Source organism: Canis lupus, chromosome 17, assembly GCF_003254725.2.
Source record: "Canis lupus dingo isolate Sandy chromosome 17, ASM325472v2, whole genome shotgun sequence".
In the NCBI taxonomy this organism is placed as follows: Eukaryota; Metazoa; Chordata; class Mammalia; order Carnivora; family Canidae; genus Canis; species Canis lupus.
In genome coordinates, this window is record NC_064259.1 from 9,103,560 (window position 1) to 9,175,648 (window position 72,089).

The window sequence follows — 72,089 nt, forward strand, 5'->3', positions numbered from 1 at the left end:
CATGGGAACAACCACGTAGGACAGCTGCTGTGGTCTCCTATAGGGAAGTTGCAGGGAAATCTAATTAGCGCTACTGGTGGAGAGGAGAGACAGAAGCAGAAATATACTAAGAATGCAGTTGAGAGTTTTCTAGAAGGATTAGATTAGCACACTGACTGATACATACTTGGTGTTCAGCTCATGTTACTGAATGGACAACAGATACCAGGGTAGACTGTGATTTAGGAGATGGTTTTTCACGAATGCACAGCCTTCTCTCACAATGGTCAGAGGAGGATGAGGGCAGGTACTGCAGAGACTATGACCCCCTTTTTTTAAGATTTACTATTTTTGAGGTGAGGGAGGGGCAGAGGGAGAGGGACAATCTTGAGCAGACTCCCCACTGAGTGCAGAGCCTGACCCAGGGCTCGACTGTGACCTGGGTCGAAATCAAGAGTCTGATGCTTATTCAACTGAGCTACCCAGGTGCCCCGAGAGGGTGACCTTTTAATATTCACAGCACCCATTTAGTTTCTTACATGTGTTTAGTGCTCAGTAATGGATATGACTGCATTCTGCTCTCCTAGAAGCACAGACGGTCTGAAGTCCTCTTCCAAGCTCAGTGGCTGGTGTCAGAATTCAGTTCCTGTGGTTGAGGGACTGAGACACCTGGCTCTTAGAGGTCACCCACCATTCCCTGCTATGTCACTCCTTCCACCACAAGGTAGTTTGCTTCTTCAAGACTGATAGGAGAGTGAAGAGAAAGCTTGCTGCTGCTTCTAGACAGTTTTAAAGGGCTCACCTGATTAGGCCAGGCCCACCAAGGATAATTCTTCTCTAGGTCACCTCAAAGACAATGGGGACCTAATTACATCTTCAGACTCTTCACCTTTACCATAAATGTGATCTAATTACAGGTTTGACACCCTTCACACACACAGGTCTTTTCCACACTCAGGAGATAGAGGTTATACAGAGAATGGTCGTTGGGAGTCATCTTAGAATTCTGACTACCGCATGGGTGGACGTAGGGATTGCACTGTGTGTGACCATTCCAGGACAGGAGCCCATCTGGTCAGCTTTGTGACCTCAAGCAAATCGCGTCATGTACATTTGTTTCTCCTATTGGGAGATAATTCTCCACTGAGTTCTCACATTTCAGTATGTGTTGCAAGCAGAAGCACTAACAGTTTTGTTCGGAACTGTCTTTTCGACAGCCTTGGAGATAGTATCACCCTGTGGAGCAGAGAACAGGTTTGCTTACTATTGAGTAAAATAAAGATACTATCACCCTCCAGAGTCAAAGTTGTGAAATTTGCTTGGGGCCCAATAGAAAACATGCTCTTTTCTTGAACTTGGGGCTCTGCATCTGTGATGCAAACCTACTGTGGATGCAGTCCCCCCCCCCCCCCCGGGGCCATCTGTACTCCCCCATGAGAATAAGGGCAGAGGGGAAGCTGCAGAACTGGGAGCTTCCTGTCGCTTCCTGCGTGTCGTAAGTAACAAAACCCTTTGTCTCCAGCCTGGGAGTCACGTTTCTTCTGCCAGCATCCATGAAACTGGGGCAGCTACCTTGTTAGCTTGCAAAGAGGATAAAGTCTCAGACTCTTCATGGTTCTTAACATTTCCCCACAGCGCCATATGCTGTTTCTGCCTTTGTAGTGAGTGATTCTCCCCACTGAATTTCCTTAGCAGCTCAACCTCTGGCTTTTCCAAATCTCTCTGGGGCATTACTTCTTTTCCTTGGAAGATTTCTTAACACATCTACTCTCTTCCCTAGAAAAAGTCAATCACGCTTTTCCTCCACACATCACCTTTTAATTTATGCTCATTGACCACAAAGGCCAGATTAAAAGGCAAAATATCTTCCAAAACAACATTCTTTTGCAAACAGGGAGTTGTGCTATATCCAATTCCATACAAAGTCTGTTATAGGGGATTCCCCCCAATATTTTATTTTTCAAATAAAATATTTTTTATTTTATTTGGAGAAGAGACATTAGCACAAAGCAATCTCAATAAATGTTGGTATCGGCTCCCCATAGAAGTCACCTAAATGGAATTATTAACAAAGGGAGCAAAGAAATTTTAATTTAGGTGTAATTCCTCCAGACTGGGGATAGGCTCTGACCTCTGAAGTCCATTTCTGCCATGTTGTCGCAAACAAGGCTTTAAAAGGTCACCTTAAGAAAAGCAAGAGGGTCACCTGGGTGGCTTAGTTGGTTAAGCGTCTGACAAATGACTTCAGCTCAGGGCATGATCTCAGGCTTGTGAGACTGAGCACTGAGTCAGGCTCCCCACTCAGCCTGGAATCTGCTTGAGATTCTTTCCCCCAGTCCCTCTGCCCCTCCCCCTGCTCACCTACATGTTTGTGCGCGAGCTGTCTCTCAAATAAGTAAGATCTTAAGGGACAAATAAAAAATAAATAAAAAATTTTAAAAAGCAAGAAAGAGATTTATGTTGGGCAGGTCATGAATACTGAATGGTAGCTGTGGCTTGAGATAGCTTCCAGTGACAAAATCTTATAAAGATTCAAGGAGAGCTGTCCAACAGATGGACGTGAAGGTGTCACATGTTCACTGAACATGTGCTCATGATGAGGGGATGTTGACACCAAGGGGCCACGGGAAGAGTCTGAATAAACTTGCATCATGGAATGAGAGCAGAAAGATTTAACATAGTTTATAAACTATGCAAATGTAAATGTGCATACCTAATTTGAAATTTATATACTTTATGGAGTATTTGGCCCACTTAGCTGCTCGTACACAGAATGTGCATGTGTGTGTGTGGGGAGTCACACACGTGTGCAACCCTAATTTGGGCTTTCTAATTGGGAACCTAGGGCTCTCATTACATCCCTAGCTATTTTGCCTTCAGCCCTCTGCTGCGAACATTCCCAGGACCATGCACCTGACTGGTAGGGTCCGGAACTAGCGGAAGTTAGGGATCATTGCATCCTCAACATCTTGCATAGTGTCTGACACATGGTGGATATAAAAATTCATGCTGCAAACTAAAATCCTCACCTGAGGGGTCTGCCTCCTTCTCCTTGAGACCAGGTGATCTGATCCCCATCCCCATCGCCACTGGTCCTCTGGGCTCGCACATTGCAAGAGCCTGTCACCAGCAGCTGCCAGGGTCGCATTCATGTAGGAACTGCCTATACATTCCAGGGGAAGACTCAGTTCAAGTCTCCCCTCAAAGGCCTAACCAGGAAGCTTTGCCCGTGTTGAATGGCGCCTTTGTGACCACCCCCTCCCCCTTGCGGTGGGGCCAGGCTCTGTGGGAAGAGGGGAAGCACTGGCTTTATGGCATGTTTTGCTAATGTGAGAATCAAAGGCTTTCCAGGTGTTAATGGTGGCAGCGGTGCAGAAAGCCCAGAGTGACCTAACCTGGTCCTGGTCTGGGTTGGTGTGATTGCCTCTCTTGGCTCAGCTAACTCTTCGTTTCCTTTCACCTCCTGGTTGGAATGAACCTGGTGAGCTGAGGTAAAGTTTCCCAGGGCTTAGGATGTGAACCTGATCTTCCTGCACCCCAGATCCCAAGGCTGGGAGTCAGCTGGCTGAGGAAGGGGAGGGAGGGAGCTGGGGCCTGTTCACTCCATGGGAGCCTCAGCTCTCTGCATTTTCTAGAGATGCCAGACAAGAAAACAAGCTTCAGAGAGGGCCCCTTCATTAAGAACCAGAGCCCATCCTTCCTTTTCCCCATTAATTAACGCTGTTGCCTCCTTCTGCACGTGCAGAAGTTAAACGTCTTACTCTGCCTTGTTCGTGAAATTCTGAATTTAGAGAGCTCAACCTGGCGGCCCACGGTGCCTGGCGGCATGGGGACAGCCCTTCCCAATTATCACCTCCAGAATAAACCTAGTCAGCTCTCTGCAAAAACAGATTACATCACCAACAATAACCTTGCAATCGCGTGCCATTTACTTCTTTCTGAGCATTTCTGCCTGCAACGGGGTCCCTCTAATTCCAAAGAGTCCATGGAGGCGAGCCACCAAGGCATTGCTGTTCACCCTGGCCCACTGGGAACAATGAAACCCCACAGAGGTGAAGCAGCTTCCTCTGGATGACCAAGGTCCTGGCTCTCAGACTGGGCAGAAAGAGGACCTTAAGACAACCACCTCCTGCAGGGTCACCCCAAAACAGAGCTTTCTCCCAAGGCTGTGGGGCTGATGTGTGAAAAAGAGCAAGGTATTTAGGGTGGGTTAACACTGGGTTCAGACCGTCGTTCCATAGTTTCCTCCCGATGTGACTTAACATCTCTAGAACTCAGTTAATTTATTTATAAAAGGATAATGATGACGCTCTTCTCATGGGACTTCCGAAAGATACAAATGCTAACATGCCAGTAAAATATTTCCATGTAAGCCACATTCCCAACAAACATGAATTTCTTTCTCCTTTTCTTTAAGAGATAGATCCCCTCACGGTTGGGAAGGTGACTTGCAGACTGCCCGAATGGCAGGGCTATACACAGAGAGCTGAGAAAAAGAAGAGATTAAAATCTGAGGCCAAGCATCATGCCAGGGTTTCATGGTCGAGAGCATTCAAAAATTTGGAATTTTCAGCCCCACCTCCCCACAGTTGGGTGACCCCTGTGTGGGGCTCCCCTTTGGCTGCCGGTCCTATTGTTGGCTCTTGTAAGTCTGACTCATCTGAGAACAGGACCACAGACACAAGTCAGCTCACCAGCGATTGTTTTCGAGCTCTTGAAACAGAATGGTGCACCAGAGAACCGCAGCACATTTCTGTTCTTATATGTACCCAGAAAGCCAGAGCTCTGACTCCCAGAAACTTCCTCTGCGCTAAGGGGCCCTCCTGTCCCCACCGCCAGACTTGTCATTCCCTCAGTCTCTGAGCAGAATACCTGCCCTGGTTAATAATGCTCCCTGGGCTCATATAGTTACAAAGCGACAGTGTTGAAGGCCTGGTTTATTTTGAAGCAAACCTATCCAGCTGAGGTTCAAGAAGCTTACTCCCTCCATAGATGAAAAGAACTCGGGGAAGGCGTTCAGAATCTAAGACTGGAGACATGGGGGAGGAACAGCGCAACTTCTCTGTAGCAAAGGTGTTGTTTTTTTTAAGTATTTGCTGGTCAACTGAACTTCAAACGTATTTACACAGATCTCGCTTTCATCTCCTTTTTTTTTTTTTCACACGTGTTTCTGACTCAGTCACACTTAGTTCATCAACATGTTTTGTCTAAATAATTTAATACTGAAAACACCCTCCAGTATCATGGGTCTTTTTTTGAAGGAGAAAGAGACACAGGACCAACTACGTATTTTGCAAGGCCCAGTGCCAATGAGCAGCCTTTATTCAGAAACTGTTAAGAATTTCAAGAGGGTGACAAAAGACCATTATATCATACATGGGGGCCATTCTAAGGGAAGGATCTTATGTGATGACACAGGACACAGGCCCATGAAACCCCCCTCAAGAGACATTTCAAATGTCATTGTTAAAGACCTTCAGGACTGGGCATCTTCCCCAGATTCTTTAAAATATGCATTTAAAACTGATGAAACAGAGATCTCTAAATGCAGCAGAGTCAGCAGCTGGGGGAAGGCTCTCACACGTTCGTCCATTCACACCTCACACCATCCAGTGAGGCCCTACTGGGTACCACACCCACTGCACGATGCCAGGAATGCACAGATCTGCCAAGATACGTATTTGCTTCTCATTTCTATCTCCCCAGCAAGGCAGAGAGTCTTCTATGTCATAGACATTTTGTAGAAGGTCATTTAACTAAATCTGTGGCCTGGTTGAGGAACTTCCAGGGATAGACAGACAGTAGATGGTACATAGTCCAGGGTGGCAGCTGCTCTGGTCTAGGCATCTGTGGAAGAAAAGTTATCCTTGTTTGATTATATGATGATGGCTATACGGTTGCGTCAGCTGTTCCCGTGACTTTCATTGCCCTCCAGCTGTTCATTTCACAGGCCCAGGACTTCCCAGACTCTGACTTCAACACCTACACGGTGATATAAAGATGGCATAAGCAATGACGCCCCAAGAGTCCAGTGGAAGGAGGAGGCTCACAGCCACTGATGTGCACAGTGCTCAACTCACAGCAGGCAGAACCATCGCCATCCTGAGGAGACAGAGGTCACCATAAGCCAATTCTTTGCTAGATATATCCCAATCCTTTATCCCAACAAGTAAGATCCCATATATTGTAGCCTAAGCCAGGGGTGGTGGAAGAGGGGTTGACTGATTTACAATTAACAATATAGTGCATGGAAAAGGAGCGAACGAGACTGGCTTCCAAACCAGCTCCTGGTGTGGACTGGTGACAATCCCCATGTGAGTTGGGCACGTTTCTGAGCATCTTCTATGTGCAAGCAGCGATGCTAGCATGGTACTTTGGTTCTGTGAGGTCAATACCTCTCTGGTGAATTTACTAATGAAGAAACTGAAGCCAAGAGAAATCAAATACCCTTCCCAAGTGCTTCCCAAGTGGGCACTCGGCCTGAAATACCCACGCTCCAACTCTCCTCCTGCATGTGGCCGGGGTCTCTGCATCTGTCTGTAAAGTGAAAAGCAAACTCTCTGCTAATACTGTCAAAGGTTGTCGAAGGTCACATATGGAGGTAGATTTAAAACCACCTCAAAGCTGTGAAACACTGCAATGAATATGTAGATGACATTATTATTTTTCAGCAAATGGAAATACACATTTTATACAAAAAAGCATTGATAAGAAAATGATATATGTATTGTTTTATATTCTTCACCAAGTCTTAGGGCAATCATCATTTTGTTTTTTACTATTTGATCATATGATCTAATTATAAGAAATCATATTTGATTTTTATGGAAAATACAGATAATACAAATAAAAAATAAGCAAACATATACCTATAGTCCTAAACCCTAATGGTAAATATCTTATATCCTGTGTTTTCTATGTCTGGGGGTTTGTAAAACATATTGTTGAGAGAAGATGATAGAATGCATGCATACACATACTATTCACATCCTGCTCTTGAAACTTAACATGCATTCGCTCATTCGATGTGGCTGGGTTTCTACGCTTTCAGGCACATGCTAGGTCCTGGGAGATTAAAAATGAGCAATGCAAGAGGTGAAACCTACCTAGCAAGGCAGGAAGATACAGACAAAGCAATTACAAAAATGAAACTAATCAAATCTCGGGCACTGGAAGGAAGAATGCATGAAAAGAAACTAGAGGGAAAATAGGAGTTATTAGGATATAGGGCAGATGGGTCTGGAGGGGAGCAGCCTATGTGTAGGGACAAGAAAGGGCATAGAGCACAGTATGTATAGGAGCAAATCAAGCTCATTATGGCCAGGACTAAAACACAAATAATACACAAGTGATAGGAGGTGTAGTAACTGGAATTTCCCAAGTCATTTAAACTTCATGGAGATCATCATTTTGAATATCTGTTGCAGGTCTTAGTGGCAATATGAGGGTGCAGGTGGTAGACCGTATTACCTCTAGGCTTGTAAGCTGGGAAGCTTTCTCTCCTTGTAGAGAGATTTGGAGCAAGCTCCTAAGGACCTTTGTTGTTGTCATCAGCCTTCTGTCCCAGAGAAATCAGAAAATGTTGCCTGAAACTATTGTCTGAATATATCAATGGTTACATTATATTCTGTGACACATCTGCGTGTATCTCTGGCTCTTTCACATCTTTTCTCCAGACTCCTTCAAATCTCGTTCTCTAAGATCCGTCTTTCCACAGGATGTGGAGCTTTGGATCCACGCAGCCTGTAAATCCAGGACTGGCCTGAGAGGAAGACCACAACGCACCACCTCCTCTATCTAGAAGATTCTTTTAAAGGAAGACAAGATGGCATTCAGTACACAAGGGTTTAAGAACTTCCCCGACACTTAGTAAGCGGTTGGGGCATCACTTAATCTCTGAGTCTCAGTTTTTCGTGGATAGAAGAGGGTGAGTGGAGGTGGGGGGATTAATATTAGATGGGTGAGGAAGTGTGTATGCCTGGCGCTGGGAAGGTGTCCAATAAAAGGGAGTTGTTCTAACTAACCCCCAGACTTGCAGTCTGCAGTGAAAGGTCTCAGGGGAGGAAATGGCAGGGCCCACTCTGTAGATGGGCATTTCCTGACAGAACTGGGTCTAACAAATGCTGGATTGATAGGCAGTCTCTTTTTTTCACATCTGTCTAGTAAGTTATGTTTGGATCTGGTTATCAAGATAATAGGTGTTTTCATGCTGTGTATTCACCTTAACACTATTCCCCATCTTATAGGCATGTTTCCAATAAATGATAATTAAAAACTCCATAATATGTGACTTTTAAAAATCCATTTATTATTCAACAAGGAAAGCCAAGACGTTCATGCTTTGTAGATCACGGCACATTTAGAATCAATTCATATATTTTATCAATTCTTGAAGCAGCCCTTTTCTTCACCAACCCACAGCATGCCTAAACCTTGGTGGGTACTGAGGATAAGGCAAAGGGGTGAGGGAAGGAACCACCTCTGGGGAGCGCTTACTAAATGGCAAATGCTATTTCATTGACATTCTCCTCACCACCATTTAAGACAGGTGCTATTGCCTCCAACTTATAGAAAATGAAATTGGAGATCAGATTTCTAGATGTATCCACAAGATACATGACCAGGAAATATTGGTGCTGGGACTTAAAGCCAGGTACATTTGGTTCCAAAATCTCTGCTCTCTTAACTCACTCCTATGCTCTCTCCAAAGCTGAGTGAACTGTCCTTGTCCTTGATGGCATCACTTACACTACATGTAAGAGGATTTAATCTGAGGGGAGGCTATAGCCACTCCAAGCTCTCTTTTTGGTTCTTGTGCTCAAAGACAGATATGGATGGCATGGGCTTGGTAGACTCCTGGATGGTTCCACTCTTTTCACAGCAAACCAGTATGAGCAAAAGGAACATGGGTGCCCAGGAGAGTCTGCATCGCTTCTCTCTAAAACAGATGTTGATATGGAGACGTGGGCAGATTCCAAAAGTTCAGTCAACCCAACTCCCCTCAACAAGGTACTTACAATGGGTTAACAGATCCAAAGTCCAATTCTAAGTCTTTTTTTTTTTTTTTTAGATTTTATTTATTTATTCATGAGAGACACACAGAGAGAGGCAGAGACACAGGCAGAGGGAGAAGCAGGCTCCCTGCAGGGAGCCCGACGTGGGACTTGATCCCAGAACCCCAGGATCATGCCCTGGGCCCAAGGCGGCGCTAAACCGCTGAGCCACCCAGGCTTCCCCAATTCTAAGTTTTGAAGATGAATTTCAACTATTCATTTAGAGAAATGTCTATTCAATCTTTTGTCCATTTTCAGATCAAGTTCTTCTCCCCCTCCTCCTCCTCCTCCTCCTCCTCCTCCTCCTTCTTCTTCTTCTTCTTCTTCTTCTTCTTCTTCTTCTTCTTCTTCTTTTCTTCTTTTCTCCTTCTCCTTCTCCTTCTCCTTCTCCTTCTTCTTCTTCTTTCTTCTTGCTACTGAGTTGTAGAAGTTCTTTATATATTTTGCATTTTAACTCCTTATTCTATCTATGATTTGCAAATGTAGTGTTCCATTCCGTAGGTTGCTTGTTCACTCAGGCAATTGTTTTTCTTTACTGTGCAGAAGATTTTAGTTTATTATAGACTCACTCATCTTTTCATTTGTTGCTTATGTGTTTGGTGTCATTACAGAGACTAATGTCATGAAACTGTTCCCCAATTTTCTTCTAGGAGCATTTTCAGATTTTATGTTTAAATCTTTAATCTATTTTTGTGGGTGGTGTAAAATAACAGTCAAATTTCAGAAGACACTCAAAAGACTATGAAAATGTATATGAAAACATGCTCAACATCCCTAATCATCAGAGAAATGCAAATCAAAACCACAATGAGAGTCACATCTGTTAGGATAGCTATTATTCTTGGTGGCAAGAATGTGGAGAAATTGTTCATTGTTGGTGAGAATATAAAATGATACAACCTTAAAAGAAAACAGTACAAAAGTTCTGAAAAAAATTTAAAAATAGGGGATCCCTGGGTGGCTCAGCGGTTTGGCGCCTGCCTTTGGCCCAGGGCGTGATCCTGGAGTCCCGGGATCGAGTCCCGCATCAGGCTCCTGGCCTGGAGCCTGCTTCTCCCTCTGCTTGTATCTCTGCCCCTCTCTTATATATATCTATTATGAATAAATAAATAAAATCTGAAAAAAAATAAAAATAGAACTATCATATGATCCAGCTATTTCACTTCTGGATATATATCCTAAAGAATTGAAATCAGGGCCTCAAAAAGATATCTGTACCCTCATGTTCTCTGCAGCACTATTCATAATAGTCAAGAGATGGGAACAAGTTATTGAATGAATGGATAAAGAAAATGTGGTTTATACACACAGTGGAATATTATTCATCCTTAAAAAGGAAGGAAATACTGCCATATGTCACAACATACATCAACCTGGAGGTCATAAGACAAAATTAAAGAATCAGTCCTCAAAAAACAAATACTGCATGATTCCACTATATGAGGTATCTAATACAGTCAAACATATTGAAGTAGAGTCTAGAATGGTGGTTGCCAGCTGCTGGGGTGGAGAGAATGGGGAGCTGCTGTTCAATGAGCATAAAGTTTCCGTTGTGCAAGATGCGTAAAAGCAGAGATCTGCTGTGCAATATTGTGTTTACAGTAAACAGTAATGTACTGTGCTCTTACAAATATAAGGGACCAGGCAGCCTGGGTGGCTCAGGGGTTTAGCGCCGCCTTCAGCCCAGGGCCTGATCCTAGGGACCCGGGATTGAGTCTCATGTTGAACTTCCTGCATGGAGCCTGCTTATCCCTCTGCCTGTGTCTCTGCCTCTCTCTCTCTCTCTCTCTTTCTCTCTCTCTGTCTCTCATGGATAAATAAATTAAAATTTTAAAAAAGTAAAAAAAATATAAGGTACCTATGTCATGTAAACTCTTCTGACTACAATGAACTATAAATGATCCTCAACTCCTACAAAGAGGTAGGCGAGTCCACCATCATCATTAAATTGAAGCTGCCATCAGTGGTGCTCTCCTTGGCCTGACTTGGAGAAATTTAAACAAATACTGATGCTTGCATTTCACCCCAAAGGGTCTGTTTCATGGCCTGGGATGTATCTTAGGCATTATAATTTTCTTTTTAATCTCTACAAATCAATTTAACTGGCAGGCAAGTTTGAAAATCAATGATTTAGAAAATTCTCTTATCTTCCATGGAACTCATTTGCCTAGGCATGATTTAAAAGACGAATTACAGAAAAAAATAAAATAATAAATATAAATTAAAAAGTCAAGGATGAATTACATGTTGTGATCTTTCTCTTTATCTCTCTCAATTTTAGTGACCTCTCCTACTTACCACTCGGTGTACCTTCACTCAACCTCTCATCCCTTGCTAATGGAGATACTAATTCAATCCAGGGCACTAACTCCTTGGATTTTTCTACTCAAAGATCATTTCTATTTAAAAGGGGGACATCAATGCCTTAAAAGCAACAACTGCAACAAAAATCACAAGAGATATGAGGAACATTTTGAAGGCTTCTAAAGGAGCCTGCTTGGGAAACTCCATGCCTCTGCTGTGTATCTGACCACCCTACCTAGGATACCAACATTCCTTAGAAAATAGTCACCTGATTCTAAGGTAAAGCCCATTCCTGAGCCCCTGAATTAGTTTATCTTTGGATTTAAGAAAGGATTTATTTCTCTTTAATGGAAGACAACTTCATAAATCCTAGTGGACCACAACATTCCCAAAGTTGCAAAGGGACTCTCCAGCAGGTGAGCCAGTTAATCCTGGACTCCTGGGATTATGTTGTGTAGCTCAGCACACATGACCAAACATCTGTCCTGTGCCACCCTGTGGGCCCCTACCCTCAGAGAGCTGCCTTCCAGGTTGGAGGGAATACAGGACCACAGTTCCAGGACAGGGAGACTAGTGCTTGAGAAACAGAGGATGGATCCATCACCAATCACAACAGGTTTGTGGATCAGGGAAGTCTTCTCGAGAGGATAAAGGCTGAACTGAGGTATTAGGGCACATCACAGTCCCAGGGGAAAGGCATTGCTGGAAGAATGACCAGGAGAGATAAACAGAGGACTTGGCTTTGCTGGGAGGATCACTGAACTGGACCCACGAGCCTTGGATAATTCTCACCCTAACATAGTTCGAAGTTCTCTGTGCGCATTATGTAGATGGAGCCTCCTTCTCTGAGCCCCGCTCTCCAGCTATAAAATAAAGCAGGAATGGATCCTCTCTCTCCACAGTTTCCCATGATTCTAAGTTAAGGAAGACTTCCCAGCTACTGTCCTACACAAAGCAAATAGTTATATCTGCTCAGTGATTTTCAATCCTCCTTTTGGTGATGTGCCAAATGAAAGTGCTCTTTTTACCCACCACTGCACCAGGCAGCAAAAGAGGCCAAAGGAAATGAAAGTAAGTCTTGTATAACAAACCAAGGAGCACAAGTGCTGCCGCTCATGGTGTGGCGTGGCGCCTCCATCTGGCCTCGAGGGTTATCCTGGGACACACGCTTGGCTGCATTGGTACAAGCAAGTGACAGCCAAACAACAGCCACTGCCTCCTGTCAAGGCAGAGGCACCGAGGCCTGGGCAGGGGGTAGAGACTAGACATCCACTCAGCTGTGGTTAGCAGGCTTTGGCTTAAGGTTCCCCAAGAGTGGGCGGAAGGGTCTTCAGAAATATTTTGCTTTGATTTCCTGACTCTTCATTCTTCTGGAAAAAAAAAGTTAAACAAAATTTGCTCAGAATCCGAAGACAACAGTGTCTGTGGCTGGTATAACGCAGGTCTCCCTCCCCAGGCAGCCCTGTAATTCATTGCATGACTCTATTATATATATATATATATATATATATATATATATATATATATAGCCAATGGTAGGCTCTAGAAGGCCTTGGCCACTACTCTACCCTAGGCCACCATTTTGTCACTACTTTGTGCCCAGCCACCTGGCTTGGAGAGGAAAGGCAGGAGGCTTACTGAGTGCCTACTGGCACCAGTCTTTTCAGATGAAGCAAACATTGTCATCCATCATGTGATAAAAGCATTATTACTACTATTCTCATATCCTCATTCTCATTTACAGATGGAACCCACAGCTCCACCTTCACTGTTGGCTTAAACTGCCTTACTTCAGGGCTTGTCGGAGATGGAAATGGTGTCCTGAACATCTGTGTGCCTGAATGGTCCTGCAGTCAAGGGGAGGATCTTTGAAACAAGGGTAGACCCAGCCTCACACTCAGCAACAAGAACAACCAGGAAAATGAAATAGCATCCAGTGTCTTTGCGTATTTCAAAGGTCTTTCTTCTTTACTTTTTTAGATAAACGTCTACCAGACTACAGAGAAAGCAAATGAAACAACCCTCTGTCCATAGTAGACAGAGGTCTAAATCATTCAGGCAGTAACCTCCCTCTGGTGTCACAGGCGCCACCAAAGTCCTCTTGCCCTGTAAGAACCAGGGCAAATGCTTCTCTCCCTGGAGCCTTCTCTGGCTCCCTGGTTATGGATTGGATCATGTTTCCCAACTTGCTGGGCCCTAACCCAGAATGTGAGTGTATTTGGAGACAGGGCCTTTAAAGAGATAATTAAGATAAACTGAGAGTATATGAGTAGGCCCTAATCCAGCATGACAGCTGTCCCTATAAGAGGATATTAGAACATGCAGAGACATACAGAAGAAAAGGAAGCCATCTACAAGCCCAGAAAGAGAGGCCTCAGGACAACCTCACCCTGCTGACACACTGATCTGAGATTTCTAGCCTCCAGATCTGTGAGGAAAGAAATCTCCATGTTTCAGCTGCCCAGTCTGTGGTAGGGCAACCTGAGCAGACTACCACCCCCAAGCCAGACCCTCCCCATCCCAAGTAAAGGCAATTTTCACTCCAAATATGCTCACATTATCACACTCACAACTCTTTCTCTTGTCTTTTCCTACAAGGAAAATATTGCAATATACACAGACCCAAGTGAGGGTGAGGGTAAGGGCTTTCAGATACGTAAAATTTTATGCCTCACTTCAACAGACCCAAAAATATCTTTTCCCTTTTGTTTTCATTTTTGTTTGTTTCTTTATGAGGTTTTCTCTAGCTAAGTGAACTTCACTGAAGTTTTCTCATTTGGAATTGGAGATGATTACCAGTCATTAAGACCTGTCATAACTCTTAAAATGTGATAGAGTATACAAAGCCCCTCACAGAGCACTAGGTGCTCACATAGAGGCTCAGTTAATGCTGACTTATTTCCCATTTTTATTGTCTTCTCTGAGAGTCTCTGAGCAAAGGGAGTCTTACACACCATCAAACGTATTATAAAAGTTTTTAGGGTTGCTCTAGCAAAGCACCAGCAACTGGGGGGACTTAAAGTACAAAAATGCATTGTCTCACACTTCTGAAGGCTGGAAGTCCAAGATCAAGGTGTCAGCAGTGTTGGTTTCTCTGAGGGCAAAGAGGAAGAAGCTGTTCCTTGCATGTGATGGTTAATTTTGTTTTGTTTTGTTTTGTTTTTTTAAATTTTTATTTATTTATGATAGTCACAGAGAGAGAGAGAGAGAGAGGCAGAGACACAGGCAGAGGGAGAAGCAGGCTCCATGCACCGAGAGCCCGACGTGGGATTCGATCCTGGGTCTCCAGGATCGCGCCCTGGGCCAAAGGCAGGCGCCAAACTGCTGCGCCACCCAGGGATCCCTGATGGTTAATTTTGTGTCAACTTCACTGGGCTATGAGGTGCTCAGATTAAACATCATTTCTGGGTGTGTGTGTGTGTGTGTGTGTGTGTGTGTGTGTGAGGGTGTTTAGGTCAGGGTCACATTGAACCTAGTGGTCTCAATAAAGCAGGTTCCCCTCACTGGTGTGGGTGGGCCTGAATAGAAAAAAAGGTGGAACAAGGAGAAATTCACCCTCCTCTTTTTTGTTTTGCCTCACTATTGAGCTGGGACATCTCATTTCACTTCTTTTCTCATCTTCAGACTGGGATTTATATCCTTGGCTCCCTTGAGTCTCAGACCTTCAGACTCAGACTGAATTATACCACTGGCTTTTCCTGACTCTCCAGCCTGCAGGTGACAGATTGTGGGACTTTTCAGCCTCCACGGTAGCATGATCCAATTGCTTATAATAAATCTCCTTTTATATACACACATATGTACCTGCTTGTGTATGTACACGTGTATATGCATGGGATATATATCCCATATATATATCTCCTGTACAGATATCTTATTGATTGTATTTCTCTGCTGAACCCTGACTAACAGAATGCCTTCCTCCTGGTTTCTGGTGGTTTGGTGGCAATCTTTGGCTTGTAGAGGCATCTCCCCAATCTCTGTCTTCATCTTTACATAGTGTTCTTCCCTTGTGCATGCCTCTTTGTCCAAATTTCCCCTTTTCCATAAAGACACCAGGCATACTGGATTAGAGCTCACTCTAATGACCCCATCTTACCTAATTATATCTACCAAAAACCTGTCTTCAAATAAAATCATATTCTGAAGTGCTCATGGTTAGGATTTCAGTTCATGAATGGGCAGGGTTACAATTCAATCTGTAACACTTATTTTCCAGTTGTTGCTAGAATTCCATTTATAATCTCTCTGTGCCTATGTTTGGTTTAAGTGATGAAACTTGACTACTTTCCCAGGCAATCTTTCTGTCTATGGATGCCTTGAAACATCATTATTTTTTTCCTATAATTCTAGCTCTCATGGACAAAGAACATATCATTTTTTTTCCCTTCTGATTCACTGAAAGAATTTGAAGAAAAATGTTCTTTGCTGCAAAGCCTAGGCTCCTTGGAGTCCTATATCACTGACATGTTCCACCTTGGCTGGCCGTGAGAATCACCTGGACAGCTTTAAATAAAACCTAGTACCCAGGACCCATTCAAACCAATCACATCAGAATTCCCAAGGGAGGAGCCAAAGCCTCAGTTTGACATTCAAAGCTTTCTAGGTGATTCTAACTATAGCCAAGGCTCAGATGACTGATCTGTTAAGATCCTGGAGGTTTGTCTCATCTCTGCAGATAAGAAAACTGAGCGCTAGAGGCATATTTTGGGGTCTTTGGAGTCTACTAAATACAACACACTGGCACTTATAACCATTAAAAGATTGGGAAAGGGAGGTGGGCAGGGTTTGGGGTGACTGGGTGATGGGCACTGAGGGGGGCACTTGACGGGATGAGCACTGGGTGATATGCTATATGTTGGCAAATTGAACTCCAATAAAATATAAAAATAACAATAATAATAATAATAATAATAATAATAATAAAAAGATTGGGAAATTCAGCATGAGCTTGTGTCAACTATCTCTTCCTGATTTCAAGCACGTATATTTAAGAGGCAACACGAATCATCTGTTTGTAATTCAGTGACACTTAAGTCCTCACTGGAATACTATTTTCTAAAAAGCTTGCTGATGCCTCAGGACTCCATTTGAAAAGACCTGGTTGCTCAATCTGAAAACTGAGTGGCCTACATTGGGCAGGCAGACAGAATTGAAAGCCTTAAAGATCTAGCCAGTGTTCCAACATGTACTCCATGAGTAGAAAAGCCCAGAATAGCTAATTTCTTTATTTTTAGGACTGGGGATAATTTAGATGGTTGTACGTTTGAAGGATATGGGGGGAACTGTGAATCTCAAGTGTCCCTTTGTCTTTGTCGCATTAGTATCTCCTGGAAGTTTTGGGATCATGTCCTCCGTCATTCCCTCTCTCTCTCTCCTCTCCTCTCCTCTTCTCTTTCTCTCTCATCATAAAGTCTTTAATCCATTTATCAAAACTAAACTGATTTGTGCCAGGCTCAATCTTACAGAAAGCAGACAAAAATGACTAGTTATGATAAAATCTGAGCTGGACACAGCTCAGTTACAGAACAAAATAAATGCTTCAAGGTAAGAAAGAAGTTCTGGGAACACAAATAGCTCTGAGGGAAACACACAATGATGGAGATCATCATAATATTTTGTAACTCGTATGTGAGAGAACATCTAATCCAGTTCTTTCACTTTATAGATGAGCGACGGTGGCCAAGAGAATGAGACATAACAACTTACTCAAGATCACACAGAACGTTGTTTACACATCCAGGACAGAAGCGAGGTCTCCTGCCTCCCAGACTAGGGTTTTCCAAAATATCCTGCTGGGAGATGCCCAGATAGAAATCAAAATTAAATAGGAGTGTGATTTGTTCTCTTTTGCTCCAGTAGCCTTGGCCTGTAGCACCACTAGCATTTGGTATGAAAAAGGGTAGTTTTGCTGGTAATCAGGAGAGGCAGGGGAGAGCAGAGGCTGATCAAGGCAGAAGCCAGGAAATGTTGGAACGGCCAAGGGTGAGGACCCTGGGTGGCATCTGCTTCAAGGTCAGGCTGGAGTGCAGGAGAGCTGCTCTGTACCCAGCCCCAGCTATGCATCACAAAGACCCAGCAAGTTGTTTCAACAACACTGGTCCCCAGACTCTGTCCTTCCCTCAATAATTCTAGCTGATCAAAAATGAGGCCCCCAAATTGCCATAATTTTACAGCTTCCGTGGTGAGTGGGTATGCACTAATTGTGAGGGCGAGAAGCGGGAGGGGGGTACAGGCATGGTGACAGTGGGGACATGCAGCACAAGAGGCTGTAGGCAGAGACAAGCAAGGGAAGCCAGAGGAACTGTGTGATTAGCTGGATAGGGGTGAGGGAAGGGGAGCTTCTGGCTCTGTAGGCTTAGCAGATGATGCATCTACTCATTAGGCATTAGGCAGTAGAGAACGCTTCCGAAGCTGCTTCCTTACCAGGGAGCTGCTGATACACTCACATTTAGACCTGTTGGGTTTGAGATGCCCGTGAAACATCGGGGTAGAGTCTGCAGCCACTGGCTGTGTGAAGAAGCCAGGAAAACATTGGAGATCACTCTACGTTAATATTTATGAGCTCAGATCCTTACTCCAAGCCAGAAATGAAGTTTCTGGCCAGGAGAAGGGCAGCCACCCAGGCCCTGTGAGCTCTGGAAACATGAGTATGTTCACAGATGCTTTTATCCTGCCCTCTGCCAAATGACGCTTCCAGGACATGGCATTCCCCACTCCAGGCATCTTGCCACCCCAGGACTCAGTTTCACCAGACTTAGCTGTGATGTGGGACATGTCAGGTTCCTAGGAACGTCAGTGAGGGCCTGTCCTATCCTAGAAACCTCAGTGTGTAGGGAGGGGAGGGGGGAGAGGAGGGGGACATCCGGGATGTGGGACAGCCAGGGAGTAGGCAGTGGGAAGGGAGTGTGGGGACTCTCTGTGAAAGCATTCCATTGTATGTAGGTAGCTTTGAAGGGAGGAAGAAACAGATATCAATCAATAACACAAACGTCAGGGACTGGAAAAAGATACAAGGAGAGCCCCAGATACTGTTCTCACCAAAAGTTAAGCAAACAACTCAGTCTTACATCATGCCCTAGATATCACCAAGCACGGCTGAGGCCAGACCACCAATGAAGGACGTCCCCAAGACTCTGGTCACCCTCCTGTGCTCTGTGGCCAAAGGTGTCCTGCTTTGTTTGGGGGTATGGGGCTCTGGACAAGAACAGGGAAGCCAGCTCAGCGAACATCTCCTAAGCCCCTCAAGTAGAAGAGGTGTCACTTACCAGGGAGGCACAAACATTTGCAATTCAATTTCCCTGTGCATGGCTGCAAGAGACAAATGTCCCTAATGGCATCTGACCTTCACACAGTCCAAGTTGAAGTTCACAGAAAGAAGAATGGAGGCCCTCTGACAGCTCCACCTGACCTCAAGTTCAGCCCTTACAGTATACAGGCACCATGCAAGGCACCTCACATTCCATTTCATATTTAATCCCCATAAAAACTTCGCCAGGGTTTTCTTGTCTATTTTTACTAGTGTGACCTAAGCCATGACTGGAGAATAAGAGATGGGACGTAGGTCTGTCGAGATTACTCCTGTCTACTACCAGCTGTTGTGCATTTTTCCCCCACTTCTGTAAATATATGGACACATCTACAGCCTGAGATGTTTCCTGGACGGCCCTGCTTCAAGCATTAGCCTGGACTTACCAAGGGATGTTTGTCGGCTTGTCACAGGATGTAAAAAGTAATATACCAAATGCTGGGAACCCCAAGTTTAAGTTTGAGCTTTACTGTTCACTAGCCTGATAATTACAAAGTATGTACTTCTCCTTTCAAATAGTAATTTTCTCTTCTAAATAGTAGAGAACATAATTTTTTTTTTGTTTTGTTTTGTTTTAAGATTAAACATCAAAACTTTTCCCAATATGTTAAATCTGCTAGTTTGGTCTCACTGTCTTTAATATTAACTAGGGAATAAAGAAACCACCTGAATATCGGATTCCAGCCCCCACAAAAGAATATGCAGTATCCTTATGTTGCTTTTGAGGAGATACACTTGGGGATTTTATTTTCGGATATCTTTAAGTGTTAACAACCTAATTCAATGGTAGTTAATTCCACTGTCATGATGTAATAGCACCATTGACTAGTGAAATGCAAATATAAGATTAACCATTTAAAATTGAGCCTCAATAATGATTTGGCCTGCTTGCCCATGCATGCCTTCGGAGCTGAGATAAGCAAAAACTGCCAAACAATGAACCCAGTAGGGTGTATTGGTGAGAGCTACAGGCTTTGGCAAGGCAGGTAAAAAGCACCCTATCATTCCAATTTGGATGAAAATTCGTTTCTTCTTCTTAGGTCTAAAGAAAGCTGGGAAAGCCAGTGGTTCAGTGGTCTCTACTCTCACCTACTTTGTGTCTCCTACTGAGGGCCCAGCAGCTTGCTTTATAATCTCATTTTTGTTAGACTTCCGGATTTCGTCAAAATCTGCCTCGATATTTTGTGTTAATAATTATAGTTAGGGATAGAGCCAGCCCTGCTTTTGACTTCAAAGGTGCACAATTTTTCAAACCAGACATTTGTGAATCTGGGTCAGGAAAGGCAGAGCAAAGCTGATCTGGAGCTCTGGTCGGCTTCCCCTTGCCTCACAGTGTGGGCACTCTCAAAGTGCAATAAACAGTCCGCTCCAAAGAACAATGCCCTCATTGTAGGAATCTCCGGGTTCCAGAGCCTGAGCCTTCCCTACACCCGGCTAAGTGTGCCCCGGTGAGCAGGCCAAAGAGCCTCTGGAGAGGAGACTCTGAGAGCCAGTGTTTTCGGCAGCTCCTCTCCCAGCCTGTCTGAAGGAGTCTAATTGGATGCAGCTGGATTATCCCAGCACTCTGAACTTGAATTTGCTTGCAGAAGGTGGGGAAAAGTAGTTCCTGTTACATTTTGAGCCCCCAGGCCATGGGAGACTTCTGGGGTAATGACTGGGAATCTCTCTGAAGTCACTGTGTGCATCTACCCAACTGCCAGGACTCAGCCATGTGACAGTAAAGTCACGCTTCGAGAATGCCTGCAGATTACATTTATCTCCAGCTGGAAACACTGGGAATAAAAATTACTAAGAAGAATAGTAGTAAAAATTGGTAGCATCACTTCTCAAAATACTTCCTCTTTTCCTCTTGTATTATCCATTGATTAACTCTATTAACTCTATTCTGAAAATGAGATGTTTTTAGACTGGAGTTCACACAAAAGAGGGGTAGCATGGCGGGAAGCACATGATTAGGTTCAAAATTAAGCTCAATTTAGGTTCAAAATTAAGTGAGTTACCAATAGTTAGAACTTGGGCAAGTTACGTAAGACCTCTCAGCCTCTGTTTCATCTGGTTACAAATGAGCAAATAGAAAAGCACTCCACAAATTGAAACAAGGGATTAAAAAAGATGTGATCAGATAGTCATAAAATTAGACTTTTTCTTTTCTTTACTTTCTTTGGTTTTGGTAGACCAGAAGTTACATGTCTATGTGACCTATTTCCTTCCAAGAGGTTCCTTCAAGAAGGAAGAAAGCTTATTCCTATGGTATAGCAATCCTCAGGCCACTTTTGACTTCAAAACTGGGAATTGATGGGATGACTGGCTTATGAACCACTCGACTTTGTATGATGTGATTTCATAGTCACATTCTTTTGTGTATATTTATTTGTATCCCCATTGGTAAGTCACTCTATTTGTCTGCTTGCCTTGCCTTTGGATGATTTTTGGCTCTTTACAAAAATCAAATCTATTCTCAATGTTCAAAGATTCAGCATCAGTGAAGAATGGATAAAGAAGATGTGGTTTATGTATACAATGGAATATTACTCAGCTATTAGAAATGACAAATACCCACTATTTGCTTCAACGTGGATGGAACTGGAGGGTATTATGCTGAGTGAAGTAAGTCAGTCGGAGAAGGACAAACATTATATGTTCTCATTCATTTGGGGAATATAAATAATAGTGAAAGGGAATATAAGGGAAGGGAGAAGAAATGTGTGGGAAATATCCGAAAGGGAGACAGAACGTAAAGACTGCTAACTCTGGGAAACGAACTAGGGGTGGTAGAAGGGGAGGAGGGCGGGGGGTGGGAGTGAATGGGTGACGGGCACTGGGGGTTATTCTGTATGTTAGTAAATTGAACACCAATAAAAAATAAATTAAAAAAAAAAGAAATTGTAAAGTCTGTTCCTCCATATCTTAAATCAGTCCCTTACACATTCTGAGCAATAACTATGAAAAGATTCTATCTTTCCCAGTGAGCTGCTCTATAGGACAGAGAATTATGTTAATTAGATGTTTAATCTAGGCCGTGTTCTATGTTAGGTGTATAACACACATAGCTGATTTTATCACCATAATAATACTGGAGATAGGTAATGTAATGTCTAGTCTAAAAATGAGGATGCTGAAACCTGAATATTTTAACTTCTCTCACCCACCAGATCAATAGGGAGCTGGAATTAGACTCTAATTCTCCCTATGTTCAAAGTCTGCATTCTTCTTCCACCAGACTTCTCCATCCGTGTGGATATATAACGGGCCTCATCATTTTATAGTCAGACCTCCTTTATTTGTTCATTAAACCACATTTATTGGCCCTTTCTGTGAATGTGATCCCAAAGGTGGTCTATGAGACACGCTGACTTCTCTGGCTCCTTATCTCCAAAGTGTCCCATTTCCCCAGGGCCTCAAACTAAGTACCATGACAGGGTCACGTGTTTAATGATTGTTGGAACTGAATCTGATACAAAATTAATTCCTTGCATGCCACAAATCAATAGTGCATTGTCCTCAGAACAACCATAGTGATACTTCAACTGGACTCAGGTAAGACCAAAAGGTCTAGCTCAGAACTTACCACTTTGTTAACTGTCATCCTGGATGCATACATATGCATGTAATGTTGGAAAGTTGTGCCAAAAGCAGCTATATCTCAAATTTTATATGCCCTTGGGCTTTCATTAATATTGGAGATATAATTCTGTGGATCAAAAGTAACATAATTTGTCGCCCACTTTGAGCCAAGGTGAAATAATAAGACTACATTTACCCTCCCACTTGAAAAAAATAAAAGTCAAACTAACAAAATACAGGAGAAGATAATTTTCAAGTGTACATTAGGCAACACAAGACAGGGATCAGTGAGAGACAGAAAACAAATGACTTTAATACTTATTATAAAGATGCAGTTATCGAGACAGCATGGTATTAGTGCAAGTATAGGAAGACAGATCGATAGAACAGAACAGAGTCCAGAAATTGACCCACACGTATTTGGATAAAGGATTTTCAACAAAGATGCAAAAGTAAATCAGAGGGAAAAGGATAGTTTTTCCAATAAGTGATGTTGCAGCAATTTGATGCCCACATGCAAAAATAAAATAAGGATAGATCTGTGTCTTGCAGCATACACAAAAATAACTCAAAGTAGATTATTGACTTAAATTCAAAAGCTAAAATTAAAAAGTTCAAGAAGAAAACCTTTGTGTGCTTGAGTTAGGCAAAGCTATGACATTAAAAACAGGATCTATAAAATAACAAATTGATAGATTAGACTTCATCAAAATTTAAAACCTCAAACTCTTTAAAAGACCTTGTTAAGAAAACACAAAGAAAAACCCAGGAATGGAGAAGAAAATTTATGAAGCATGTATCTAACAAATAACTTGTATCCAGAATACATAACAAACCTTTAAAACTCAATAAGAGGGATCCCTGGGTGGTGCAGCGGTTTAGCGCCTGCCTTTGGCCCGGGGTGTGATCCTGGAGACCCGGGATCGAAACCCACGTCGGGCTCCCAGTGCATGGAGCCTGCTTCTCCCTCCGTCTATGTCTCTGCCTCTCTCTCTCTCTCTGTGACTATCATAAATAAATAAAATTAAAAAAAAAAAACTCAATAAGAGAAAATAGAAAACCCAAAAAACCTGAGCAGAGTATTTGAATAGCACTCTGGTAAAGGAGATAAAAGCACATGGAAAATAAGCTCTATATCATTAAACATTAAGGAAATGCAAATTGAAAGCACAGTGAGGCACTGCTACACACCTATTAAAACTGCTGAAATTAGAAAGAATGACCATACCAGGTGTCGGTGAAGACATGAATCTCTGCACTACTGGTATGAGATCAAATGGCAAACCACTTTAGGAGGTAGTTTGGGAGGTATATCAACTATATGACCTATTGTTCTTCTCCTTACTTCCTCAAGAGAAGAGAAAGCATATGTCCATACAAAGATTTGTTCAAAAATTTTCATGGCAGCTTTAATTGCAATAGACCGAAACAGGAAATAATCCCAATGCCAATAATGGATAAACAAATAGTGGTACATTCATACTATGGAATAAAAAGAACAAAGTACTGCTATGCTATGGATGAATCTGAAAATAATGATGCCATTTGAGAGCAGGTAGAGGAAGAGGAGCATGCTGTGCGATTCCATTTAGATACTGTTCTGAGAAACATGAATGAATGTACGGTGAGAGGCAGCGTGCCATGGTAGGGGTGCTCAGAGAAGCAAGCAAAGAGCGATTACAAAGGGGACACAGGAACCTTTCGGAGGTGATGGGTATGGTCATTATTTTGACCATGATGATAGTTTCCTGAGCATATACATCTGCCAGAACTTATCAAATTCTTTAAATACATTTGTTCAGCTAATTGTAAATAAAAATAATTAGTACGGTTTTTAAGAACAGCTCTACTTAAAAGTGCAATCAATCTTTTAAAAATCACATTTCCAAAAGACTAAGAAAAAACATTTTCTGATGAAATATTGATTAAATTGTCCAAAATAAGCTGCAGGATATGACTGTTAAGCAGCTATGCTTGTTCTGGTTGGCATCACAGCTAGACAGCCTGAAGGAAAAACAGTGACAGCTTACTGAACAGAACTCAGCGGAGCGAAAAGTCCCTCCAAACCCAAGTGTGTCCCTCATAACTATTTTACAGTGGGAGGAGAGGCAGCTCTTTCTAGTTCCTTGGTGTGCATTTCTTAGCACTTGGAAGGGCCTGCTGACTTCCAGAAAGGCACAGGTGAAACTGCCCTGATGGTAGGTGGGCAGAGCAAGAAGCTACAGAAACATAAAAGCCATAATAAATCCAACTATCAACTCAAAATAGAAGAAGAACTGGAAGTGTCTTGCCTCCTTCAGCCACATGATTCAGTGGTCCCCACTGGAGGTACAGAAGGGCTTCAAGTTCTGATAATGGGTTGGGGCACTTAACTCAGAAAGGCCAGGGGGACACCTGGGTGCTCAGTGGTTGAGCATCTGCCTTTGGCTCAGGTTATGATCCTGGGGTCCTGGGATGGAGTCCCACATTGGGCTCCCCACAGGGAGACTGTTTCTCCCTCTGCCTATGTCTCTGCTTCTCAGTGTGCATCTCTCATGAATAAATAAATAAAATCAAAGAAAGAAAGAAAATAAAGAAAGAAAGAAAAAAAAAAAAAAGAAAGAAAGGTGCAGGGGGGCAGAGTCCCCACCCTGCCAACCTCATGCTCAGGGCAGAAGTAAAACCGAACCCTGGTACTTGCTTCTTTCCTGTGTCTCTGGACATTCATCCAATGCTAAGAGACAGCACAAAGCCTTAGGTCACCCAAGGTGGGCCTCAGAAAACCTGGGTCCTGTTCTCCCTCTTTCACTATTTCCAACCTTCTCCTTTCTGTCTCTTGACTGTCCTGGTTTTCTCGTCCTCCATCTTCCTTTTCCCTGTCTCCTTCCTTTCTTTCCTCCTTTGCCTTCCTTCCAGTCAACTTTCAAAGGTCTTTGAGCAAAGCAGGAAATACATAAATTAAATATAGGAAATTGCTTTGTCAGCAAGAATTTACTAGGTGGTTCCCAATGTACTCAGTCAGGAGCTGTGATAGGCACTGGGGTGAGCAAGGGAAGAAAGAACAAGGCCCTTGGAAAAAAAAAACAAAAAAACGTAGTGTAAATCAAAGGGATGAGGATGAGCCAATGCACTGCAAAATGATCTATATATGCTGAAAGCGAATATATAAAAATCAGTGACGGCAGAAGCCCAGCAGAGAGGGCCCACAGCTTTGCCCCTCAAATCATCAGGGAAGAAGATTGCATTTCAGCTGGACTTTGAAAAAAGAGCAGAAGTTCATCAGTCCAACAAGAATAGGATGCTTAGAAAAATGGGGGCATTTCATGGAGCAATGGGAGCGCAAAAGCAGAGAGTGGTAAGTGGAAGTTTCTGTAATTCACAGTAAGAAATATAGCTGGCTGGAAGGGGGTGCGAGAATGGATTTGTGGCTGGAGCAGCCCTGAGGATGCCAATTAAATGCCTACTTGATCTGGGGTTTGGGCAAGCTGTTAGCTCAGGGGACCTAATTTATTTTTCTCCAGGAAAGGGGGGGTTTGACTAACTTACCTCTAAGCTTGGCTCTAACTCTAGGATCCATGACACTGCATGTGTCAGCAATAGAATCTCTGGTCTTTCTTGGTACATGTGTGCACCCATCAGCCCGGCAAACTCATTGTATCTTTTAAGAGTATGAATGATAAACCATCTCTCTCTCACATAAACAGAATCTGTAAGCAAATTTCTCCCCAGAAGCCAAAGCAGGGTTTTGGCTGGCCTGGCCTTTTGATGTAGTCAAGGATAAAGAGAGGTGATCTAAAAGTGAACGTTTTCAACAAGCAGTGCAGTGAAAGGAAATAGATCTGACACCCACACACCTCCGCCAGCACCGTTAAATGCTACCCTCAATGCGACAGGCATACAACATAGGTGACCATTCACCCCGCACGTCCTCCCTTGTCCTTGTTCTCCGGAAGGGTAACACGATAGTAGGAGATTCAGGACAAGACCTACAGAGAACTGCAAGCTGGTCAAGAGCATTATCTCTGGGTTGTGCCTACTTCCAACGCCCCATCCTGTGGTCTCAGGTACTCACCCTGCCCTGCTGGGATGTGTACTGGCACACGATACAACTGGGAGTTCCAAACTTTTCCTTTTGTAGAAGAGGAGCCTTCTTAGGAGGCTCAAGGGATGGATTCCAGACTGAGTCCTGAAGACAACCGAAGCCTCTTAGTGTCATGGTGGCTTCTAGGAATTGGCCTGAGAGAGATACAAGGGGTCATGGAATCCCTGGGGGCTAGCATGAAATTCCTGCTCTGCTCTTTCCAGGCTGAACAATGCTTAGCGGGATGCTTGCCTTCTCTGCATCCCCTTGTCAAATGGGAATAAAAATATCTAGTTCAAAGGATGGCCAGAAGGACTGGAGGTAGTGCATGTGAGGGGCTTGGCATAGTGCCTGGTACCTATTCAGCCCTCACTTAGCAAGTCCAGGATGACGTATCCGTTGCATGAGGCCTACCTGTGGTTCTCTGGTGACATATAATAAAGGCATATATTATGTGACGGTAGGATTAGGAAGTGAATATAGATAGAAAGTGACATACAGCCAAACTGCCCTTGAAAATCATGTAGGGAGGTACCATAGCAGGGACATATTCCTTAATAACTCCAACACAACCAACATAACCTGTTTTGTTTTGTTTTTTTCTAATCCAACAATGTGACACCTTACCCCTTTATTTGGTTGACCACCAGATAAAGTAACTGGTTTATGTTTTAAGACAATACTCCACCCAGTTTTGTTTTTTTTTTTTTAAGAGGCATGTAATTAAGACACCTGACAGAAAGAAGAGCAGATTCTTTGTTTCCTCATCTGCCAAAAAATAACAATGCCGTACTAGGTGCCTGGCCTCCTTACAACTTTATGGTGAGGGTCAAATAAGAAAATTCGAGGAAAAAAACTTTTTAGATTGTAAGACACCTGTAAATTGAAAATATTTAAATAGATCTCTTGATGTGGTTGATGGAAAGCACCCCCAGAAATTCCTGATTGCATAAAGAAGATTGAAATGAAGAAGATTCGAAATAGTTAGCAGTCACCTCTAGTGGTGGCCCAAGTTCAGGTCTATAAACAAAGGCTAAGAAGATTTAGACATTTCCCATCTAATCACTGACATCGAAATGTGATTTTACCTAAGGAAAGTGTCACTGAACTGTTTGTATTGATCTTTTCCATGTGGGCAGAGAGTCATCTGCCTATGGGTTGGACTCAAAGAGAATCCCAGAGCAAGGTCAAGTTAATGTAACACAAATGATCTCTAGCTGATTAAAAAATAGTAATAAAGAACAGTTCTTATCTTGAAGCTACCATTTTTCTATCAGGTCTAATCTGTAGGGCTTTGTTTCTTAACATATAATAAACCCACATGCATCTTAAGTGACAGAGTCTTAAAATTACTGTCAGCAAGGCAGTGTTAACGTAGTTGTCATAGTTGTCGCTGAATGAACATTCATGAACATGGACTTAACTATTCACATTGTTTTCGCTTCTGTATCTAAAACACTATACAGTAGAATTACCATATGCCCATTAATTCCACTACTGGGTATTTACCCAAAGAACACAAAAACACTAAATTGAAAAGATACACGTACCCTATGTTTTTGTAGCATTATTCGCAATAGCTGAGATGTGGAAGCAACCCAAGTGTCCGTCCACAGATGAATGGATAAAGAACATGTGGTATGTATATCTACACGATGAAATCTTGTCATTTGCAATAGCATAGATGGTTCTAGAGGATATAATGATAAATGAAATAAGTCAGTCAGTAAAAAACAAATACTATATGATTTTGCTCATGTGTGGAATTTAAGGAACACACGAGCAAATAAAAAAGAGACAAACAAAAAAGCAGACTCTTAACTATATAGGACAAACTGGTGGTTGACAGAGGGCAAGAGGGGGACGGGTGAACTAGATGAAGGGGATTAAGAGCACAATTATGGTGATGAGCACTGAGTGATATACAGAATTATTGAATCATGATATTGGACGCCTGAGACTAATACAACACTATGTTAACTATACTGGAATTTTATTTATTTATTTATTTTTATACTGGAATTTTAAAATGAAGAAATAAACATTTCAAAATATAGCTCTTTCAGTAAGTCTAAAACAAAAACTTGAAGTGATAAAGAAGCATTGCATTATGATGTAATAACGGCATCTCCCCATCCCCTTCCTCCTCCCCCTGATTCTTGGTGGTTCATGAGATGATGGTGTTTCTTGTACGTGGTGTGTCTTAGGTAATAGGACTTGCCTTAGGTAATGCTACAGAGGGCAGGCAGCTGAACTACACTGAGTTTTAAGATTCTTCAATATCCTCCTCAGCCCGGCTCTAGACTCATGGAACAGTTTCTGATTATAATTTAGCTTCCCCCAATACCTGTCGCTAAGAGGGGAGACTAGATGAACAGTAGACATGGGTGCCCGAGGCAGGGTGTTTCTCATCCCATACCAGTAACAAGGGAGCCTGATACCTCGTCGCACAGAGCTTTGATCAGACCCTGAGTCTGATCACTCAAGGGTGCTTTGGCAAAATGCAACATCTCAACTGGAAAAATCTGTGCAAAGGATGCCAAACCACGGTGATCTCATCTCATTTCCGTCTCGATGCAAGTCTGTGCCTGGGCAGCCAGCCTGGCTCCTACAGGAGGACACTGTTGTCCTCTCTCCTTCTCTTTCTCTCTCCCTCTCTGCCAGCATTAGTATGGCCTCCTCGCATCAACTCTCCCTTTCTTGTCAGTCTTGGGCTTTGCTTACAGACCTGGTCCTTGTCCTGCCCACACCCTGCTCTGTGTGGCAGGACGGCTGACCCTATCTTCATTTCCCAGGTCCTCATGCAGCTGCTTCAGCTTGGGTCCAGCCAACGTGAGGAGGTGATAAGAGATAGGAGGCTGAGAAAGGTAAAGCTGTAACATTTCTTTCCTTCTCTCTGCCTCAAAAGCTGTCCCTAGAAGCAGCATCCTCGGAGTCTGCTCTGTGTCTCTGTGTCCCCCAGGGAAGCTCCAGCTGGAGCTTGTGCAGGGTGAACCCAGGTGACCCCAGTCCCCAGCTTATGGTTGCACCACCTTCTTCCTTTGTCTTTCCAATGGAGGGGCGAGAGTAGTTTACTGCCATCCCAATTCTTATGTTGCTTCTCTGGGACCCAGTAGGTTTCTCAGCCTTTGTCCCTGTACAACCAATTTCCTGTGACACACGGCTCTGAACCCTGATGTGATTATGAACTGCTGGAAGTCAAGAACCCCACCTCATATCTTTGTGCACGTACATTTGGGTGGGTACTTGGCAAATTATTATCCAACTGAATTGAAAATTCCTTGAAATTGAAACTTTACGTGACCTCTAAGATGACAAAACTAATTGCCCTGAGAAGTCATTCTTTTACTTTCTTAGCATTGCTTCCTTTTTTACTTTTCTCACTCTTTTTTTTTTTAAGATTTTATTTATTTACTTGAGAGAGAGAGAGACAGAGCTCATGAGTGGGGGTGCAGCAGGGAACCTGGTGCAGGGCTTAATCGCAGGGCCCCAAGATCATGACCGGAGCTGAAGGCAGCCACTTAACCAACTGAGCCGCCCAAGTACCCCTATTTTTCTCATTCTTAATTGCAATAAAAGACACGTATTATAACATTTACCATCCTAAGCATTTAAGTGAGGAGTCATCCACTTTAAATGGAGACATTTGCTTCTATGTTTAAACCAAGACTTGATTTAAGAAAACTTCATGGTCATGCCATTCCCAGGAGAACAGGTGCCTGCAATTTCCTTTGAAACAATCACTGAACCCTACTTGAGCACCTAGTAGGCATCTTAAAGAGAGGACTTATATTCCTCACCACTAATCTCCACTATGCACAGTACCAGTCTCACTTTACATATGAGGGAATCAAGGTTCAGAGATGATGGCTAACTACTCCAGGGTCCCACACCTAGTGTATAACTTAGTAAAATGTAAACCAGTAAGTCTATAACTTGAAAAACTGTAAGAATTAAGTCTTTGTTACAAACGGAAAGCTCAAGGCCCATAGCAAGAGAATCTAATTTATCAGGTCGGAAGTTTGTTCACACCCTCAGTTTCTGATACAGGCAATTCCTCAGTCATGCACTGAGAGCTACTGCACTAGACCATAAGGAAAATGTATCTGTGTTAAGTGATTTCTTGATCTATCCCCAGGCCCTAGCCAAGGCCCTGGTACTTAGCCAATGACCAATAAATAATTGTAGAATTGATAAGTGAATGAATGAGTGAACGTTAACCATTTCGTTTTGAATTTAAATCTTAAACATTTTCTATTCCAATTAACTAGCTCTCATTTTAGACACCATGCCAAAGCTTATTCATTTCTTAACTCATCCAATGAGTATTTGATGAACTCTTACCATATGTGATGTGTCAATGCTAGATACAGGGGAATGTCCAGATATTCATCAAATATTCTAGACATAGACCCTATCCTTCAGACACTATAAATTATTTCAATAGAAGAGACCAAGCAAGTAAGGACAACAGAGATCTATAATAACGTGTTAAACGGATATTATCATAGATCTCTGTGCTGCAGATGAATTAGGACCACAAAGAGGGGAGCGACCAATTTTACCTCGAAGGAATGAGATTAGAGAATGATCCTACGTAAGAGGTAATGCCCACAATAAATCTCAACAGATTGATGTCTGTCAGTCACATGTAGGGTTGGTGACAGCCTTGCCACATGTAGGTGGAAGTGCAATTGGCTCTGCAGAGCTTGGGGCTCCTTGTGGGAATCTCCCACACCAGCAGGTACGTAAAGCCATCTGATGCAAAATCATTCAAATAGTAAAAATAGCAAAAGGATTGCCCAATCGGGTTTGGTTGGGAGGAAAGAGAATTCCTCTGTTGTAAACTTTCGCTTTCCTCTCCCTGCCCCAAAGACTTACAGGAGTCTCCCCTTATCCAGTCTTCTGCTTTTCTTGGTTTCGGTTACCCACAAGTAAATGACTCTTTCTGGCTCTGGTCCGAAAGTCAGTAGTAGCCTAACATTATGTCACAACACCTCTGTTGTTCACTTCATCTCATCACGAAGGCATTTTATTATCTCACGTCATCACAAGAAGGGTGAGTGCAGGGCAATAAGATATTTTGAGAGAGAGAGACAGACCACTTTCACGTAACTTTTATTACAGTGTATTGACAATCTATTTTACTATTAGTTTTTTAAAATATTTTATTTATTTATTCATGAGAGACACAGAGAGAGAGAAGCAGAGACACAGGCAGAGGGAGAAGCAGGCTCCTTGTGGGGAGCTCGGTGTAGGACTTGATCCCAAGATCCCAGAATCACCAACTGAACCAAAGGCAGATGCTCAATCACTGAGCCATCTAGGTGCCCCCCCCTTTTTTTTTTACTATTAGTGTTGTTGATTTCTAACTAATTTATAAACTAAAACTTCATCATATATATATATGTATGGGAAAAAGACACATTTATATATGGGGTTCAATACTACCCTGCTGAGGCTTCCCCTGGGAGTCTTGGAACGCACTCTCCAAGGGTAGCAAGGGGCTACTGTACAAACCTGAGGGGATGAAAGGGTCTTTTGGTTAACTAAACGTTCAATAAGTAAATACTTAAAATTGGAATTCCAGGTCAGGGATAGCTAAGCCCAAAGGCTAGGCTCTTATCACAACATTCACTCAATCTTCTAAGACACTGGAGAGTAAGGGCCAGAGGAAAACAAGGCTCTCGATCCAGCTTTTCCAGTATGTGGTCCCTGGGCTCTGCTTTAATGCAAATCCAAACATTTATCGAGTGAAAGTCACGTGGATGACCCTACGTTAGATGTTTTTATCCTCATGGCCTCATTTTGTCTTCAGCATGTTCTCGAAATTTGTAGGATTTCCTTCATTCAGTAGGTGGGGTACCTGAAGCTCAGGAGTAAAATGGCTTGCCCAGGACCACAGAGCTGGTAAGCAGCTCACCTCCACCTACGGCAGAACTTGAACCACTTGTCATTCTTTTGTCCTGTTGCTGAGTATGATGATGTCAGGAATATCTAGATAACAACATGAATTCATACACTGGTAGACCACCTATAGCTATAAAGCAGTTTAGCTACATCTCATTTCCCTCCACAACAGTGTGTATTATCCCCATCTTATAACAAAGGTTATTGAAAGTTAAATGTGTCAGTAGTTGGCAAACCACACAGCCATGAAACAGCTGGGCTTCTTAACTTAACTCACCTCTTACTTTAGCCTGATATTTCGTTTCCATATTTGAAAGAAATCCATTTGTTTCTGGATTGTCTTTATTTCCCCAGAGTCATTATTCAAGTATAGCCATTTAATATGGAAAACTATTTTTGTTCATTTTGGAGTTAAAAAAAAAGGGAGGGGTGGTGGTGACATTTGATGGATTAAATATTAGTTGAGCCATAATCTGTGGCCCTGTTTTTATTCTCTTAATTTGCAAGCAGACCACCAAACCATGACAAGTTTGACTTCTGTTGAGGAACAAAAATATTTAAAATGGCCACAACATTAAACTTTCAAAATATTTGCAGCAACATTTTTCTATAAGCTTTAGTCTTACTCTTTAGTATTATCACATTTGACATAATTACACCCTGTAAATACCTCAAACTTGTAATGACATCCTTTCAAGAATTATTACTAATTATTATACTTGACGTGACAAATTAAACATGTTGTTTGACGTAATTATACTAAATAATTCAAAATGCTAATTATGCTTAGAAATAGCAATTAGCATAATTAAGTTAAAAAAATAAGCTACTGTAAATTTTGCTACTGATTCAGTATCACAAACTTGAATTTTCTAGATTTTAGTAATGATTGACTGATATGACTTATAAAATTATATCTGTAATCAAAAATAATGAGACATTTTCAATGGCTTCAGAAGGCCTGGAAGAGATGATAAGAAAATGAAATTTTGGTGGCTAGGGACTGTGCAAAAGGCCAAGTGTCTAGAGGTAGCCAGACTTAAGTGTGAGTCCCTACCTGGCCACCACTAACTGGGTAACTCCAGTCTAGAGATATAGCCCTTTGAAATATTTTTTTTCTTCTACAAATGGGCATCATATTTGCCTCTAGGCCTGATATAAACATCAGGATCTTGAAGAAATTGTAGGATCCTCATGTTGATTGCAGCACTATTTCCAACAACCAAGAAATGGAAATGACCTCAGTGTCTATCAAAAGACAAACAGGTAAAGAAAATGTGGTATATTCATACAATGGAATATAATTCAGCCATAAAAAAGAAGGAAATTTTGCCACATGACAACATGCATGAACCTTGAGAACATTGTGCCAAGGGAAATAGGTCAGTCACAGAAAGACAAATATCATGAAATTCCCCCTATATGAGGTATCTAAGATAATCAAATGCATAGAGTCTACGAATGGAATGGTGGTTGCCAGAAGCTAGGGGGAGGGGGAAATGGAGACTCACCAATAAACAGGCATAAAGTTTCAGTTCAGATAACATGTAACATGAGACTATAGTCAATGATAATATATTGTACTCTTAATTTCTAAGAGGGTAGATCTCATGTTAAGTGTTCTAACCATATATTTTTTTTAATGAACAAACTAAGGATGTAAATAGAGATATAAATTGCTGGACACAATTATAGCCTAGGAAGGGCTCAATAAATTCAGGTTTCCTGAATCTTATTCATTAAAGGTAGGCATATATTGATTGTAAAATTCCTAGGCCCCCTGGAGACAAAAGAAGAAAGATATAAGGTGAAAATACATAAATATTTTAAGAATCAATGGTCCGAGGGGCACCTAGGTGACTCAGTCGTTAAGCATCCAACTCTTGATTTCAGCTCAGGTAATGATCTCAGGGTCATGTATTCAAGCCTTACATTGGGCTCCATGATCAGCACAGAGTCTGCTTGAGATTTTTTTCTCTCCCTCTCCCTCTAAAATCACCCCCTAAAATAAATAAATAAATGAATGAATGAATGAATAAATAAATAAATCTTTAAAAATAAAACAACAAAAAAAAATCCAATGATCTGAAATGGAAGGGCAACGTTCTCTAATTTGTGAGGACACGGAGAGGTGGTATTTGTAAACGTTTAACTCTTAGAGCATCTGGGACATAGTCAGCTCTACATAAATGATAGTTTCTTTTCTCTTTTAAATAGATTTTTAAAAGAAGCTTCATTAACAGCCCAGGGTTATGAATAATTGATTCAGGATTTGAACCCAAGTCCAAGACTGTCTCATTGCATTATGCTGTTCTGCCTGAAGAGGGCTTCATGTCAGTGCCCGCCCCCCCTCCCCCGCATCAAGGCCACCCTTCATCTCGCTCTTCTGGGTGTGTTCCATCATCCTGTGTCCTGGCTCCAGCTGTCTGTGAAGCTGCACTTCAGAGACAATGCAGGGAACATATTTGAGCTACGACCTCTTTGGGAAGGTGATCCACACCTACATTCCTAATGCCAAACCAGCACCGGCACTCCCTGGGATGTCAAAGCTAGAGAGCTAGACACCACTTTTATTTGAATCTTGACAACCTTCTCCTTATTTGTAAAACACTGTGATAAAGTAACTTTTTGTCTAGGTGAGACAGCTTATCAGACATTTCATCAGGGAAGAACAACTGTCAAAGGCACTCAATTTTTGTTTCAAGATAAAAAGACACAGAGACAGAATCTTGTTCTGATGTAAATGAGCCGACTGGCAGGAACTCCCTCCCTGCAGAGGTTGGAGAAGGTCCTATCATCTCAGGAGGTGGAGGCAATAGGTGCGTCTTGCCTTCTACTCCAGGTCACCCAGCGAGCCAGGGATGAAAGGCTGGACCACTCAAAGGAAGGGAAGGTTTCTTAACTTCTGAGTCTGAAGTTACTCAACTATAAAATGAATGAGGGTCAGAGGAATGATGTCTACATCACAGAGTTGTTAGCATCAACCTGAGACCTTGACCTCCATGATGCAGGTGGGTTTCTGCAGCCAAAGTGAGAGAAGACTAAAACAACATGGGCACACATTTTTAAAGTCCAACGATGTGCAAGTTGACTTTGCTCAGCATGATATTCGGGAGAGGAGAGAGATGAGGTTGTTATACTGTTGAAAAGACACATTTCTTACAAGGTCATCCCAGGGACACAGCATGAAGAACATGATATACAATAAGAATTGGGAGAAATGATTTAAATCCTAAGAAAGAGCTATGGTGATATAATCTATTAATTATTAAATGAATCCACTAGATACATTTTACTCAGTAGTAAAGAGGTGCAAAGGAGTGTGTGTGTGTGTGTGTGTGTGTGTGTGTGTGTGTGTGTGACAGTTCCCAGCTTTTAAGAAGATGATAGACTGGGAAGGAACCAATTCTGGAGACAGATGGGATGGGACACCCGCTTTTTTCACCTCTGCTGGGTGACCTTGGGAAGGTTTCTTAACTTCTGAGTCTGAAGTTACTCAACTATAAAATGAATGAGGGTCAGAGGAATGGTGTCTACATCACAGAGTTGTTAGCATCAACTATGAAGGCCCACTTCTTGCTGCTCCTCAGAAATCCTCCATAAGCTCATGCTAGATGCCTTTTTGGGCTCATTTCGGCTCCATTTCCTCTTAAGCTCTATCATTTATGGGGCAGCCTGAATGAATATACTTAGTGTCTATTTTTTGCTCATTTCAAATGTAGAAGATGCCCACCTTTGCTGGTGTATGTGCATAACTACATGAAACATCTCAATTACAGAAACGTTAAGTGTAGAATAGAATCTGGAGGCAGAAAAGTCGAATTTGAGTCTGGCTTTGTCAATTACATGGCAGGTGGCCATAAGAACGTCACCTAAACTTCCCTGAGTTTGAGTCCATCATTTGTAGAATGTCGGTCTTAGCACACAGTAGGAGGGAAGGAGCCTGGGCACGAAGGAACTAGACAGGAGAGACCATGATTGTGTGTTGGGGGGGGGGGGGGAGCCTTTATTGGTAAATAGATTACAATGAAATAGAATGATGGTTTGTTGGGGAACAAAACTCAGACAGGATCTGCGTGTCTTCACCCCAGCTCTAGCTTTCAGCCTGTACCTTCTTACTGGCCAGTTGGCACAATGAGGCCTTGGTGTGCATGGCTGGCCTCCTTGGGCCCTTGGGAGCCTCTTTCTTCCTGGCTCGGGGTTCTGCACTATCTTAGACCTGCCATCCCTAGGAGGAACAGCGGCCTTGGCTCTGGGCCCCTTCTTGGCTGTATGGGCAAAGACCTCCTTAAGGACATGGTTTTCTTTCTGTGTGGTTCGAGAAGCAGCACCATTCTTGCCCTTGGGGACCCTGGATTTTGAACTCTGACTCCCAGCTTTTGTTTTCCTGTGGGCCTTGCCATCTTGGCTGTTTCTTCTGCTTTGTCCTTTGACTTGCCACTGGGAAGGGCCCACAGCCTTGTCTGGCCGTTGGGAGATATCTCTAGCTGAGACCAGCAGAAGCAGAGTGGACTGGAGGGAAGATGGCACAGCAGGGAAGGATTCTAAAAGAAGATGAAGCAACAGTCCTGTGACCCCTGCAGGGGCCTGGGCAGTAGCAGAGGTCAAGTTTGGTTGGCAGGTCCGCGTGAACAGAAACAGTAGGGAGAGAAAGGCCAATGGGAGAAAGTAGGGACTGTTTGGGGACAGACATTGGGTTTGATGTTGCATGTGCTGAGTCACGATATAGCAGGTGCTCCATGGATGTGAATCTCCCAGCCTGGTTCAGTATTAGGGATGTAAGTGAGGATCATTTTCCTGCAGTGGTGATCGCCTGCATGAGTTCTCCACAGAAGAGATGGAGTAAAGAGGGGGACACAGAGTTCTGGCACCTGATGTCATGGGATGAAGGCCAAATGGAGTGAATGAAGAGTGCAGAGAAGCAGGATCTCAGGATCAGAGAAGCAGAAGGTGACCAGAGCAGTGCGTTGCCACCAAAGCCTTGAGACCAAAGCAGGAAAGCAGAAGATGGCAAATACAGAGGAAAGATGGATGGCAAGAGAACTTGTGTTAAAAGCGGTAGAGATCTGGAGGAGATGAGACAGAGGAATGGTGCCCACCAGCGTGGACCATGGGGAGACTCTAGCCCTTGGTCTCACACCAGTGCCAGAAGAACAGCCCCTGCAGGGGCTTTATGTACTTTGTTGTCTATAGGCTTTTATTCTCAAAAGGGATCCATTTGCCTGATGATAATAATTTTAAAAAAAGGTAGACTTCAGGCAACTACTCAGTATCTACTACCCTAACCAAAATTCCCTTATAAATGTGTCATTTGCTTCCTCCCAGCCACTCTCTCCTTGTTTCCCAGGCCAGTGTGGATGGCACCTCCAGCTTCTTCCAATTCTGATTCCCTCAGATCTGCCTCCTGACTTTTTGTATCTCGGCTCTTAGTAGCTCTGGGGCAACAAAACTCCAGATGATTGCCCCTTCTCGGTCTGAGCTGGGAAGGTAGCAGATACACACCACGACATCTTCGGTTCAGTGAAGAATACACGTACAAGAGGTTTGGGGGTAAGTGTGAGATGATATCCAGAGGATATTATTAGCCTTGCCGTGCTTGAGACAAAATGGCAAGGAGAAAAAGCAGGACGTAGGAGTGGCAAGATTAAGGGAAATGTGGGTTTGTTTTGACTGGTCTTTTCTCGATCAAAGTGAACATGAGCAGGGTATACGTTTGGGAAAAGATGTCAGAGGAAACCAAGAACTTAAGTGTGTTAGAGAGCTGGAGAGAGAGTGAGCAAGTGGGATGCTGGAGAGAACATCAGCAGGGAGAGAGATCTGGGAGGAGGGAAGCCCATCTGGTAGAAGGTAGTAGGCCTCATTATCACTTCGAGGCTGCTGAAGGAAGGAGAGGAGGATGGGGATCGGAGGGAATTATCTGAGTGTGGGAAGAAGTTAGATTCCTTTGCTCTCAGCCTGGGAATCTGGGTTATATCAAATACAACAGAAGGGAGGAAGAGTGGATGGGAGGGAAGAGGTGGGAAATTTATTGAACGCTTTCCACACTTATATCCATCAGCCTATTTAATTACCACAGCCTTAACCCATATATGTTGACATGAGAAGTTAAAAAAAACTCTCCTCAAAGACAAATTATAGTTTGTGGTCCAGCCAGGCTTTGGATCTGGGTCTATCCCACTCCACAGATTACATTTTTCCATTTATTTTTCTCTCCCCCAATCTAGCCACACTCCTTTCTCCTACTGTCAACAAGTTTTTGGTTAGTGAATTTACACAGGGACAGGTGTTCTGTGGTCTCGCAAACCACCAGCCAAGAAGTGTTTTTACATTTGTTCACATTTACAAATATAGGAGAAAGTGATTTTATCTCTTGGGATCAAAAGAAATCAAAGAGTCTCTTTCTCTTAGGTTTCCTTCCTCAGCTGCATTCCACCATGTTGCCAGTAGATGCCAGTTCAAAGTCTGAGTTGTCCTGGACTCTTCCCTCTACCGCTTGAATACATCCCACGATGTTGCTGCCTAAATGTGTCTTATATCCAGCCCCTCTCTCTTCTCTTGCTTTGGGTCCCTATCTTCACTTACTCAGAAGACTTGAACCTATTTCTCCACCTTTTCGACTTGCCAATCCTCATCTCCAGTACCTCACACCATTATCCTACAGCACTTTAGACATTAGGATCTGTTTCACATTCCCAAAATTCTTCAGTAGCCTCATGTCTGTGCTACCACTAGTCTTTTTTTTGGAGCAAACATCTAGCTCCTTCTTCCGGCCGGGTGCTCCTGGCAAATATCTATTTGGCCTACAATCCTTTCCTGAACCTATCATCCATACCCTCATCCCCCCAAGAATTACATTCTACTCCCTGTGCAGAATTGCACCAGAGAACCCATGACATACCTTTGTATCTACCTTGATGATGCATCTCCCACCTTCCCTGACCTGGGAGCACCTTGAGCTCAGCAGCATGCCAATTCATTCTCATAGCCCAGGGCCCAGTACTGTGTGCCAAGTGGTTGCATCAATGAGTCAACCAGGATTGATCTTTGGCTGAACAACCACATATTTTTTTTTTCTGGTCTACATTGGAATTTGTCACAGTATCTATTGGAATTAAAGCCTTTATAAATAAATATAAGCCTAAAATAAAACCTCACAAAACTTTTTTTTTTTTTTTTTTTTTTTTGTTTGTCTTCTTGGATGCTTTGTTCTGCCCATCAGTTTAGGTTGGAAGCTGGAGTGGGCAATTAGCATGACAGCCCCAGTGATTACTCCCATAATCTGCAACCCCTAAGTGGTAGGGAATAGAAGCCTTGGGTAGACTTCGAGTATATTTCCTTATTAGGAAATCACAGTGATTTCATGAAAGTCACAAAGGAAATGTTTTTACTGAGAAATCACATGCTGTAACTAATGAGGAAAGGAAAAAATATATGTATTTTTAAATCCCACATATTAACACTATGTCTAACAATGAAATTATGTATTCAGGAAATTCTAAGCTTATACTTGGCCTAGTTGAACAGAGAGATGTTAATTCGTCTGAACCCCCTGTGCATAAATACATATCTGAAATGATAATGGCTTGGAGCACTGTGCCTCTTGTCAGTACCATGAGGCACTTTCTCATATAATCCTCACAATGGATATGTAGCTTTCACCTATTGAACAGAAATGGAAACTGAGGCTCCAATGTGTTAAGCTACTTGTCTGAGAGTTTGTAGTGTCCAAGAGTGAGACAAATTGTGAGCCCAGGTCTATCTGATTCCCACCACTCCAGAGTTGTACCTCTTGATAATATATGGACATGAGTTATAATCCAGATAAATCTGGATTTATATGGATTTATATTCATATATAATATGAAATAATTTCCATAATTACTGAAAAACATGATAGAAGCTCCTTGACTATCTTTGAGACTCTCTTCAATAAGTCCTTCAAAAGAGTATTTTTACATGAAGGATAAAAAGGAATGAAATAAAACTTAAAACTCAAGTTACTCTGGTTCTAGTCCTGGCTTTGATGACAAACTCACTGTTTGACCTTGAAGGAATCTTTTTTTTTCATACCTAATCCCAGTCAAATGAGGTGTTTGGGCTTGCTAATTTCAAAAGTACACCCATCTCTGTCTTATGTTATGGGAAAATAAATGACAAAACTAAAAAAAAATAATAATAACAATTTTAAAAAAAGATTTAGGATATCCTCTTAATGACCAATTCTTAGACTAGGAAGGGTCCTCAGGCAAAGTTGCTAGCAGCTGAGCAACACCCAGAACCCAACAATATTCATTTTTGAATGAGGTAATGAATTAATGAATCAGTTATCTATTCTTATTTTTTTTCTTGGATTTGATTTTTCAAGAAATTTGTCTTCTCCTGTATGTTCTGTATATATCTGGTGTGTCTTAGCTTCTACCAATGCATGGGCAATATAAATTGTTGGTATCAGGATAACAATAGAACAAAGTACGAGAAGTTGTGCAAAAGGAAATGGAATTAACAGCACATATCAGTGAGTAACATCATAACTCAGCAGAATGATGAGTGTCAGCAAGGCTCTTATGAATCACTGACTTCACAAGAGTTGATATCTTTTCATTAAATATTTTGTCTATAATCAAATCTCTTCTTCCTTTAAAAGCCAGAAAATTGTGAATGTTGTCTTTCTGCAAAGACAAATGCAAAGGAGATGTGAATCCACAGGGTCCAGGACTTCAGTGGTCAGGATTCTCTCCTTACTACTATACACCATAATTTCTATTTATTGGGAGAGGCAAGCTCTGCCCATTTCTGTAATGCATACCTTTCTCATCCTAGTTACATACTCAACGGCTCTCTCTGATCCTAGGTTTTGATCATAATTTTTTCAATCCTTATTAATTCAATGAATTCATATTCAAGCATGATTTGTGGGTCAAGAGCTTGATTCAGTGCATTCAGACAGCATGTTCCCAATGCCAGGCTATTCTGGGCACTGGAGATATAGTGGTGAACAAACACAATCTCTTGCCCTTGAGGGTTTTTCCAGCTAATAGGGAAGCCAACTATGTAAAAAGTAAATGTTATTTAATGTGATACATGCTATAAGAAAAAGAGAGTGCATGGCACAGTGAGCCCTAGGAAGAGTGCTACCTAATTCAGAATAAGAGAAAGTCGAGTCAGCATAGACTATGATATGTGACGATAATAGACAACCCTAAAATCTTAGCAACTTACAATACATCTGAGTTTCTTACTCATTTCCCATGACAATCGTAGACTGATTTAGGGTTGGCTCCACACCATCTCTATTCCAGAATCCAGGCTGAAGCTGTATCCGCTGCCTGGAACATGTGGATCTCTGGCCACAGGACATGCGGTAGAATGGCATGATGGGTCAGAAGTGCCATTTGTCACTTCCTGCTACCTTTTAAAGCAAGTCACATGGCCAAGACTGACATCCAGGTTTAGGTTTGTTTAATGCTGCACGTGGAAGAGACCAATAAAGAATGGCATTGAGTATTTTGAAAACTAATACCATCTACCATTGGGGGAAATGCCTGCTATTTATGATGACTAGACCCGAAGGTAAGATGGAGGGCTTGTGAGTAATGCGACTTGATATTCAAGCAGAAAATAGATAATAAGGGATTTTGTAGTACAAAGAAGCTTAGATCAGGAACGATTATAAAGGTGGTAAGTCTTCTCTTGGAAGTGAAAGAAAGGAGTAGTATAGCCAAATCCTGTCTGTGTTATGGAAAATGGTTCGTAGGCAGCACAGTGCTGGCAGGAGCAGAGAAGGAGACTGCCTCTGAAGACGTGATGAGAGTTTGAGCTCAGGAGGTGAGATGGGGATGCAAAGGAAAGAGAGACATGAGAGCTTAAGAAAGTGCTTTGACTACACTGTGCATGGACCAGACCCATGGAGAGAACAGAATTTTTTTTTCTTTTTCCATGAAATGATACATTGCTACTAATAAAATGTTGGCTTAAAAAAAAATAAATAAATAAATAAAATGTTGGCTTTGTTTGCAAACTACAACAGAGGAGAGACAATAAGCACCTCATGCTGGGCTCTGTGCAGCCACAGATGATCTGAAGAGTCTGATCCAGTGAAGCTCTCACAGGTGTAGTATTGACAGGGAGAGAAACAAAAGCCAGATTGGCCCTGTGGTCCAAGCCTTGCCAAAAGATTGGCCTGCTTGTTTGCACAGCACCTCACAACTCACAGAGCGGGGTCGGGGAAGCTGCAGAGGCTCTGGAGGGAGAGACAGACCTGAAATTCAGTCCCGGTTGGACTGTCACAAGCCAGTAGACCTCGGGAAATTTTCTTCATCTCCTTGAGCCAATCTCCTCATCTAAAAGGAAAGAAGGACAGGGGGAGGGAAGGAGGCAAATCAAGAAGAAAGGAGGGTGTAGTAGTCAGGGATCCCCAGGGAAACAGACCAGCAGGAGAGAAAGATCTGTTTTTAAGGAATTGGATCCTGTGATTATGGACTCTTGGCAAGTCGAAACTGTGAGGGAGAAGGCCTGCAGGACACGCAGGCGAGAGTTGCAGTTGAGCTTCAAAGGCAATCTGCTGACAGAACTCTTTCTTGTTCAAGGGAGGCCACTCTTTTCCTCCATTCATGCCTTCCACCGATGGGCCATGGCCAGTCGACCTGATGGACGACGATCGACATCAATCCAAGTTCAACCATCTAAGTGTTAATCTCACCCACAAAAACACCTTCACAGAAACATCCAGAGCAACATTTGACCAAATCTCTGGACTCTGTGGTCCAGCCAAGTTGACCACATCAAGTTAACCTTCACAGAAGGGAAAAGAGAAGAAAGAAAGAAAGAGAAGAGAAAGAAGAAAAAAAAAAAAAAAGTGATATTCTTTGGAAGGCCCAGCTGCCATTTGGTAGCAGCTCACCAAAAGGACGCTTATTTTTTATTTTTTATTATCATCACATCATTTTTTGTTTTTCCAGTTTGTCCATCCTTTTTTACAGATGATGAAACTGAGATGTTACATGCAGGCTCCCTACTTTCTCTGTCTTGTTGAGGTCGTGCCCTTGCTGGGTACGCGTGGCCACTTATCAGACAGCGGCTAATTCTGAGACGGACAAAATACCCAGGTTTTGTGTGGAACGGACACAGTTCCCTGTGCACCAAGACCAATCAGAATGATCAATTGAGAGTACAATTGAATTCATTTGTGAACAACAGAAACAAAAACTGACCTAGTTTCTGTCGTCGAGTGGGGCTTCAGCGTGTCCATCTACGCTTAGGGGGAGCTGAGACGGCCAAGGGGCTTTGTTCCCTGTGGACATCACCAACTCATTTGCTGATTTAACAGGACATTATAAACATATTACATCGTGGCTGCCCAGTGCAGCACAAGGCTTTGAAGGGACCCAGAGAACATGTGCAGAATTCTTACATCGCTGCTATCTGATTTATGCATGTGACCTCCTTTTACCCTCGTTGTATTTGAAGCTGGATGAACCTTCGGGACATAGTAGCCTCCCTGGTTTTTCTTTGTCTGTTTTAAATGATGAACAGGTCATAAGAAGACAGGGTGCTGCAGTGCTGCCTCATGGTTACACGGACGAGAAGCTGGAACATCACAGAAGGGTGGACTCGCTATCTTGGACACGTGTGCAGGAGGAGGTGCAGCTAGGTTGGATGACCCAGCACCCAGTGGGGAGAAGGTGGCTGGAGGCAGCATCCTAAAGATCCATAAAGACAGACCGATGACCACAAGCCCCTCTGCTTGGGCCCAGGGGTCCAGAGCAAGCCTGAGTCACAGAGCTCACCAGTAGCAAAGCCACATCAGAACCCCTGCAGACACGGGTGTGATGCGCTGCCCCAACTTCCGCCCTAGCACCCCCTCCTCCAGGTGCAGCCCTGCCCTGGAGCTGAACTCTGAAGACTGCAGGGCAGTCCTGGGTCATGAGAATAAGCTTTGAGTCAGTAAGGAAAGGAAGAAAGGCCTTGGGTGCCAACCCTGCCATGCATTGATTGTATGCTCTTAGGTATGTGGCCTGTCCAGCCCCTGGAATGAGAATAGGACTGCTATGAAGGGTGTCAGCCCAAGCACATGGTAGGTTCTCCAGATGGGGTGCTTATGCTTAGTACTTTCTCACCCCCATCATGCACAGACCACTTAAGGGGGTTGTGGGAAACGGAACTTCCGCTTCACCAAGAATTCAGCTCTTATCTTTCTATCTGGACACAGCCATGCTCTTTTGATCCGAGATCGACAAAGAGGCTATTCTGAGTACTAATTATGGAACACATCCGGTGAGGGCTCCTCTCCCACCCACACACAGTTATTGGAGCTGTCATTGTCACATGCAGGCAGCCTGGCCATGTGGCCTCAAACCTCTGGTACCTGTTGGCAGCAGTTGCCCCTAGCAACAGTGGGGGGGAGGGGAGCTGTGAAGAAGGAAGTTGCTAATGGTGTCTGTGTTTGGTGTTGTCTGTGAAGTCTTCGTCTTCATGTGTATGTATGTGTGAGGGAGGGTGTAGTCAGAAGTGAGAGGAGTCATGGGGAGATAGTTGGAGAGGTACTTCCTGTCTGTGTTGATTGTGATGTATAATTTTTTTTTTTTTTTTTTTTAAGGTCTAGCTGGGGAAGCTGCTTAGGGCCATTTATTTGCAAATACATATATAAGAAGTGGAGACCCTGCTTCATCTCACTCCCAGGTAACTCCCAAAGTTATTTGACTCCCTTTGGGGTGGGGTGGGGGGGATGGTGGTTCCGGCTTCTCTGGGGCTTCTGCAAGGTGAAGTTGGAGATTAGCAAGGCTGAAGCACACAACAGAACAGGCTGTGGGAACGCACAGAAACTTCCACCACAGGGAGACAAAAACAATCAAAATCAAGCAGGCCCAAGGCTGCTTGCAGTGGGGGGTTGGGATGGTCCAGGTTTTGCCATCCCTGCATAAGGGAGCTAACAATGAGGTGCTCTGTGTCATCAGACCCCCATTCCTCTGAACCTGGGGATTTACCAGGAACTTCTCTCGGTGGCGTGACTTTGGGCACATCACCAGCCTGCGGGTGTCTCAAGTTGGAACTTTTATCCATCTGCTGAGAATAGCTTTTATCCTGCCAGGTTGCCCTAAGTGTAGAAAGTTCCCAGCACAATGCCTGACTTCCTTTGGCACTCGACAAGTGCACGTTGTGTCCCTTTGAGGGAGCACACCGTGGTGGAGCAGGTACAGGTGAGCTGAGGGCAGAGAACATTTCCTGCCCACCCTTCCTGCCTGCTTACATGAGTGGTTCCCACCAACTACATCCAAGATTTTGCCACTCCCCGGCTACATGAAGACCTAGGTGAGTCCTGGCACCTTCCGAGCTGCTCCTTCTTGGTTTGTAAGCGGAGCTAAGGTGGCCCGCTCCTGCAGGCTGGCGCTTCCTGAGTACTGGGTGTGATGCCACGCAAAGCTCACTGCCCAGCATCGGGATGGTGAGGTTTGGCCCCCTTGTCAGGACCCAGGCTTCTGAAGAGCGCGGCCTGATATAACAAGGAATAGAGGTTTGGGATTTTGTGACTATGGGGAGGAGGTCTTTTGAATGTTATCGTTTTTCAACCTAAAAAAAGTATCATATGAAGGGAAAGATGGGTTGAGGTGGGAGACACAGCCACTCTGAGGGACATATTTTGATAGTGGGGGAATTTAGGGGAAGGGGAATCTGAGAGGAGAGAGAATCGAAATAATATTTTTCCTAGAAGTTTTCATTTTCTCCAGTACTTCATCTGTGCCTCATTTTCTTTTTGGTTTATCATTTTTAATAAAGGTATTCTCTTTCTTACCCATCAGTTAATGTGTGTTTGGTTTATTTTTTAAATTAGAAAATAGAAGGGTGCCTGGGTGGCTCAGTTGGTTAAATGTCTGACTCTTGATCTCAGGGTCATGAGTTTGAGCCCCACCTTGGGCTCTAAAAAAAGAAAGTAAAATAAAAAGAAGATATTAAAACCACGTACAATGTCACCATCTGAATATTTATCTTTGCCGTATGTATATTTTCAAGTTTGTATTTCAAATATATTTCCAAACATTAAATATTATTCAATAACTGTCAATGTATTGATTTTTAATGTCGCTTAACATCTTTTTAACTAGCTTACAGATTCTTCGAATTTTCTGTGAAATCCCTCCTGATAATCTTTCATTTGATCCTTGTTGTTTGGATATCTTTTCCCATTGGCTTTTTCAATTTGAATTTTAAAGTTTTAGGATATGCAAAATATTTTAATTTGTATATATTTCTATCTGTTTTCTTTGTGATTTTTTTCCCTCCATTGCTATGGAAACTCTTCCCAGTCCAGTAACAATTAAATGCTCAATTAAGTTATAAGTGTGCTGTGAATTAATTCTTAAATCCAACAGGAGTATATTTTAGTATATGACCTGCCTGAGATAAGAATTAATTGTGATTTTAAAAACATTCTTCACCAAATTTATAAGTATATTTTATTTTTTTTAATAATCTGTTGTTTTTTTTTATGATTTTATCCACCTATTCATGAGAGACACAAACACAAAGAGAGAGAGAGAGAGAGAGGCAGAGACACAGGCAGAGGGAGAAGCAGGCTCCATGCAGGGGGCCCGAGGTGGGACTCGATCCCGGGTCTCCAGGATCTCGCCCTGGGCTGAAGGCGGCGCTAAACCACTGAGCCACCGGGTTGCCCTATAAGCATATTTTGATGAAAAACTTGCCCTTCCTCTTTTATTGTATGTCCTTGATTACATATTGGATTCTTATCTGCAGTAGAAGTCTTTTTTCTGTGTTTTTTTGTGCCATACTTTCTATTGCCAATTTTGGCAATAGATGCTCTTTTAATTTTGTGGCTGTGTAAGAAATTATTACATATGATCAATTCAAGTCCTACATCTTGCTTTTGTTTTTCAATTTCTTACCTACTCCTATTTGTTGGTTCTCAATAAGAAATTTAGAAATGTTGCCTCTTAAAAACTCTAGAGTATGATATAAAATGTGTTAAATCTGAAAATTAACTTGGAAAAGGATGATATTTTGCAGCACAGCTTACTTAGTACTGTATCGTATTATCTCAATCATATTATCAGATCTCCTGTCTCATGCAATGAGCAGTATTCGTTGCCGATATTTCTTCCCAAATCAGTGCTCAGGGCCTAACCCAAGGGCTTACACACTGTAAGAATTCATTACCTGTGAGATAACACAGAGCTCCAGGAATAATGTGTTGATTTTTTTGATTTGGGGTTTTTTGGCAGTGGTTCTGCTAGAATCCATATATTCTAGGATCTTCTGACCTCAATCCATGACAATTTCTAATGTATTTTTTCTTTTTTTTTTTAAAGATTTTATTTATTTATTCATGAGAAACACACAAACACACACACACAGAGAGAGAGAGAGAGAGGGGCAAAGACACAGGCAGAGGGAGAAGCAGGCTCCATGCAGGGAGCCCGATGTGGGACTCGATCCCCGCTCTCCAGGCTCCCGCCCTGGGCTGAAGGCGGCGCCAAACTGCTGAGTCACCCGGGCTGCCTGTACTCATTTTTTCAATGTGAGTTGATCCAGTTGTATTTATCCTAAGGAAGGAATGTGAGCATATCAAATTTTTTAGAAAATTACCACTTTCAGGAAGCATCGTTCTGCCCCCAGAAAGTCTGAACAAACAGCACATAGCATATTGCAACATTACATCTATGAAATTTTTCAGTGTTTCATATATATATAAATTAATCCACTCACATATACATATGTATATGAGTTAATTAATAGTGAATATGAAAATAATTTGGAATGAAAGCTAATACACATACATTATACTTTTCTGAGCCCAAAGATTCAGGAACTGGCACGGGGAGTTCTTATTCCAGCATTCCAGATGCCAATAATGTCTAACTAACACTTTAGGTGACCAAGCACATAGCATGGTCTTGAGCAAGAGTTGGACTCTGCATCTGCCTCCCTTTGGGCCTCAGTTTCCTTAACAGAAACTGTTGAGATTGGAACCGAAGATCACTAAGCGAGGGGGATGCCTGGGTGGCTCAGTGGTTGAGTGTCTGCTTTTGGCTCAGGTCATGATCCCAGGGTCCCAGGATCGAGTCCCACATCGGGCTCCCCACAGGGAGCCTGCTTCTCCCTCTGTCTGTGTCTCTGCCTCTCTCTGTGTGTGTCTCATAAATAAATAAATAAAAATCAAAGATCACTGAGGGACCTCGGGCCAGTTAGTTCTCTGGAGCTCTGTGTTCACCTGTAAAATGAAGTTAATCTCTACTGGCATGGATGAGATGACATTCCAAAGTGGGTGGAGCCCTTCGGGCATCTGCCCCCCTGTCCTGATGGTGGCTAACAGTGGAGTCAAAGAGAACCACCGAGCTTACTAAACCCAACCCACCACAATCTGCACAAGTCATGCCACCTTTGAGGGCCACCAAGCAAAACCCAAAACAATTTGAAATCATTTTTTTTTCCCCTAAAGCTCTGAGCACACTCTTGACATTGTATTTTCCTTTTAAAACAACAACAACAACTAAATAAAGATGTGTTACAGGGAAATGAAATAAATGACAATAGCTAAATGTTTGATGACTGTCAAGAAAATGAAGATGGAGCCAGGCACCTGCTGTGGCATCCTCCTGCCTGTCCTGATCTTCTGGAAGCCTATCCTTGGCCTCCAACTCCTGTCAACTGACCTCTTCTGAACCCATTCCTGGGGCTTAGACCCAGGCCCCAGGACCTCTACTCATTGTCTCCCATCTCCTCTCTTTTGTTCAAGCCCGACCTCTGCCGCAAGTACATTAAAGGGAGAGCCCATATCAAGTTTCTGTAACACCAAGCGCCTTGATGTCTTCATATGTCTTCATGTCTTCGATGTTTTCCCATAGTAGACTATGAAAAACACGTTTTGAACTGGGAGAAAATGCTTTATCATTGAATATTTAGTGACTACATTTCCTCCAAATTAGGAAAGAAAATAAAACATTTCCAGCAAAGAAATCGAATGGGAAACTGGAAAGAACAGGGGAATTTGGAAGATCCGGGTGTGAATTCTGACTTCACTGGGTAGCTGCAATGATTCACTTAAGCTCTATGAATGTCCCTTTCCTAAAGAAGAAACCAGGCTGCTGGTAATCCCCATCTCAGAGGTGGCTGTGGATCACACATACATGACAGTAAAGGGCCCAGCAGAGGTGGCCGGCAGGGAGGGGACTCCGAGACAGAGCCTTTCCCCACTTTCACTCCATAGTGCTCAAGGATGGTGTTTTGTTGCAGAGAATGCATTTGAAGAACTCAGCTGGTGCTCAACATTTGTAACAGCCCCCCCAGGAATAGAGGCCACCTGTGGGGTATGGACTGCTTTCGCTTGCTTCTCTACCACCAGCAGGTCGATAGCAAACCCACTGGAATAGACAATCTGTAGGATTGTCATCCTGGAATTTGGTCAACAACTGTGAACAAAGCAGCGATTCTTTGGTCCAAGGATGCACTTGCCCTGTGGACTCTCAGCTTTCCTGCAGACCCTGAAATATGCTGGTCACCCCTCTGTTCCCATACCTGGCCACCTTTCACTTCAGGGACCTGGTGGTATTGTCTTTGGTCTAAACTCTCCACGCGGACAAAGGAGGTGAACACACCGTACGCCCCTCTGCCCCCTTTTCCTTTGCCCCCTCTTTCCCTCTGCCCCCTCTTTCAGCTTCAAGCACATACTGAGTGCCTTCTGTGCACAGGCCCTGAGGAGACAATGTGGAAACAGAGGCGAACTAGCCCCCGTCCTGGACCTCAAAGCAGACTGGTCACTGAGATATAAGGATTTGAAGTATGTGATGATGAAGACACACAATTCAAAGTGATGATCAGCTCTTTGGGAACAGAGCTAGAGTGATTACCTATACCTGGAAGTTTTTAGGAAAGATAACGATGAATTTACCAGAAGGCAGGGGTACCGGGAGAAAGGTCATGTCAGGCAGAGCGGATGATATGTATAAGTGCACAGAAAACTTTCCCGTAAAGAGGCAATTACGGTTAAAGCATGTCGAAAAAGATTTTCATTCTCAGAACAGGATCAAGTTATCTTGGTAATGACCAAATAGCTGTACAATCATAGTACCTATTAAATTATCATCATCCTTATATGCATTTAAATTGAGTCTTACACTTTATTCAAAATAGTCTAGCATATGAATCCTAATGCTGCATCATTGGGAAAAAAAAAAAAAAAAAAACCCAAACAGTGCCTAGGAAGGAGCTTCTCCCCTTACCACCCCTGTGATCATTGCCAGCGTACCTCTCCGTCTCCAGTTGTTGACCAGCAACGTAGGAATAATGCCATGGCCTCCCTTGGTGGGGAGGGCTCTGTCAAGGTCACAGGTGGTGTGCAGGAAAAATAAAGCAGGTGGCCCACATGGAGGCAGCCCCGACCTTTTCTGTGCTGAGCAGTCATGCAGCACCAACAGGACAATGCACCAACACCAGAGTGGGGAACACACAAGGTTAGGGTTGAAAGTTCTCCATCCAAATACTGCCTGAGCTCGGCCCCTTATTTTAGGACAGCCAACTACACCGCCTCCTACAGCAGCACTGTTTTTCTGAGATTACTCTTCAGTTTATTTCACAGTCCTCCCTAGTATATAATCCCTCTGGCCATGACTGCTGCAGGATCTTATAAAGACATTCGTTACTGCCGCCAAAGGAAGTCATATCATGTATATCCAAAGATGGAATATGCCCCGTTTGGAGCGGTTAAAACACAGATCCCCTAGAATAAACCTATAATCAGCATGAACTATAGATTTTTTAATTGCCTGGGAAGGTGAGAGGCATTCTTGAGAATGAAGCACTAGACAGCAGTGATCATCCATAGAAGCACAGAAAAGTGTGTGCTGATCATTTAGGACTGTAAACACCGGAGCTTATGGCTAAAGCTTCTTTTCCTTCTTTTTTAGGTTCCTCTTGTTTTTCAATATATTTTTGTAATTGTCCTAGTCTTTCGTAGGAGTACAGACACTGGGAAATATACACGTGTGTGTACCTGTGTGTATACATCTATAAGTGTGTCTGTGTATTTACATATATGGAATATATATAAATTTATGTATACTCATAGGGAGAGAGAATATTTGAGATGGCCCAGGGTGGAGTGAGGGCCATGATGAGAAGGAGCTGTTCCCAAATAGAATTTGGGTTTGTGACTCAGACAAGCAGATGTTAGATTACAATAGTAGGTCTATTTGTTAAGGAGAGACCAGCACTTAGGATTTAATTATTGATTATTACTATTATTGATTTTATTATATGATTATTGATTATACATTTTCTTAAAAGTTTTTAAAGATTTTATTTATTTATTTGAGAGAGAGCACAGAGAAAGGGAAAGCATGAGCAGGGATAGGGCAGAGGGAAGAGAAGTAGACTCCCCGCTGAGCATGGAACCCCATTCAGGGCTCTATCTCAGGACCCAGGATCATGACCTGACCTGAAGGCAAACGCTTAACCAAGTGAGCCACCCAGGTGCTCCTGATTATATATTTCAGTTGTGTTTTTCTAAATTTCATTGCTTAACCCTCCTCCTTCTCAACATCTGTATTGTGAACACCCAAAGGGCAGACACTGTGCCTTACTTTCATTTCTCAACATGCAGCATAGGCCTACTACATAGTGGCCCTCAATTAATGTTGGATTTCTTTATATTAAAAATAGACACATTTATTAAAACCACACTTGCTCTGTGTCAGACACACATCCTAGGAGTTCAAGTTTCTGGTCCTCCAGGAAGTCCTAGAGGGGGCAGATATATGCATGAGCACACTGGAAATAGAAAGAAGGCCCTAACTACGGTTGCCAAATGGATAGGGCAGGCTGCCCAGAGGGGGAAATGCTTGACGGGGTCATTGAATACTGATTTGGAGCTCGCCACCTAGGCAAGTGAGGAAAAGACAAATGACACAGAGTGTCTTTAATGGCAAATAAGTGAATAATTGCAGGGATGGTCTTTCTACTTCCCTAATTCTGGAAATTCTGAAAATGGAACCATCTTGCAAGAAGACTCCCACATACCAGGATATCGGGCTATTAGAAATCATTTGGATCCCAACAAAAAAATCACTTAGTTCAATGCCTAATGAGGCACCAATGGCCCCAAGAGCAGCACTGGAGGAGAAATTTTGGAAGGCTCACAGAGTAGGGCCTGCTCTCTCCTGGCAGGCATGTGATAAGATGAATCTATTCCAACTCGCCTGGGAAACCGAGGGCAGGTGTCTGATTATTACCTGCACAGTCTCTACCTGTGTCAGCTGGATGCTGCAGAAGCCCACTCTGAAAGGGAGTTAGAGGTACCAGAAGTATATAGGGGAAAGCTCAAGAGGAATAAGAGTGGGGGGGATGCTGGGTTGGCCTCTTGAAGCCTTCGGAGCCTGATGCAGACTTGCCACCCTTGAACAGCTGTAGATCTGACCACTTTGGGCTACCCGATGAGGAACTCCAGAGCAAGGATCGTCTCTAGATGCATTCTGTGTGGAGAAGAATGAGCCGACCCTGCTACACAGCCCTGCTCAGTGATTGTTTGGGGCTGCTTGGGAAGAGCACAACCCTGACTTGGAAAGTGAGGCAGATCTTGAAAGGTGACTTGAAGCAGACCAGCCATTTTTTTGTGACAGGAGATCCTGGTGGTGCACCCCCCGCCCCCCCGCCCTTGGCTGCCACCCTACGCAGCACTACTCCCACCTCCTCAGGAGCTTCTACACCTGAATTAGAATGATCTAGTCCTCAACCCTAGCTCGGGGCAGCTTACGCTTTCTGGCCTTTGATGGACCTCCCGTAACCACTACCTGGATCCACTGGTGCTGATTCCGTCTGGCAGCTTGCCCCGTCTATGCACATACCCTCATCCTAATAAATGGACTTCACCTTTGCTCCAGGGTTCAAGCTACCACATTTCTCCAGTTCCTGTAGCATGGCCCCCATCCTGCTGACCTCTATGCTCAGGCCAGGATACGACCATGAACTTGCATATTGCAAGGCAATCTGTTTTCTCCCTGAGTCCTGGGGAGGAGAAATTTGGCAGCAGCTCTGAGGGGACATCATCACCCAGAGGAGGAAACAGACGTGATGAGTGCTGACCAGGACGCACCGCTTCCCAAGGCCACTCCCTGGGAAAAATGTTCATGAACATCTCCTCACGTTTGCATTTTCTTATTTTGTCTCTTACTCTCCAGTAGAACAAAAGCTTCAGGAGAGTTGTTGGGGACGGGAGCTCTGCTTGTTTCTCTGCTGAGTCCTCGCAGTTCATATAACAGGGCCTGCCAGAGAGTTAGCATTCAAGAGATAATCACTGAGTAAATAAATGGATCCCTCTCAGCAACTCGCAGGAGGAAAGCAATGTTTTGTAGGAGGGGTATTTGAGGATGGAAGAGAAGCAGTCACTTGGAGAAAACTACCCTGACAACGACGGCCGCCCCAAATTCAAGGTCTGACTCCCCTTTTGGTGTTCTGAATCCAGATTTTACAGAGTTGCAACCCAAATGCTACAGTTAGAGAATATTTGAGTGTCAGCTGTGTCCTCACAGCTAGCCAATGAAGCAGATATTGATTTTGTCCCCATTTACCCATAAAGAAATAGAAGTTGAGCCAGGGCACCTGGCTGGCTCAGTGGGTTAAGCAGCTGACTCTTGACTTCAGCTCAAGTAGTGATCTCAGGGATGAGTCTGCCATCAGGCTCCATGCTCAGCAAGGAGCCGGCTTGAGATCTTCTCTCTCTGCCCCTCTCCCCTCCCTGCTCGCTTGCCCTCTCTCTCTCTCTCTCTCAAGTAAATAAAGAAATAAGTAAATCTTGAATTTAAAGCTCTGAGAAAAACAAATGAACAAACAAACAACAAAAGCAAACTCATAAATACAAACTAGAGGCTGCCAAAGGCCAGGGAGGAGAGGATTGTGAAGATCGGTAAAACAGGTGAAGGCAATTTATCTTCCAGTTATAAAACAAATAAACCATGGAGATAAAAAATAAGGAAATATAGTCAATAATACTGTAACAATGGTGACAACCCCCAGGGATGCATGGGTGGCTCAGTGGTTGAGTGTCTGCCTTTGGCTCAGAGCATGATCCGAGGTCCAGAGATCAAGTCCCGCATTGGGCTGCCTGCAAGGAGCCTGCTTCTCCCTCTGCCTGTGTCTCTGCCTCTCTGTGTGTCTCTCATGCATAAATAAATAAAATCTTAAAAAAAAAAAAAAACATATGGTGATGGGAGTCTTTCGTAAAGTATAGAATCGTCGTATCACTATGTTGTGAATCTAAAACTAATATAACATTGTATGACACTTACATCTTAATAATAAAACTTTTTTTTTTTTTTTTTTTTTTTTTTTTTTTTAAGAAAGAAGGAAATCCAAGCTCTGAGAGTTATGGTCAGCCGGCAAGTGGAATACACAATCCTCAGTCTGTCTGGCTTCAAATCTTTGCATTTCTTGTCCTGGGTGTGCACCTGACCTCCGAGGTGGAGGGCCTAGAGCTCTGGAGCACCCCACTGAAGTAGTCCCAGTCTATCAAGTTATCTTCCCCTTCTCCCAGTACAGGAGATCATCTTACTTACCTAAGGGTTTGTCTGCCCTCACTGGGATCAAATCTCTGTTCAGATGAGGACTCTGTCTCATTCGTTGCTCCATCCCTGGCATCTAGACGGTGCTGGATATATAATCAGGGTTTGATAAATACCCGCAGACTCACCTCTTTCCACTCCATGCAATTTCTTTTCTTCCTGGCGCAAGTTTGTGTCTCCTGGGCAGCAAGTCCACATCTAGGGTTGTGGAGGGAAAGCCTCTGCTACTCAGACACGGAGGGAAATTGCTGTGATTTTCACATCCTCCGAAGAGGAGAATTACAACCTTGCTCAGGAGCTGGCTTCATCGTCCAACCACCCCGCCGGGAAATTTTTCTACAGATCTGACCTAAATTTGTCCAGCTGTGGCAGAAACAGACTTGATCCTGGGTGGTCCTCAGAGGGGGCAGCTGGTGAAAGAGCTCTTTGTGTCAAATGACACAGCATCCCACGCTGACCTCTCCGTGAGAGGAAAGACAGGGCTTGGCGCACGGCTGTGGCCTCGCTGACCCAGCCGGTTCCAGGGAGGCAGCCAGAGTGCAGTGGACAAAGCTCCAGAGAGAATCGGGAAGGTCTGGCCTTACGTCCATCTCTACCTGCCTGCTGGGTGGCCTGAGCTAGGTCAGCTAAGTGCAGGAGCCCCATTTCATCACCAGCAGTGTGCCTAATGATGTCTGTGTTACAGGTATGCAACGTGATGGCGGGGCTCCGTGGTCTGTGTCTTTCTTCATTTATTTTTTTTTAAATGTTACTAACTTATAAGGATTATGAGCCCAGAAGAGAAAAATAATCAGCCCAAGCTCAAACTCATGGTGGAGTTCAGAACATCTCTTTCTTCAAAGTCACAGTGTTGCCTTTATGATTCTTTCTTATCCCTCACACAGGTTTAAAGCTCCCTCTCGTCAAAACTGGACAAAGGGTTTTGTTAAACAAAGAGAGAGCCCCAAAGTAAAATCATTTTTGAATCATGGGATATGTTCCCAAGAAGAGACTGTAGGCCTCAAGCGACCTGGCTGACACGAGCCAGGCTTATGATCTCTCCCAATGGCCACACCTTCTACCAGCTGAACTTGCCTAAAGCCCTGTGGTCCCCTGCACCCCACGGAGACTGACAGGTGGGAACTGGTGATGTGCAGATGCCCACATGGCCAAGGCTTCAGACCTGAGCCATCTTGGCATTGGTCATGGGTATATGCAATCATGTCCGACATCTTCCTGCAAAGCCAACCCAGCTGTGACTGGTATTGTCACTGTTTCCACCTAAAATGAGCACTTAAAAAATAAATCACTTACAGGTATCAGACACAGAAGAAGGCCTTAGTGCCAGAAGATGCTTAAGCACCTTCTGTGTCGTACAGATAGAGCAGCTAAAAGGCAGAACAATGGAGTGTCCAATTTTATGACATGGCAGGGCTAGAATCCAGGGCCTATGCCCAGCCCTGTTTCCTTCCCACAGTACCCCACTCAGGCTATTAGGTGAATCTGACTCAGAAAATCCCACAGGCATGTAGAATTTCCTATTCTCCCTTAGTTTGAAATCACAAAGTTCTTGAAACACTGGATTCTATGAGTGGGTGTGGCCCAGCCATTTTTCCTATAGTCTAATACTACATGTTTCTGATACCATTGTAATCCAGAACAAAGGCTCTGGAGGCCAATTCACAGGGTTTGTAACCTGGACAAAACACTCATCAGCTGTGGGTCCTTAGGTAAACCCCTTCATCTTTTCTGTCTCCATTCCCCTATCTATGAAATAGTGATAGTGACCTCATCAAGTTGATGGATTAAAAAAGTTGCTAGACATTCACTGCTTAGAATGACTGACATTTAGTAAGCACTGAGTAAATGCAACAATCATTTCATTATTTCTATTTAATAGATAAGGAAACTGAGATGCTCAGATGCAATGTCAGAGGGTAAATTAATGGAAATGTAGAAATCTGCCTCAAGCTTTCTAGGCTCTGGGCGCAATGCTCTTTCTTCCATGTCAGTCAAATTAATAGAATCACAATGATTCAAGGTCAGAGAGGTCTTTCTTCTCCCTTTTGCCCAGTGGCTCTATTGTACAGGAAAGTGAAGGCCCAGAAAGCAAAACCCCTGGCTGTGTACTGATCAGCTGGAAGATGATAGGAAATGATGACTGGCTCCTACTCTGAACCTATGGAATTTCCAGAAGTGGCATCCTGGCTTAGATGGAATACTTGGTTGACCGGATTAATATTTCTAGACTAATAAACTATAAATGACTACATTTTACATCTCTTTAACCTACATTTATTTGTTTATAAATCATATGCTCAGACTACTGCACACAAAATATTATATTCATTATTGAACAAACCAAAAAAAAAAAAAAGTAAAGATTTTATGGGACACCTGGATGGCTCAGTGGTTGAGCGTCTGCCTTCAGCTCAGGGTGTGATTCCGGATCCGGGATCAAGTACCACATCAGGCTCCCTGCAAGGAGCCTGCTTCTCCCTCTGTCTGTGTCTCTGCCTCTCTCTCTGTCTCTCATGAATAAATAAAATCTTTTAAAAAATGTCAAAATTTTAAACAGGAGAAAGTGTAAGATAAGAATTAGTAGAATTCCAATATTGTCCTTCCATTACAATGGGTCATCCTGAGCTAGCACACTGCCTGAGTGAGCGAGTGCACCCCGTCTTCAAGACCATAGCTCCAGAGACCAAGATATTATTTGTTGCAAGGAACCAAGGGGCACATAATCAAACCTCTGCATCCCAGTCTCCTATCCTGTTCTGTCACTTATGGCACAGTTGTGAGGGAGAGGCTGGTGCACCGTCCCTGATAGTATTAACCTTTCCCAGGACTGAAGGAATTTCTGCACTGGTCTTTGGGATCCAGCATGTGTTGGGGAAACTCCCCAGTATGCCCCCTTCTTGTCCCTATTCCAAGGAGTGGGTGGTACTAATCTAATTGCTCATGCATTGAGTCAGCTCTACTAGTGGGTGGGTCACTGTGTGTAGTAAGAGTATAACATGGGTGTGGCTCTTGCTGCTTTGTCCACATCTGGCTGGAGTGGTAGCCTGACCTCAGACAGACCAGTTTCCTTCTCCCTTTCTTCTCTAACTCCAGATATGTAGATTTGGGTAAAGGGACTTGAAGATACATGTGTGTTAGGCCACATGCTTACTCAAGCTCTCACTAGACACCACACTTTGTTGACAACACTTTACTTTGATCCTCATGCCCTCACAGGAAGGAGGAGTGGTTGGGTCACAGGCCCAGACATGGCCCACTCAGACCCATCATCAGTCCCCCTTTGCATCATCCAGATGGTCTCTGCTACTGCATATTCTGTACTCACCACAGATCACTTTGATTCCAGTCACATTAGCTGAATATGCTTTTTAACAGGCAACTTTAGTTCCATACTCGAGGAGCATAAATTCTGCTGGCTTTGAGGCAGTTCATGTGGGTTTCATCACTGATGCTAGGGTCTATGTTCTCATCTGTAAAATAGAGATACTAATAACCCTGCCTACCTCATTTGACTGGTATGAGATGAAATTTGTAAATGCTTTCCATAAACTTAAAAAACCCCATTCAAATGAAAAGGATACGGAGCCACCAATGGAAAAAATAAATAAATAAAACTTTTGTTTTTAATGCAGTGCAATCCAAAACTCAGTGATCTTTCTCTCTTTAAACAAAATTCTCATTGGAATGAGCATGTTAAGAAAATTTGGTGAAGACCTTGATAAATAGAGAAACTGTACATAGGTAGTAATCATTTATTCTTTATTCCATGGAAACACGTACTGAACCCCTATTTTGTGTCAGACACACTTTGCCAAGTACTAGAGAAAGAAGGTAAGACTGGTTGTGGCCTTCAACGAATTCACAATCTGATGAGAGACAGAGAGAGTGGGATGAGCACCCATGTCATGACAGCGCACTGTGCTAAGGTCTGTGACGGCGATGAGAACTCAGAGTGGGAGAGTGAGCAGGAGGGTCCCCCCACCTCACCAGGGACCAGGGAGACATTACCTGAAATAAACGCTGAACTATGCAGAAGACTAAATAAAGCTAAAGGTGGGAGGATCCATTCCAAATGGAGGTGAGGGAAAATATAAAGATTTTGAGGTAAGAGAAGGCTTTGTACCTTCAGAGCAATGCATGGCTAGAGTACACTCTGCACCTGGGGTGTCAAGGGGAAGGCTGAGAGGGAAGTGGGACAAGGAACCTTGAACCTGAGAAGAGACAAGCATTTGATCTTTGTCTTAGAAAGATCATTCTGGAGACTTCTTCAATTAATTATGCACTGTTAAAAGTTCAAGGCAGGATTTCCCAAATTTGGCAGAACTATTGGAATCATTCAGGGAGTTTGTACTAAATTCAGATTCCTGGACTCCGTGTCCTTTATACCTGAATCCAGACATATGTCTTGAACGTGCTCCCAAGTAACTCTGAAAAAGTCATATAACTGAAGTGGGCCTAATGGTCTCCCCCCCCCCGCCCCAAAATGATATATCCATGTCCTGAACCCCCTGACCTGTGAACTGTACTTTATTTGGAGAAAGAATCATTGCAGGTTATCCTAGATTATGTGGGTAGGCCCTACATGAGAGTACACATACCCTGAAAGACAAGAGGTGAGGAGGAGACTTTTTTTTTAAGATTTTATTTATTCATGAGAGACACAGGGAGAGAGAGGCAGAGACACAGGCAGAGGAAGAAGCAGGCTCCATGCAGGGAGCCCGATGTGGGACTCGATCCCGGGACTCCAGGATCACACCCTGGGCCAAAGGCAGGTGCTCAACCGCTGAGCCACCCGGGGATCCCAGGAGGAGACAGTTTGACTGTGAAGGTAGACATCGGAGTGATGTGACCACAAGCCAAGGAACATCTGGGGACCACCAGAACCAGGCAGAGACAAGGAACCAACTCCCCTAGAGCCTCCAGATCACATGAGGTCCCACTTGCTCCATAATTTGATGCCTCTGGCCTGCAGCCCTAGGAAGGAGTACATTTCTGGTGTTGTGAACTACCTTTTTCCATTTGTTATGGCAGCCCTAGGAAACTGAAACACCAGCCAACAACAATTTTGTCTTTCATTTGTTTGCTTCCATGAGGTAGGAGAAATGGTGGCAGAGGCTAACAAAACCTAATCAACTGTTAGAAGGAGTTTGTTGAGAAAGAGCACAGCAAACTGTACAGCCATAAAGAAAATTTCCAAGCCGAGCTGGAGTCCAGCCTTGACTTAGGCTGAGCTCTGAACAGAGTACCTTCTTCCTCCCCTGCATACCCTCTGCACATGCTTCCAGGGTGCCCTGCTTTTGCTCTCTGGTGCTAGAAGTGGCCATGTGGATCGACAGTCTTACACATAAACACACCTACTTCTTTCTCATGGGAGCCTCCATCACCGGCTCTCCAGGGAAATCTCCCAGTTACTGATCACCCCCAAAAAGCACATATCTCCTTGGATGCAGTGGGTTGGTGATGTAGGTTCATTAGTGCTGCAGCCCTGTTCCCATCACAGGTGCCATGCTGGTCAGAAAGCCTGTCCTTGAGTCATCTGGGACCACCAGACAGACATCAGGGACTTTCTATACTCCTTTGTAAGGCTATAAACAGAAAGTTTCCTTAATGGGCCATGCTCAAATGCAAGTGTGTATTTGGATATGTTTGTCTTTGGGTGTGTGTCTGTGTGTATGTCTGTGTGTGTTTCTGTTTCTGTGTGTGTGTCTTTGTGTGTGTGCGTGTTTTCAGCTCCTTCCTAGGAACCATCTATTTCAGAAGGACCTTTCATGATGCTAAAGAAATTTCCTGAGCATCTAATGTAACTCAGGCCCTACGGGGAACACAGAAGTAAATTAGATTCAGTATCTGCCCTGAAAAATGTTCACAGCCTAGTGGAGAGAGATGCAGTATAATGCAGAAGTTGAGGAAAATGACTTTGGGTTCAGACAAACCTTCATTCAAATTCAGGCTCTGCCTTTCATTAGCTAAGTGATTATTAGCAAGCTTCCTAAGCCTGTGAGGCTTTAGATCTGTAAAATGAAAATAATATATTTTCTCAAGGTCATTGAAAGGCTTTCTTGAGTCAATAGATACAGAACCTTTGATGCAGTGTCTGTTATATCCTAGGCACTCAGTAAAAGAGAACTACCATTATTTTATTTGTGTTATAATAGAAATGGGCAGGCAATTCAGTCACCACAACAGAAAAGAAGGATCTAAGTCAGCTCAGCAGAGTCGGGAAAAGCTTTCCAGAACCAATAGGGGGCAAGAAGAAGCAGCTAAAATCTCTGAAGTATAGAGCTCAAGCAGAAAGAGGGGTTGAGTCTGGGGAGGTAGAGTCGTCAAGAATTCTGGTTGGTGCGTTAATCTTGACCATCTTACCTTTAGCTGGATTCCATTTTAACTCTGACCATGTGTTAATGAGGAAAAGAAAAACCTACGTGATTTTGTAATTGATGTTCATTGAGAATTAACAGTATGTTCTTCTAATTTCACACTCATGATACGGAAACCGTTTATTCCACTAAAGCAGTGTTTGGCCTCACAAAATCATAGTGGACACCAACCATTCAATTGAACAATTGAGGTTTCAGTCCTCAGTTGGAGAAGAGCCATTATACCTAAAAAAAATGTATTAAAAAACTTATTTTTATCTTGTTTAGGGCTAAGGCATAAATAACGAACTAAATGAAAGGCATTCTAAGAAATCAAATTTTAAAAACTCAACTTTTACAAAATAGTCCCTCATGCATTCCACATGTCTCTCTTTTTGGTTAAAAAAATGCCATATTATCACATTTTCTGAATAGCACAGAGACATTATCACACACATGAATTACTTAGTAGTGGCAGTAATTGGAGGACCCCGTCTCAGCCATTCACCCACCATGAAGTGTCCCTGGTGGAACACCTCTTACACTGGTCACATTTGCTCTTGTTTTACTCATGAATGTCCTCCCTCAGCTCCTCCCTGTGTGCTCTTATCAAACCTAATGGCTCAAAAACTGCCTTCTCACACTTGATCTTGTCTAATCTTAATCCTCACCATAGTATTGGGAGGTAACATTGTCCTTATTTTAAAGAAGAGGAATCGAGTCTATGAGCTTGAAGGAACTCACCAAGTACATCCAGCTAAGTCATGGCAGATCAAAGCTGAATCTATTTGACTCATAGCCTAATTTTTTCACACCAAAGTCTCTTCTATTTATATTCATTAATGTATTAAGTGAGTAAGTATTCATTGGGTCCAATTGTGTGTGACCTTCATGCCAGATGTTGATGTTTACCCTGTGTGGTCTTCTTGCATCTTTCATCTATTTTTGTCCTCGTTTTCTCCCATGAGATTTAGCAGGTTGGCTACTCTTTCAGATTCCTGAACTTGGATATTGGACAACCACCAACATACTCTTCAAGGATATCTTCTGTAACCTGGTCCAGTTACTACCCAATCCTGATCTTTTTTTTTCTCTGAACATGCTCCACTCATCAATGTCCCTACAGAAGTGCAGAACTCAGCTCCATATATAATTATCCAACATTTCACTGACCAATGCAGAGCTCAGCCAACTGTTGCTGCCTTGTTCTGGAGGGTTCTCTCTAGTTCAGGCCAACAGGACTCCAGGAAGATGAACTTTTAGTCTAAAGTAGTTCCTTCCCATCTTCACAAGTATCTCCCTTACACTCACTAGGCCCCAAAGACAGAATGAAGATAAGGCACACAAATACAGAGAGGAATAGTCAGATGTGAAAATTATCCCAAGCCTCGGAACCCACAGACATCTGAATGCTTTTTTCCATCCGCTCAATTCCTTGAGCTGAAGATTCCACAGTTTACTGTTTTATTAGAATTTCCTCCAAACACTTCAATAAATCTCACTGGAGTCCTCTTCTGAAAAGCCCAATTGCTCATGGAAGAGATGTTTAATCATGGCTCCATGTTTTTAAATAAGAGGAGGCAAGTGAAAGCAAGTATTCCATAATTCATGGTGTGCATTCTCTCAGAAAACATTTTATTAAGGATTCTATTAATTGTCTAATCATTGCACACACAGGTGACTCAGGAGCTAGAAGATGCATAACCATTTCAGGAAAAAGCTCAGAATTCTTTAAGAGGCCTTTCCCCCATTTAGGATGAATGGGGTTCTGGAAATCAGAATAAAAAGGCAGACAGCGAACCCTTATTTGTACACCTGAAGGTATTCAGGGAGGAATGCTCTTCGATGGACCTAAAGTAACTGATTATTGGATCTGTTCCATGAGTTACTTCCCTAAGTGAGAGAGACAGCCTGGTCCACCACAGACAGTAGGCAGTCCGGCCAGGGATTGACTCTAGGCTCTGCCACTCATAGACTGTGACTATGCAAGGGACTGGGCCTCTCTGAGCATCAGTTTCTAGTTTGACAATTGTGAAGATTTAGTCAAGCAATGAGTGCAAAATTCCAGCTTCCCAGAGTTGCTTAATAAATGGGAGCCGCTTTCGAGTTCAACATTAACCAAGTTATCTAGGTAAAAATCACTTTCTACTTTTAAAGAAAATTAGGCAACTAGATTTTTGGTAAATTCTGGGCTTGGAGACCACTGACACTTGTGGAGCGCTATCATGACCTGCCAGACACTAGGCTCACATATTTTATCCTCACACACTCTGCAGTTGGTTAAATGATGGGTCTTAAATATACACACTCACATCCAAATCCCCAGGACCTGTGAATGTTACCTTAATTGGAAGAGGAATCTTTGCAGAAGTAACTCAGCTGGGGACCTTGAGGAGATCTTCCTAGATCTTCTGATGGGTCCTTTTTTTTAAAATTTTTATTTATTTATGATAGTTACAGAGAGAGAGAGAGAGAGGCAGAGACACAGGCAGAGGGAGAAGCAGGCTCCATGCACTGGGAGCCCAATGTGGGATTCGATCCCGGGTCTCCAGGATCGCGCCCTAGGCCAAAGGCAGGCGCCAAACCGCTGCGCCACCCAGGGATCCCTTCTGATGGGTCCTAAAGCCAATGAAATGTCCTCATAATAAACACACAGAAACAGACATAGAATGAAAAAGGCATTGTGAAGATGGAGATAGAGATTAGAGGGTGGTGACCACAAGCCCAGGAACACCAGCAAAGCCACCAGAAGCTGAAGTATGCAAGAAATAGATTATCCTCTAGAGCTCCAAGAGGGAGAACATTCTCCACTGAATTTCAGGCTTCTGCCCTCCAAAAATGTGATAGAATAAATTTTTCCTGTTTTCACCCACCATATTGGTGATGATTTCTCACAGCAGATTAAGGAAACCTTAACAATCGGGAAGATATTCATTTCCTAGATACCAATTTGCCCTCTATGATGAGCAGGTTATTCCTATATGAACAGCCTGTGACATTTGACATCATTTTGCAGTTTATGAGGTGCTTTCATACACATAATCATTGATGTCCGCCCTGTGAGGTAGGCAGGTGTCACAGACAATTGACAGAAGGAAAGCAGGTCAGAGCCCATGAGCCTAGTCCAAGGTGGCACTGCTAACAGATGTCAGAGCCAGGAGTGAACTCAGGCCCTCCTGGAGAGAAAGCCTCTCTTTTTTTCCATAGTATTCAGTGCTCACTGATGTCTTATGAACCTAAAATAACATAATAATGTTAGCCACTTTTTAAAAAAGATTTTATTAATTTATCCATGAGAGATAGAGGCAGGGACATAGGCAGAGGGAGAAGCAGGTTCCCTGGAGGGAGTCCTATGTGGGATCATTACCTGAGCCACTCAGCCACCCAGGTACCCCTCAGCCACTTCTTGATTTCAGTTAGAGAAGTGGCTCTCAAGCTAGCTGTCACTGCCTCTCATCTCCTAATTGAAGATCACTATCTTTGAAAGCAATAGCTTTATTTTATTTTCCCTGGCACCTAAAACATGGGTGACACTCCAGAGAAACATAATGAATAAATAAACAAATGAGAGACTAAATTAATTCATTAATTTGGAAATTGAAGTCCAGAGAGAGAAAGCAACTTGACCAGAATCACCCTGTCAATAGAGCCAGAACAGAATTTATTTCTAGATGCCTGGAGAGGGCAACTGTGAAAGATATATATATATATATATATATATATATATATATATATATATATATCCTAATCTATTTAGGATTTTCTTCAAGGATGGCTCAGTTGGTTGGGCGTCTGCCTTCTGCTCAGGTCATGATCTCAGGGTCCTGGGATGGAGTCCTGAGTTGAGTTCCCTGCTCAGTGGGGAGTATGCTTCTCCTTCTCCCACCTCCCCTGCTCATGCTCTCCCCTGCTCATGCTCTCTCTCAAATAAATAATAAATAAAATATTTGAAAAACATTTTCTTCAGTTATGTAAAATGGTGAGGAACTTATCTCATCCAAGGGACAATTTAAAATTCTAATATTTTATAATATAAATTAAAGATATGTGGCAGAAGTCCAAAATCACTGCATTTGTATTCTTGGAGTAAGATGATGAGGTACCACAGGAGAACATATTTGGATATGCTGGAAATTTTCCTAAAAAAAAAATGTACTTGTGCTATGTCCTGGATGCTGGATCCACAGTGTGACATGTGTATCATCCCTCAGTTGTGCGCACTACTTCTCCATCCCAGGGTCTAGGTCCCTCTCCTTATGTTTTCATTCCCTTCACCATCACTTGTCCGGTTATGTAATTGTGCCTTGACCAGGAGACTTCAGAGGTCACTCACTATAGCACGATGTCAGGACAGGGGCATCCTGTGCAAATCGGGCAGAAGCAAAGAGCAGGCATGAGCCACCCCTTCCACCTGACTCTTGGGCGCAGCTGCCTCTCATCCCAGCTCAGGAGGCTGGCGTTGAGGATTTTAAGCACATGGGGAAAATAAAATATGTCCTTGTAGCAGTGATGGCAGAAAGGTTGCTTGCTCTCTGCATCCCACTGAGGAATATCAAAATGGGGGAGGAGTGTGCCCTTTTTGGTGACACTCCAGATCACCTTGAAGGTGGCTGAAATACTTGGGACCTGGGGAAAGAGGAAATGAAGTTTATGGAATTCACCAGCCTGACCCCTCTGGTCCAGAAACAATGAGAGCATTCCAGAAATTAATAGATCCCAAGGGACCAGTTTAATACCTTCATTTCCTTTGCCAAGAGAGGAGAAAGGAAATACCAAAGGTCACCCAGAAAATTTGTGGCAGAGGTCAGTCTAGTCCCATTTGCCCAGAATGTCCAAGACTGTTTTAAATCTGCCCAACTGTACCAAATAACAAGGCATCAGAACCAGAGAATCAAGTGTTTAATGCTCTCTAGAATCATGCCCTTTGTTCTCTGCCACCATCAACAAATTTGGCAAACTGTAGGCACAAAATACGTAGACTTATACCTGCAACGTCTATCTTGTGGATTCAAGAGAAATTGAAAGGAGGATCCCAGTACACACAAGCTTTTCAAAGTCTTCATACCTGTTTTCCTGCTCTCATCCATGCCAGCTTCTACCTCTTCACCCTGAACTCATTTTCCCAAGATGCATCCCTCAACTGGCTTTTCCAGTTTCGCACTGCTGCCCCATGTCTCTGATGTGGACCTTGAAACCTTTACCACCTCCAACCCCTTGAGATCTCATTTCTTTATTGTCCAGATCCCAGAGGTCCCAGGACTTACTCACTGAGAGGAGTCAGTAACCAGGATATGGGCATGACTGCATTAAATTGGAATCATTTCCAAACTACTTTACTGATTCAAAGAGTCATAAAAGGGAAAGGAAATCCAGGTTCTAGTGCTATGGAAGCCAGAACTCAAAAAAACTTTGAGTTCTGGCTTCCATATTGACTGAGTTTATGAAATAGGGAGATCAGACGGGTAAGAGAACGTTTTTTCTGAATTAATGATGTCTCTCATCAAATTCATCATGAAGAAATTTCACTCCTTGGAGAATTATTCATCTAAGTAAATGCTATGCAAACATGATAAATGGCTTTGATTTTCTTAATGTCACAAGCTGTAAACTAATTTATTTTTTTAAAGGAAAAATGAATTGTCCTAGTCCCCTGGGAGGCATTTCTCTTATGATATTTCCTCCTTCCTCTGAATGGAGCATCTCAGACTGGAATATTCAGATCTTTTGAAGAAGCTAGAGTCTGCCAGTAGAAGAACAGATGATGTAGAACACCGTTCTAGTGTCTCCATCTCATCTAGTGCCTACTTTACCCAACTTCAGCCTTTCCCTGGGTTATCTTCCACGGTTCATGCATCCTCCATCTCCCAGAGGAAGAGACAGTATTTTTTTTGTCTTAGATTAACCCAACTTCTTAACTCTGGATCCCACCCAACCATTAACAACCCACCTCCCTTTCTAATTCTTCCAATATCTGCCTCTTAATTGAATCTTCTGGAATTCCCTGCCCCCAACATTGTAAGAAATCCTAGATAATCTCCTCAACATGCAATAGACTCACTCTCTCCTTTGTCTATTTACAAACACCTATAAGAAACAGGCCCCCTTCTTCAGAAACAGAAACCTCCCATCCCCTTTTATCACTTACCTGAATTCTGCATAATCTCTGATTCATGACTCAGCCCTCAGATCTGCTCTTGTCCACTCTCTGTCTTCACAACACAGACTGCGGGATGTGGTTTTCTTGGGTCACTCCCTGCCTCTGTCTTTCGTCATTGTCTCCAAAAGCCCATACTTCTTAGAGTCTGTCATATGATCTGACACTGCTGTGCTTGAATGCATGCATGCCTTTGTTAATTCATACCTTCCTTCCCTTACTTTAGGAAGGAAATGTCTGGGCAAATTTTATTAGCATTCCTCATGTGGCATAATTAAAAATGAGCACCCTAAGCCCACCTTTCACGAGTTTCTATTCCCATGAACTAGGAATGTCCATGGAGTCCTCAGGAGACCACAACCAACTCCAGAAGACCTCTCCAGCTAGCCTCCCTCCATTTCCAACCATCTATCAAAAATGTCATCCCAAGGCTTTGTGATGGTATCTGTACTTTGAATTCTTTATCATTCTTAATGTTTACTCTCCATAACCCCTGTCTTTAATGTTACTTTTATCACTGCTAGTAGTAATTATAGAAAAACCTATAATTAATGTTTGCATTGTACAATTTTATCACATTCAGACACTGGATTTTCCAAATTAAACTTTTAATCTGAAATATTTTTTAAATATTTTATTTATTTATTTGATAGAAAGTGAGAGACCACAAGCAGGGGGAGAAGCAGAGGGAGAATCAGGTTCTTCACTGAGTAGGGAGCCCAATGTGGGGCTCAATTCCAGGACCCTGGGATTATGACCAGAGCTGAAGGCAGACACTTAACTGACTGAGCCCCCCAGGTACCCCTGAAATAATTTTTTAAAACATTTTATTATTTATTTATTTATTTATTTATTTATTTATTTATTTGAGAGAGGGAGAGAGACAGAGTGCCTGAGTTGGGGGAGAAGCAGAGGGAGAGAGAGAATCTCAAGCAGATTCTCTGTTGAGCATGGAGCCCGACATGGGGCTTGATCCCACGACCCTGAGATCATGACCTGAGCTGAAATCAAGAGCTGGACAATTAGCTAACTGAGCCACCCAGACACCCTTATTTTAAGATAATTTTGACTCACATGCAATTATAGGAAATGATTCTGAGATCTCATCTCATATACCTTTACCCACTATTCCCCAAGACTTTACAATTTTGCAATGACATTGCAAAACAATGGTACAATACCACAACCAGGATATTGACGTTGATACAGTCAAGATACAAACATTTCCATCACCATGAAAATTCTTCATGATGCCCCTTTATAGCCACACCACGCCCCATCCAATCCTCTTTTAACCCCTGGTCCACTCATCTGTTCTAAATATTACTTCAAGAATCTTATATGAATGGAAATATATAGTACACGACCTTTCGGAATTGGCTTTTTTCATTTCACATAATTCCCTATAGATTCATCTGAGTTGTGATATGTGTCAACAGTTTTTTTTTTTATTGTTGGTGCATATATGATGGCTATGATGGCATGTGTGAACAAGAGTTTGTATAATCATCTCCTTATTTAAGGACATCTGAGTTATTTTCAGTTTTGCATTACCACTAACAATGTATGCTTATCCAATTTCTCCACATCCTCACCAGCATTTGGTGTTGGGTGCTTACAGGCACATTTCTTGTAAGGGGGTCCTAGAAGGTCTATTCTCTGCAATATGATAAGAAAAAAAAATACTTGCACACAAATTGGAAAATCATAAAAGGAAACTCCCTATATTTGCAGATGAAATTATTTTCTACATAGAAAGTCCCAAGGAATCTACAAAAAAAAAAAAAAAAAAAAAAGAATTAATAAGTGATTCCAGCAAGGTCACAAGATACAAAATCAACAGAAAGAAAATCATATTTATATGTACTAACAATGAAAATGTGGGAACCAAATACACAATATTATTTACAATTGGCCCAAAGGAAATAAAATATTTAAACATGCACTTAAGCACAGAACTTGCATGCTGGAAATTGTAAATTGTTAGTGGAAAAAAAAAAAAAACCACAAAGAAGACCTGAATAAATGGATTACAAGACTCAATGTAAATGGATTGGAAGTCTCAGTAAAAATGTCAGTCTTCCAAAAGTTGATCTATAAATTTAATTCAATCTCTATCAAAATTCCAGCAAGCTTTTTGTAGACTTAGACAAAATTACTCTAAAATGTAAACGGAAAGGCATAAGCCCTGGAACAGGTAAAGCAATCTTGAACAAGACAAATAAAGTGGGAGGAACCACTCCTCCCTATGATCAGGATTACCAACGAGCTACAGTATTTAAAGCAGTACATTACTAGTGAGGGGATAAATTTGTAGATTACTGGAATGGAACAGAGAACCCTGTAATGACCTGCACAAAGAGAGTCAGTTGATTTTTGACAGAGATGCAAAAGCAAATCAATAGAGGAGAGAGAGACTTTTCAATAATTTCTGAAGCAATTAGACACCCAGAGGCAACAAGTGAATGAACAAACTAAAGAACAAATGAACAAATTTAAAAAAATGAATGAATGAGTGAAACTTTATCTAATCCAGCTTAAGACACTGAGCTTCTTGAAGACAGAAATCATTTCTGATCCATCTCTGGAATCTAGCATAGTGGCGGGAACATGCACACACTCTGTGGAAAGCAAATAAATGAATGATTTGTGAATGCGTGTGTTAAGTAACACATAAGTGACCCAAACATGCACTTGAGATTCTCTTGAGAAAAAAGCCTCCAGCCTGAAGTTTCAGAGCCGCATGGGAGGTTTGTCTTGGAAAAGACGAAGTCTTATCAATGGAAAGAATCCTAACATCAGATAACTCTGGAGAAAGATGAGATCTGAGTTTGAGCCCCAGCTCAGCAAGGCATATGCCTCTTTACTCTGAAATGATGAAATACACTGCACCTCAAATTTTTCATCTAGACAGTGGGAAAGAAAATATTTACCTAAAGAGTTTACAAGGATTCGTGTTCATACAAAGTACCAACAGTGTCTGGCATGTAAATAGATGCTCAATAAAAGATGGGTCTTATTCATTCAACGGTCTTAAAAGATGTTAAATCAGAATCTGTCTTTATAAAACAGTGTGAAATATTGGAAAATTTAGTAGTGAGTTTAAGAAGTTTTATGTTTGGTTTTATTTAAATGACTTTTTCTGGTCTTGCTCAAAAATGCCCCAGGTAAGCTCTCAATTCACAGCCAAAGTTATGTCCATCACCACTTGGATTTCTCTAAATAATTTGTACTCAAGGAACCTCAGCCAATAGCCAGTAGCTATTGATGAGAGGCAATAGGTGGATGAGTGGCACTGTTCACTTCTTTCAGGCCAACTCTGTTTTGAACTATTTAAATGAAAACATCTTCTTTTAAAAATAAGTCTTCTCAGTTGGCTGCTTAAGAGTAAAATATCTTTATGAAAAGTTTTAAGTTGTCAGCTCCAGGGGGGCTGGAGATAATTTCTCAACATGGCTGCTATCTATTTGGTTTCAACTGAATGTTTTTTTTCTGAGCTTGAGTTTCAAATCTGTGCCCTGTCTAGACCACAGAATACTACTCCAGAAAGGGATCCTAGACACGATGAAAGATGGAGGGGAAAATCAGAAAAGATCTCAAAGCAAGAGGCCCAATATTACACCCCCACTGCACCAAATCAACAGCTGGTTGACAAAAGGTCCCCAGGCTGAGAATTAGAAATCCTGTGTGAGCCTGGACATCTTTCCATCTAGTGGGGTCTCAGCAACCTCCTTTTAAAAGATGAGGCTGCACAAGTGAATCTCTGAAATTGTTTCAAGATCCGCATTTCTCTGAATTTTTAACTACTGGGTCATTTTCATTTCTCTCTTCCCTTCCAGCTCATGTCGTTAGGCACCAACTCTCCAGCATTAAGGAAAGGCCACATAGTTTCACAGAAAGCCTGGTGAATCCAAATGTTCAGAGATGAGAGGAAGAAAATGAGGATTGTGTTCCGTTGTCATTAAAATTCCTTCCTAGACTGCTGAGTTCCTGTGCAGTTGAATGAATTATCTAAGAATCAGTGTTAGTGCTTAATTGGGAGACAGAGAAAACTGCAAAGAATCTGACAAGAGAAGGCAGATGAAATAGAAAAGTCTCCAGGCATTGAAAAGTTTGACAAGCAGAAGAGCTTGTGATTTGAAAGACAGCTAATGGAGAACATGAGTCAGCATGAGGTAACTAAAAAAAGTTAAATAATTAAGCTTACATAATAGGTATCTGATTGAATATTTAGATTTGGATTTAATTAACATTTCTAACCTCTCTTTGTCAGTAACTATACATTATTCAATTTAAAAGTGGAGAACTTCCATTATTAAAAAAAAAATCATTCATCTACAGCCCGTCTGTGAATTTATTTCCAAATTTAGGGGAAAAGCTATTGTCCTTTCAACTCCCTCCTCTTTCGGACACACAAAAAAACCTTACAATTAGATTTCTAGGAGAAAAAGATGGAAGACATGGATACCCCATCATTATTTTCTATAGGTCAACTGGAACGTAAATGATATCGTAAACTTAATTCATTAGCATATGTGCTGGATGGCAGGCCCTTCCTAAGCAAATGGTGGAGGGTGTTGCTGAGCTTCATCAGAACTAGTCACTGCCACCCTTGAGGAGCTTCTAGGCAATGGGAATAATAGATCATTGAATAAATGCCATTCAGCTCTTTTCCTTCATGGCTGCTTGAAGCCATGGCCACCATCATGAGTGACACAGTAACCATCTGGACCAGGAAGTTCATGACCAACCAACTACTTCAATTGAAACAAGTGGTCATTGGTGTCCTTCACCCTGGGAAGGTAACAGTACTTAAGACAGAAATCCAGGAAAAACTA

At 42.7% G+C, this 72,089-nt stretch overlaps 2 long non-coding RNA genes across 2 annotated transcripts; one reads left to right on the forward strand and one right to left on the reverse strand.

The window, feature by feature from the left end:
- Window positions 1-5,284: 5,284 nt before the first annotated feature.
- LOC112664812 (uncharacterized) lies at window positions 5,285-55,313 on the reverse strand. Its single transcript, XR_003140004.3, has 4 exons — window positions 54,870-55,313; window positions 27,820-27,959; window positions 26,261-26,424; window positions 5,285-6,081 (listed from the first exon to the last, which is right to left on the reverse strand). It is a non-coding gene; the product is annotated as an uncharacterized LOC112664812 (long non-coding RNA).
- Window positions 44,336-50,228, forward strand: LOC118351221 (uncharacterized). The gene is made up of 3 exons (XR_007403190.1): window positions 44,336-44,452; window positions 44,775-44,857; window positions 48,702-50,228. It is a non-coding gene; the product is annotated as an uncharacterized LOC118351221 (long non-coding RNA).
- Window positions 55,314-72,089: the final 16,776 nt, after the last annotated feature.